Genomic DNA, 71,761 nt, shown 5'->3' with positions numbered 1-71,761 from the left:
GAGATACCTCTCCGACAATCGGAGTGACAAATCCTAATCTCGAAATACGCCAACCCAACAAGTACCTTTGGAGCCACCTGTAGAGCACCTTTATAATCACCCATTTACGTTGTGACGTTTGGTAGCACACAAAGTGCTCCTCCGGTAAACGGGAGTTGCATAATCTCATAGTCATAGGAACATTAATAAGTCATGAAGAAAGCAATAGCAACATACTAAACGATCGAGTGCTAAGCTAACGGAATGGGTCAAGTCAATCACGTCATTCTCCTAATGAGGTGATCTCGTTAATCAAATGACAACTTATGTCTATGGCTAGGAAACATAACCATCTTTGATTAACGAGCTAGTCAAGTAGAGGCATACTAGTGACACTCTGTTTGTCTATGTATTCACACATGTATTATGTTTCCTGGTTAATACAATTCTAGCATGAATAATAAACATTTATCATGATATAAGGAAATATATAATACTTTATTATTGCCTCTAGGGCATATTTCCTTCATCAGCTGACCCTAGCGACACTGAGACTGCAGCTGCTCGTGATGATGCTATATCTGATCTATCTGGAATGAAAGACAGACTGAAGGGCGTGCTTACACATTATGAAGGTACATTAAAATGTGCAATAGCCTGGGTTTGCCCACCCTTCTTGGAAGATGGTCTCTTCTTGGACAATGTGCCATTGAAGCCGGGCTATGTGAAGTGCTACGTGACTGTAGTAAAGCCTGGATTCAATGAATTTGCCCTGAAGAATGTCCTAGGAGACTTCAATGAGCAAAGGACCTTGGGAGAAACACTGTTACATCACATCCAGTGGCCACGAAAGGAAATAGAGTTCATCGATGAGACTCCTAAAGCCCCGCCAAGAGCAAACACTGTCGCCCCTCAACCGGTGACGCTCTCCTTGCCAGGGTAGCTCTCGCGGGCTGATGCATCAACCTGTGATCAGCCGGACCGACTTTGTGGCGTACAGGCCATGTCATCCTCCGCCCCAAAGCAGCCAGTGGCAAGGCCTACAACTGCTGATGACGCACCACCGGTTCAGTTGCCAGCCGCTGAAGCAGCGGGGGGAGACCCAGCTGCAGCACATGCTCAGCAGACCAACCTGGTGGAACAGACTGCTAAGCAGTCTGATGCTTCGGAACCGCCTGCTAAGCAGTCTGTAGGTCCAGAACCGACTGCTCATCAGTCCGTCGGTCCGCATGCGCGTGATCAGCATACCAATGCGTCAGCACTTCCTGCTCAGCAAACCAACGCGTTGGCACGGCCTCCTCAGCACACCGACAAGTTGGCACCACCTGCGCAGTAACCCGACATAGTTTCAACGCATGGTCAGCAGTCTGATGCCTCTGCTCCTACAGCCCAATAGTCCGTCACTGCAGCACCGCCAGCTCAGCGGTCCGGCATAGATAAATAGTCTACTAAGAAGTCCGTCCAAGCTTCATCGTCTGCTCGGCAGTCTAAAGTGCAGGCAACCAGACGTTCTGCCAGAAATGCTTCAAGTACCAAGAAGGAAGTGGCCAAAAAGGCTACACCCACGACCATGAGGAAGCGCAGCGGGAAAGTGAAGAGAAAAGAGAATGATTGCCTCTTACTTAAAGCACTCATCGCCCAGAACCAAATTAACAGCAGCTTGTTCGAATCGGGGAGTAATATTATTTCTGACGCCATGGATGATGAACAAGTAGAATTGTTGCTTGCTAAAAGAAAAGCAGATGTACTTGAAGCACGCAATTACGTCCATGGTCAGTCATTTCTTGTTGGCGAATACTTTGATGAGTGCAGCTCCAGTTGCCGCGAGTTACATGAATATTGCATGGATCAAATGTCAGAAGGTCATCACCATTTGCTAGTCCACTACAACAGAGATCATTTCCGACACGATGCTGGTTCCATCATTGTGAGTTTCAAGGACTTACATCTCTTCTTCAACTTCAATGTGCTCGATGCCACTCTTGTTAGATGCGTGATTTTGTAAGTACTTAACAAACTCTGATCAACTTCTCCATACAAGGCTATAAATGATAAACAGTTAACTGCATTTTATTTCTCTCAGGGGATTGAACGCGCAGAGAAGACAAAGTGAGATTGTGTATTTCATAGATCCTGCATTAGCAAATGGCACAACATTACATGAAAAGGACCGACGGGACTGGTCCGTTAACACGGTCGTCTGTATCTTCAAAAACGCGTCCCATGCAGAATCATTTCTCTGGCCATATCATGAAGGGTAAGTCAAGTAAACAACCACGCATACACTGATTGTCTTTCAGATTTCGACATCATTCGTAAGTTCATGGCTTCCTTAATATGTAGCAATTACTGGATATTGGTATTCATTGTTCCAAACAAGAACACAGTTTACTACATCGATTCTCTCAGAGAGTCAACAAACGCTCAGGATCTGACACATCTTCCGCAATTCTTGGATATGTATTGAATTCTATGATGTTGAAATTAATTTGCATTCATATCTGGTTCAATAATTGATGTTGTCAAAATTCATCATCATTTGCAGTGTGCTCGCATTGTGGGAAACTAAAACAGGGAACCTGTTCAAGAGGAAACTACCTCTGCAGCACGAGATCGTTTCTCCGGTAACACACCGAAATCCATTATTTTCGGAAAATTTATCCAACACTCTGCAAATACCTTTCCTTATGCACTCAAATGTTCAAGCTTCTAAATAAACCTCTTTCTATTTTGTCCAAAGAAAAAATAATACATCTAACACCGGTTAGGTTGTTCCTAACAGGACAAATACATGACTAATTTTGTACAAAAAAATTCAGTGTCCTCAGCAAGAAGCAGGGACCAACCTTTGTGGATACTATGTTTGCAGACACATGATCTCCATCTGCAAATCTGCTGATAGTTGTGACAATCCTCGCGAATTAGTACCAGTAAGTCTATCTTAATTAATATCTTCTACTCCACTCATATGGCACATTCTGATCTTAAAAATACTGCAGCTCATCTTAAAACCGAGGACCCCTGAACCGCTCCCGGCTGGTGAATTGCTGATGGTTCGGAGATTTATCAGCGACTTCTTCATGGATCACTACATCAATCCCACTGGTGATGATGAAGATTTCAGCATTGTTTCTCCAGAAACATTGAGTAAGAGTTAGCCGCTAAACATATAACGCATGGATCCATTATTTTCCATTTGATGAGGTCTTCGTATTTCATACACTATGATTAATTATGTAATGCATATATGTGTGGACAAATCATTGGAATTTAGCTACCATATGTTCAATTGCAATTGTTGCGAAATCTGATGAATGTTCTTCCTATGGACACTATTTGTTCAATTGAATATTGTGGCGAATTTGCTTTTTGCGTGCCGATTCAAAATGGGATATTTTTGTTTTAACCTGGCAATTGCTCCGCACACGGTTCAACTAAATGAGTGTGTGCGATCCACATCGGAAAGCATACATCAATCATATTGGAACCGTCGGTGATACACAGCAGATCGCAAACGATTCGCAACGCTACTACATGTGCGTAGGTTCTCCGGAACCGTTTGTGATGTTGCGTTATCGCACACGAGAACTGGGAGTAAACCGTGCCCAATGCAGAATACAATCGCAGTCGTATTTTTTTCAGGAAACGTGTGGGATCCCAAACGAAAAGCACACGTCACTCTTGCGGAAACCGCCGGTGATACCTAACAAATCACAAACGGTCTGTGGCACTTGTATGTGTGCGAAGGGGCTCCTGAACCGTTTGTGATAGAACATTATCACAGATGGTAATTGTTGGAAAACGTGTGCAATGGAGTCTAGCATGGAAGACGGGTTACACAGAAATCTCGTGTGCGATAGGGCACAAATCACACACAGTTCATATGTTGGCCCGTGTGCCTTACATACTGTTTCCCAAACGGTTCGTTACGACAGACCGTATAGTTTCACTGCGTCATTAGAAACGCTTAATCACCGATACCACACGTGTGAAAGAATTTAGTGTGTGCTGCATCGCACACGATTACATTTTGGAAGGCCTCTGGATCACTGTTCCATATCCCCGATGGTTTCTTGGTCGTGTGGGAAGGACCCCCTATCGCACGCACTCACTTGGCGACGATTCTGAAGGCCGTCGTGGAAAGGGGTTAAAAACCGTTTGTTTAGGACCGACGCACACCAGTGCACTATGAGCTGTTCATTATGAAGGTACATGGTTTGCTACTATCTTGCTACTCTTTTTGTACTGTCATTAGATAGTAATACTAGTGGTTTGCATGTGAATTTATTGGCAGGGTGGACCTACATTGGAGGTGCGGGACAGGATTCAATGGTTGGATGCTCAATTTCGGTTGTATCGATTTCACCTCTTCAATCACTGCGAACATGGATATCCTTGGTCTGATGAAGAATAGGCGGTAGAGCAAATCAATTCAGTATGAAATTGTCCAAAGCAAAACATGACTGTATCAAATTGTCCAGTGCAAAACATGACAGATGCTAAGCGGAAGAGACGTGTTTAAACCGAAAATACAAGGTGGGGTATATGTTTAATAGCTACTTGATATTTGTGCAGACAGAGATGTCTGCCCTTTGCTATTTGGCAAACAAACAAAGTGACCGCAATATTGGTTGAACTGCACAAGAGAATAGTATAGTCACTGCATGCAGTGCCATTTGAAAATAGACACAGAAAGATTGGATAGTCACTTCATGGACTGCAGAAAAGTAGTACTGTACTATTTATTGGCCAACACTAGGTGCTTCATTGCTTTGGTCTGATTATACAATGGGCATCATTTTGCCTAAGTTAAAGTTTGTACTCCGAAAATAGTCTCGCTCTATGATCGAGAGAAGACCAAATCATATTGCAGTGGATGTTCCTCCATCATGTGTGGTTCATTCTCATGGTTCCAGCTATTGGAGAAACCACTTACGTTTGCAAGAGGAATTGTAGACTTCACAAACAAATTTGTCTTTCACTCTATACTGAATGTTGTCCAAGAGAAGCATCCATGTTAGTAGGAAGAACAGATGTCTTTTCTAGATCTTTGCTTGTGGAGCTACATATTTGTATATGATCTGCGAATCATTGAGATGCATTCACATGTTGATCTTATGTATGGGAATCGTACTAGTTGGTTTTGAATTTGGGCTACTAATGTGAACATATTACAATGCCAGGCATGTGAGTCTCGTGTGAACATTTTGAACGGATCGGCTCTTACTGCTGTGCACAACATGATCCTTATTTCTGTGTTCTCAGTGTTTACAAGTTACTAACAGTTCCTTATTTCTGTTCGCTCAGTGTTTACAAGTTACTGATCGATCACTAGCTAGCCTACTAATGCGCTCCTGCAGTTTTAGTTGCGATGCAAGATCCGAAATGGCAGTTTTTTGAATAAAAATGCCTACCTCTGAAGAAACTGACAAGCTGCTCTGAAGAAAATGCCATGCGAATCTGAAGAAACTGCCAGCAAAAACGTTCGCAAATGCCTTATCTCCCAGCGAACGTTCATCAGCTAATGCGATCATACACGTACACCATCCGAGCTACTCGATCCTACACGTACACTATCCAACCTACTCGATCCTACACGGATGAATAGCGGATCACGCATGTACTACCTCCTTTCCGGTTTGCAGGGCTCAATTCAAAAAATGACCTACTCGATCCTACATGAATAAATAGCAGATCACGCACGTACTACCTCCTTTCCGGTTTGCAGGGCTTAATTAAAAAATCTAACCAACCAAGGTAGATGATGAGTGGTGGAATCATTTTTGACAAGGAGGGAGTACCTCATCTGGATGATTCGAGTGCACTCGTTTGCCCGTCATGCCGGCGAGCGACCCAGCACGGACGGGACGCACCACTGATGGGACGGGACGGCACAGTCATAATTTCAGTTTTTCTAGTTTTCCACGGCAAGCTGGCGCGCTAAGACATGCCTACTTATGCATTGAATTCCGATGACCGCGATGACCGTCGCGTTTCCCGCGACACGCTAGTTCGCCTACCTTCCGCCTATAATTACTGTTTCCCGGGCTTCTCTGGTGGCACCATCACCCAACTTGCCCTATCCTCATAAGCCCCCACCGGCCCGACGTCGCTCTCCCCTTATCCTCGCTCTCGCCACGTCCGCCATGCCCCCTCCCTTCCGCGATAGGCGATGCCGGAGGCGGTCACTGCCGGAACTAGTGTTCGGTTTTTCACCGGAAGGAAGACGGAGGGAGGAGGCATTCTATCGGTCTTTAGATGGCAATGCGGAGTATGAGGAGTTGTTGGAGCGCGACCGCCTGGCGGAGGAGCAGCGTATTGCCGATTTGCGCCACCAGCGGGACATGGAGCAGCAGCGCACCGACGCTCTGAGTTGCGAGCAGAGCGCCCGCAACTGGGCTGACTACGTGGAGGCTAGCGCCCGGCAAATAGCCCTCGAGGCTGTCGGGCACGCACGCGTTTGTGATGCCGAATTTTACTACAAGCTCGTCAAGTGGGTTTCCCGCTTAGAAGCCGAAGCTTCGGTGGACCACGCCGGCATGGAAAGGGCCAACGCGCGCGAGCAACGCGCCCTATCGCACCTCTGGCAAGTCCGAGGCGAGGCGGAGGACGTCGGTGCCGGCGTTTAGCGTGTACCACAGATGGCGGCCGGCATCGTCTAGTTAGCTAAGAGTGAGTTAGTACTTGTACACTACTAGAGTATTAGTGGGAGTAGAGAGTTAACTTGGCTATGATGGTTGTCAACGTGGAAGTTCAGTACTCTATATCTGGATCAGACCTGTTACTTTGCTCTGAATGTTGAACTTTCCGTTTGAACGTGTGGAATGGGCTGTTAGTTTTTAAAATGGGTTGTATTTGTCCGCCACAGGTTTAGAGGCTGACTTGTGGGCCTACCAGGTTGACGCGTACACAATCAGGAGATGATTGTACGTGGAGAGGATGACAGCAGGGACCCACCAAGGTCATGGCAGTACGCAAGCAAGTGCCTTATTATTTCAAGCCAATAAAAAATGGCTCCTCCTAATGGATTTCGGACATCTGGGTCCCATGCCATTGTCAACATAGTCAATAAACGAGAGAATAGCACAACGAGCGGCTGACACCAGGGACCCAGCAGCTCGCCCAGTTAGTTTTGTTTTGGGTTAATTTGATAAATGCCACTCCAAATCTGGTGATTCTGAGAAATGCCACTGCAATTTCCAAACTTTGAAAAATGCCATTTCAAGTGGCATTTTTTGAAGTCTGGAGTGGTGTTTTTCAAAGTTTGCAAATTGCAGTGGCGTTTTTCAAAGTTTGCAAAAATTGCAGTGGCATTTTTCAAAGTTTGAAAATTGCATTGGCATTTTTATGAATCGCCATAATTGTAGTGGCATTTATCTAATATGTTTTTGAGACAGAAGCAGGGTGTCAACTGGGTTGTGTGGGGCACTCTGGCCTGTCTAGACAGCCTTTTCTTTTATGTTTACCACAGACCAGCCCAATAGTTTTTTTGTTCTTTCTGAAAATGGCTAGCCCAGTTTTTTTGTGATTTGTCAAGTAAGTCGCTTTGTCAGGCCTGTTGGGCTGCAAACTTTCAAGACGAGGAGATCTTCATTCGGCTGGCCGAGAAAATGGCCTATCAGTAATGAGAAATTGGTTGTACATTTTTAAAACACATCAAACCGGCAATTAGTTTCAAATTTCTTTTTTTTCATTTCGAGATTTTAAATTGCATTGATTTTTATGCGTGGACAATTTGTTGGATTTTATATTGATATACATTTATTTTTAAAATCAGTTTGAATGTGACTCGAAATTTTGGGATTAAAAACAGTTCGGACCGCACCGAAATATGCAAAAATTCATATATATTTTTAACCGTGGCCCCAATATGGGCTGTAATGCTAACAAAAAGAATATGGGCTCCAAAAAAACCTTAAGAATTAGCAAATGGGCTACAAATTATTAGAAATAATGGCAGATGGGCTGTATGCTATTTCCCACAGATTTGAGGCTTTCCTAAAAAAAGGTTGACGCACAAGCAGTGACTGTTGGATGTCCATCCAACGGCCGTCGTGCTTCTTCAATCTCTGCTCTTCCTGCTCCAGCCGCTCAAACAAGCGCCGGCGGGACAGCATGCTCCCTCCTCCCGCGGTCGGCTGTGCTGCCGCGCAGGCCTCACCGCCCCACCGTACTCCCATCGCTGGCCTAGCCATCCCTCTACTCACCCACACCTGCTGTTATTTTCCGGCGACGGCAGCCGAACCAGTTAACCCTCGTGCTCCCCACCGCGTGGGCAGCCACTGCCGTGTCTTCCCCGGCTCCGTGTCGTTCCCTTCGTAGGCCTCGCCGTCGTCCACCACCCTGGTGCTCTCGGTGCGGCGTGGTCAACGTGGTCAACGAATGACATCCATCGGAAGTGGACTGTACGTGGAGAGGCTGACAGCTGGGTCCATGGCCGCACACAAGGAAATGCCTCCTTATTACGCGCAAAATAATGATTCCTCCACTGACATCTGGGACCCACCGGAAGGGCCTCTGTATTTCGCAAAAAATACGTTCCCCTCGCTGACAGCTCGGACCCACCAGCTATATCTTCGCACGCAAGGAAGTGCCTCCTTATTGCGCACAAAAAAATGAATACTCCCCCTGCTAGCTGGGACCCAGCATAGTGGGAGGCTGACTTGTGAGCCTACTAAGTTGACGGGGACGGAGAGCTTTGTCAACTTAGTCAATATGAACGATTATAGCTCCAGTGACCGTACGATGTCCATCCAACGGCCGTAGTGCTTCTTCAACCTCTGGTCTTCTTGCTCCATCTGCCTAGAGCAGCGCCAGTCGTGCCGCCTGCTCCTGCCTCCCGTGGCCGGCTGTGCTACCACGGAGGCCTCACCGCCCCCTACTACTCCCACCGCTGGCCAGGCCCTGCAGCGACAGCAGCCTCACACCGCAGCCGAACCAGTGAACCCTCGTACTCCTCTCCGCGTGGGCTTCCACTGTCGCGTCTTCCCCGGCTCCGCGTCGTCCCCTTCCTAGGCCTCGCTGTCATCCACCACCCTGGTGCTCTCGGCGCAGCGTGGTCAACATGGTCAAGGAATGACTTCCATCGGAAGAGTACTGTACGTGGAGAGGCTGACAGCTGGGTCCACGGCCGCAGCAAGGAAGTGCCTCCTTATTACGCGCAAAATAATGATTCCTCCACCGGACGGGCCACCGTATTTCACGAAAAAAACGTTTCCCCCTGACTGCTGGGACCCACCAGCTACATCTTCGCACGCAAGGAAGTGCCTGACAGTCGGGACCCACCTGGTCGAAGCGTACATAGCGTTCTCATTCTGGTCGCGAACATGTACGTACATACGATCGGTCTGTCTGCAGGTTGCAGCGGTGAACCGTGGCCGTGCAAGGAAGGGCACGTGTCATAGTAGAGGCGCGCACATGTCGTAGTAGAGGCGCGCACGTAGCATGTACACATACGTACAACGGCCAGGGTGCAAGAAAGAAAATACGGCCACGTACGTACATACGGGTGGGGCCTCGAACGCCTACTCTTGCATACGTACGGCCAGGGCTCGTGTACATGGCTGGGTCAGAACGGAGAAACTGCGTTGTCGTCGTGTTCATGGGGAGCCAACCGGCTGGGTCGGAACGGAATGCATCATCGTGTTCATCGGGAGCCAACCGGCTTGGACGGAATAGCCGATGGAAACGAGGCCTAGCGTACCACAGAACGGAGGAAACGGCCTTGTGTTCGACCGGCCACGGTGGAAACGGGATCCTGTTCATGGGGAGGGGTCTGGCGTACCGCAAAACGGAGGAAACGGACCTCCTACGGTCGAAACGGGGTCATGTTGACCGGGAGGGGTGTGGCGTACCGCAAAACGAAGGAAACAGACTTGTGTTGGAGCGCTACGGTCGAAATGGGGGTCCTGTTAATTGGGAGGTGTGTGGCGTACCGCAAAACGGGACTCCACGGGATACTGTTCATCTCCACCGTCGACCTCCTCCAGCCTTCACGGGCTACTGTTCATCCACCATCGACCTCCTCCAGCCTCCACCTGCGACTGTTCATCCACGGGCTCCTGTTCATCCAGCCTCCACCACGCGCTCCTCCACCGGCTACTGTTCAACCAGCCCTCTACACGGGGTCCTGTTCAACCACCCCTCCATGGGCTACTGTTCATCCAGCCCTCCACCGGCTACTGTTCAACCAGCCCTCCACGGGGTCGTCCTGTTCATCCAGCCCTCCACCGGCTCGATCGATCGGGGTCCTGTTCATCCAACGGCAACGGCCTCTACTACCACGGTGTCCTGTTCATCCAACCCCCCACCGGGAACTGTTCATCCAAACCCCCCAACAACACTCACTGTTCATCAAGGGAAGGAGGCAGCAGGTTCGATCGGCTTCAGTTAGCAGCAGTAGCGAACGAAGCAATCGCTCGATCGGGTTCAGTTAACAGCCATTGATCGATCGCTCGGGTTCAGTAACGCATAGCCTGCAGTGCAATCGCTCGGGTTCAGTTAGAGCCCAACGCCTCGCTCTGGTTCAGTTAGAGCGCAAAGCCTCGCACACACACGCGTACGTACGAGAGAAACGCGCATCGCTCGGCCCCCGACCATCCACCGTAACTGGGAACACCCCGATATTTTCCTTGCCCTCGCTTCTACCACGGTTTTTTTCCTCATGGACGGCCCAAAGAATGTCATGCAGCTGCGTCTCCGGCCCACCCAGGACGAAAAGCCCATTTTCTGTCATGATTTTTTGTCATAGAAGTAGGAGCCCACCACATCTATGATGATACTGGGTTTTGTCACAATTATCGTCATAGAAGTGTCATAAGTATGACAGAAAAAAATCGTTCGGCCCTAAATGTCACGGATGTGTCTTTTTTTGTAGTGATGTTACTTTCCTGAGATTCGATCGTCGGTATCATCATACCTAGTTCAATCTCGTTACCGGCAAGCCTCTTTACTCGTTCTGTAATGCATCATCCCGTGACTAACTCATTAGTCACACTGCTTGCAAGGCTTATAGTGATGTGCATTACCGAGAGGGCCCAGAGATACCTCTCCGATACACGGAGTGACAAATCCTGATCTCGATCTATGCCAACCCAACAAACACCTTCGGAGACATCTGTAGAGCATCTTTATAATCACCCAGTTACATTGTGACGTTTGATAGCACACAAGGTGTTCCTCCGGTATTCGGGAGTTGCATAATCTCATAGTCAGAGGAACATGTATAATTCATGATGAAAGCAATAGCAATAAAACTAAACGGTCATTATGCTAAGCTAACGGATGGGTCTTGTCCATCACATCATTCTCTAATGATGTGATCCCGTTCATCAAATGACAACACATGTCTATGGTCAGGAAACATAACCATCTTTGATTAACGAGCTAGTCAAGTAGAGGCATACTAGGGACACTCTGTTTTGTCTATGTATTCACACATGTACTAAGTTTCCGGTTAATACAATTCTAGCATGAATAATAAACATTTATCATGATATAAGGAAATATAAATAACAACTTTATTATTGCCTCTAGGGCATATTTCCTTCAGTCTCCCACTTGCACTAGAGTCAATAATCTAGTTCACATCGCCATGTGATTTAACACCAATAGTTCACATCACCATGTGATTAGTTCACATCACCATGTGACAAATACCCAAAGGGTTTTACTAGAGTCAATAATCTAGTTCACATCGCTATGTGATTAACACCCAAAGAGTACTAAGGTGTGATCATGTTTTGCTTGTGAGAGAAGCTTAGTCAATGGGAAGAGTCGTGTGTATTTTGCAAATTTTCTATGTTTACAATGCTCTACATGGAGATACTCTAGCTAATTGCTCCCACTTTCAATATGTATCCAGATTGAGACTCGAAGTCATCCGGATCGGTGTAAAAGCTTGCATCAGCGTAACTCTTTACGACGAACTCTTTATCACCTCCATAACCGAGAAATATCTCCTTAGTCTTCTAAGGATAATTTTGACCGATGTTAAGTGATCCACTCCTAGATCAATATCATAACCCCTTGCCAAACTCATGGCAAGGTACACAATAGGTTTGGTACACAGCATAGCATACTTTATAGAACCTATGGCTGAGGCATAGGGAATGACTTTCATTCTCTTCCTATTTTCTGTCGTGGTCGTGTTTTGAGTCTTACTCAACTTTACACCTTGCAATACAAGCAAGAACTCCTTCTTTGACTGTTCCATTTCGAACTACTTCAAAAATCTTGTCAAGGTATGTACTCATTGAAAAATCTTATCAAGCATCTTGATCTATCTCTATAGATCTTTATGCCCAATATGTAAGCAGCTTCACCAAGGTCTTTCTTTGGAAAACTCCTTTCAAACACTCCTTTATGCTTTCCAGAAAATTCTACATCATTTCTGATCAACAATATGTCATTCACATATACTTATCAGAAAGGCTGTAGTGCTCCCACTCACTTTCTTGTAAATACAGGCTTCACCACAAGTCTGTATAAAACTATATGCTTTGATCAACTTATCAAATCGTATATTCCAACTCTGAGATGCTTGCACCAATCCATAGATGTATCGCTGGAGCTTGCACATTTTGTTAGCACCTTTAGGATTGACAAAACCTTCTGGTTGTATCACATACAACTCTTTTTCAATAAATCCATTAAGGAATGCAGTTTTGACATCCATTTGCCAGATTTCATAAAATGCGGCAACTGCTAACATGATTCGGATAGACTTTTAAGCATCGATACGAGTGAGAAAATCTCATCATAGTCAACACCTTGAACTTGTCAAAAACCTTTTGCGACAATTCGAGTTTTGTGGATAGTAACACTACTATCAGCGTCCGTCTTCCTCTTGAAGATCCATTTATTCTCAATGGCTCAGCAATCATCGGGCAAGTCAATCAAAGTCCATACTTTGTTCTCATACATGGATCCCATCTCAGATTTCATGGCCTCAAGCTATTTCACGGAATCTGGGCTCATCATCGCTTCCTCATAGTTCGTAGGTTCGTCATGGTCTAGTAACATGACTTCCAGAACAGGATTACCGTACCACTCTGGTGCGGACCGTACTCTGGTTGACCTACGAGGTTAGGTAGTAACTTGATCTGAAGTTTCATGATCATCATCATGAGCTTCCTCACTAATTGGTGTAGGAATGACTGGAACTGATTTTTGTGATGAACTACTTTCCAATTCGGGAGAAGGTACCATTACCTCATCAAGTTCTACTTTCCTCCCAGTCACTTCTTTCGAGAGAAACTCCTTCTCTAGAAAGGATCCATTCTTAGCAACAAAATATCTTGCCTTCGGATCTGTGATAGAAGGTGTACCCAATAGTTTCTTTTGGCTATCCTATGAAGACGCACTTCTCCGATTTGGGTTCGAGGTTATTAGTTTGAAACTTTTTCACATAAGCATCGCAATCCCAAACTTTAAGAAACGACGGCTTTGGTTTCTTGCCAAACCATAGTTCATACGGTGTCGTCTCAACGGATTTAGATGGTGCCCTATTTAACGTGAATGCAGCTGTCTCTAATGCATAACTCCAAAACGATAGTGGTAAATCGGTAAGAGACATCACAGATCGCACCATATCCAATAAAGTACGATTACGACATTGGGACACACCATTATGCTGTGGTGTTCCAGGTGGCGTGAGTTGCGAAACTATTCCACATTGTTTCAAATGAAGACCAAACTCGTAACTCAAATATTCGCCTCCGCGATCAGATCGTAGAAACTTTATTTTCTTGTTACGATGATTTTCCACTTCACTTTGAAATTCTTTGAACTTTTCAAATGTTTCAGACTTATGTTTCATTAAGTAGATATACCCATATCTGCTCAAATCATCTGTGAAGGTCAGAAAATGATGATATCCACCGCGAGCCTCAACACTTATCGGACCGCATACATCGATATGTATTATTTCCAATTAGTCAATGGCTTACTCCATTGTTCCGGAGAACGGAGTTTTAGTCATCTTGCCCATGAGGCATGGTTCGCAAGCATCAAGTGATTCCAAAAGCCCATCAGCATGGAGTTTCTTCATGTGCTTTACACCAATATGACCTAAACGGCAGTGCCACAAATAAGTTGCACTATCATTATTAACTTTGCATTTTTTGGCTTCAATATTATAAATATGTGTATCACTACGACCGAGATTCAATAAACCATTTATATTGGGTGTATGACCATAGAAGGTATTATTCATGTAAACAGAACAACTCTGACTTTAAATGAATAACCGTATTGCAATAAACATGATCCAATCATATTCATGCTCAATGCAAACACCAAATAACATTTATTTTAGGTTCAACACTAATCCCGAAGGTAAAGGGAGTGTGAGATGGTGATCTTATCAACCTTTGGAATCATTTCCAACACACATCGTCACCTCGCCCTCAACTAGTCTTTGTTCATTTTGTAACTCCTGTTTCGAGTTACTAATCATAGCAACTGAACCAGTATCAAATACCCAGGGCTACTATGAACACTAGTAAAGTACACATCAATAACATGTATATAATATATACTTTTGTTCACTTTGCCATCCTTCTTATCCGCCAAGTATTTGGGGTAGTTCCGCTTCCAGTGACCATTTCCTTTGCAGTAGAAGCACTCAGTTTCAGGCTTGGGTCTAGCTTTGGGCTTCTTCATGGGAGTGGCAACTTGCTTGCCATTCTTCTTGAAGATCCCTTTCTTTCCCTTGCCCTTTTACTTGAAACTAGTGGTCTTGTCAACCATCAACATTTGATGCTTTTCTTGATTTCTACCTTCGTCGATTTCAGCATCATGAAGAGCTCGGGAATCGTTTTCATCATCCCTTGCATATTATAGTTCATCACAAAGTTCCAGTAACTTGGTGATAGTGACTGGAGAACTCTGTCAATCACTATCTTATCTGGAAGATTAACTCCCACTTGATTCAAGCGATTGTAGTACTCAGACATTCTAAGCACATGCTCACTGGTTGAGGTATTCTCCTCCATCTTGTAGGCAAATTACTTGTCAGAGGTCTCATACCTCTCGACTCGGGCATGAGTCTGAAATACCAATTTCAGCCCTTGGAACATCTTATATGCTCTATGGCATTCAAAACGTTTTTGAAGTCCCAGTTCTAAGTCATAAAGCATGGCGCACTAAACTATCAAGTAGTCATCATACCGAGCTTGCCAAACGTTCATAACGTCTGCATCTGCTCCTGCAATAGGTCTGTCACCTAGCGGTGCATCAAGGACATAATTCTTCTGTGCAGCAATGAGGATAATCCTCTGATCACGGACCCAGTTCGCATCTTTGCTACTATCATCTTTCAACTTATTTTTCTCTAGGAACATATCAAAAAATAAACGGGAGCTACATCGCAAGCTATTGATCTACAACATAGATATGCAAATACTATCAGGACTAAGTTCATGATAAATTAAAGTTTAATTAATCATATTACTTAAGAACTCCCACTTAGATAGATATCCCTCTTGTTATCTAAATGATCACGTGATCCATATCAACTAAACCATGTCCGATCATCACGTGAGATGGAGTAGTTTTCAATGGTGAACATCTCTATGTTGATCATATCAACTATATGATTCATGCTCGACCTTTTGGTCTCAGTGTTCCGAGGCCATATCTGCATATGCTAGGCTTGTCAAGTTTAACCCGAGTATTCTGCATGTGCAAAACTGGCTTGCACCCGTTGTATGTGAAAGTAGAGCTTATCACACCCGATCATCACGTGGTGTCTCAGCACGAAGAACTATCGCAACGGTGCATACTCAGGGAGAACACTTATACCTTGAAATTTTAGTAAGGGATCATCTCATAATGCTACCGTCGTTCTAAGCAAAATAAGATGCATAAAAGATAAACATCATATGCAATCAAAATATGTGACATGATATGGCCATTATCATCTTGTGCCTTTGATCTCCATCTCCAAAATACCGTCATGATCTCCATCGTCACCGGCATGACACCATGATCTCCATCATCTTGATCTCTATCAACGTGTCGTCACATGGTCGTCTCGCCAACTATTGCTTTTGCAACTATTGCTATCGCATAGCGATAAAGTAAAGCAATTATATGGCGCTTGCATCTTATGCAATAAAGAGACAACCATAAGGCTCCTGCCAGTTGCTGATAACTTTAACAAAACATGATCATCTCATACAACAATTTATATCTCATCAAGTCTTGACCATATCACATCACAACATGCCCTGCAAAAACAAGTTAGACGTCCTCTACTTTGTTGTTGCAAGTTTTACGTGGCTGCTACGGGCTTCTAGCAAGAACCGTTCTTACCTACGCATAAAACCACAACGATTTTTCATCAAGTGTGATGTTTTAACCTTCAACAAGGACCGGTCGTAGTCAAACTTGATTCAACTAAAGTTGGAGAATCTGACACCCGCTAGCCACCTGTGTGCGAAGCACGTCGGTAGAACCAGTCTCATGAACGTGGTCATGTAATGTCGGTCCGGGCCGCTTCATCCAACAATACCGCCGAATCAAAGTAAGACGTTGTTGGTAAGCAGTATGACTATTATCGCCCACAACTCTTTGTGTTCTACTCGTGCATATAACATCTACGCATAGACCTGGCTCGAATGCCACTGTTGGGGAACGTAGTATTTAGGAGAAGCATAGAAACGAGCGGGGAGAGTGTGTCCACGTACCCTCATAGACCGAAAGCGGAAGTGTTTAGTAACGCGGTTGATGTAGTCGAACGTCTTCGCGATCCAACCGATCCAAGTACCGAACGTACGGCACCTCCGTGTTCAGCACACGTTCAACACGATGACGTCCCTCGAGCTCTTGATCCAGTTGAGGACGAGGGAGAGTTCCGTCAGCACGACGGCGTGGTGACGGTGATGATGATGTTACCGGCGCAGGGCTTCGCCTAAGCACTACAGCGATATGACCGAGGTGTTAACTATGGAGGGGGGCGCCGGACACAGCTAGGAACAATTGATGTGTGTTCTAGGGGTGCCTTCCCCACGTATATAAAGGAGGGAGAGGGAGGGAGGAAGCCTAGGGCGCGCCCAAGTAGGAGGAATCCTACTTGGGCCCCTAGTCCAATTCTCCCCCCCCCCCCTCCCCTTACCATATTTGGACAAGGGGGAAAGGAAGGAGGGGGAGGGGAAGGAAGTATGAGTCCTACTTCATACTTTCCTTTTCCTCCTCTCCTTACCATTTCTCCCCACGTGGCTGGCCCTATAGGGGGCACACCAGCCCCTTGTGGGCTGGTGTGTTCCCTTACTTGGCCCATTAAGCCCATATCTTTGCCGGGGGTTGCTCGGAACCCCTTCCGGTGACCCAGTATCACCCGGAACACTTTCGGTGTCCAAATACCATCCTCCTATATATGAATCTTTACCTCTCGACCATTCGAGACTCTTCGTCATGTCCGTGATCTCATCTGGAACTCCGAACAAACTGCGGTCATCAAATCACATAACTCATAATACAAATCATCATTGAACGTTAAGCGTGTGGACCCTACGGGTTGGAGAACTATGTAGACATGACCGAGAAACATCTCCGGTCAATAACCAATAGCGGAACCTGGATGCTCATATTGGCTCCTACATATTCTACGAAGATCTTTATCAGTCAAACCGCATAACAACATACGTTGTTCCCTTTGTCATCGGTATGTTACTTGCCCGAGATTCGATCGTCGGTATCATCATACCTAGTTCAATCTCGTTACCGGCAAGTCTCTTTACTCGTTCTGTAATGCATCATCTCGTGACTAACTCATGTCACATTGCTTGCAAGGCTTATAGTGATGTGCATTACCGAGAGGGCCCAGAGATACCTCTCCGATACACGGAGTGACAAATCCTAATCTCGATCTATGCCAACCCAACAAACACCTTCGGAGACCATCTGTAAAGCATCTTTATAATCACCCAGTTACGTTGTGACGTTTGATAGCACACAAGGTGTTCCTCCGGTATTCGGGAGTTGCATAATCTCATAGTGAGAGGAACATGTATAAGTCATGATGAAAGCAATAGCAATAAAACTAAACGATCATTATGCTAAGCTAACGGATGGGTCTTGTCCATCACATAATTCTCTAATGATGTGATCCCGTTCATCAAATGACAACACATGTCTATGGTCAGGAAACATAACCATCTTTGATAAACGAGCTAGTCAAGTAGAGGCATACTAGGGACACTCTGTTTTCTCTGTGTATTCACACATGTACTAAGTTTCTGGTTAATACAATTCTAGCATGAATAATAAACATTTATCATGATATAAGGAAATATAAATAACAACTTTATTCTTATTTATTTTATTCCCAAAATTGAAAAATACCTTGCTTCATTTTATTCTTATTTATTTTATTTGGCGTTCGATCTATCAATCTACTACAATTTTATTCACGTCCGTTTGCCCATCTTGGGGCACCGCTACCCGAAAGGGATTGACAACCACTTTTAGACGTCGGGTTGCGAGTATTTGTTATTTGTGTGCAGGTGTTGTTTACGTTGTGTTGCTTGGTTCTCCTACTGGTTTGATAACCTTGGTTTCATCACTGAGGGAGATACCTACTGCTGCTGTGTTGCATCATCCCTTCCTCTTTGGGGAAATACCGACGTAGCTTCAAGCCGCCATCAGACCTTGTTCTGTTGAGGCGAGCTTCGGGCTCTTGGTCTCATCTTGGTTCACCTTTGCTCAATGACGATGCAATGACGCCTCCCCGACTTGCTAATCGTCTTGAACTTCCATGGTGGAGCTCTCAGTCAAGGTTCGTGTTAAGCTCTGGCACTCGTTGATTGTGGATGCTCCTCTGTTGTGCTGTGGGGTTTGATACGCACGCCGGTGCGGTGCGTTAGGTTGTTTGTAGAATCTTGGTATTGTGATCCCTCGACGCACCCCTCATCTACCTGGTCCTGTTAATCTGCTAGCTAGGTCTTGCCTTATGTTGGGCATCCTGTTCCTCTCCTTTTCTTGTAACACTTGTTACTTGTCTGGTTTTCGGCTCAGTTTTCCTCATAAACGGGGTCAATTTGTTAAGGTTTTTGATCCGGTTTTTCTTATAAACTGGATCACTCTCCTGGCATATATTCAGGTGGAGGGACTCCTCCCCCGGTGATTCTCAAAAAAAAATCTGTTGTGGGTTTATTTCTGCTATATGTTAATGTGCTCATGCTGTCTTTCAAGATTTCTGACGCTAAAATTAGATTTATTATGTTTGCCAATTGAAAGTTTACATGTACTTTAATTATTGATGTATCATCTAGGTTGCCTATCTTTTGCCTAAACTAAGCCTATTGTCATACAGTCACGTTAACAAATATAGCAGCTTGATTAGCGCACACAATCCCGCCTCAAGAGGCGCCACAACCACTAGTATTAAAGGTGAGTTGGTAGGTTTGCCTCGCCTCCTCCGAGTTTTTTCTCCCCACAACCCTTTCTACCCTTTGGTTTTTTGATTTTTTTACAATCTCAACCAATGTCGTGCAAAGTAAAAAACCAATGTAAATAGAGTAACTTGGAATAATCTAAACAAATCGATATTTTCCCAAAGCCACGTGCATTAACTCAATTACATCAAATCCTAACAAAATCTCAATTAAATCTAAAATTTCCTTGCCTTCCCCTATTTATGCCCAAAATCAAATTAAACCTCGACAAAACTTTATTAAACCAAAATTTTCCTTGCCTTCCCCATACTCATGCTCAAATCAAATATAAAATCATACCAAAAATGTAGAATATGGTGGTTGTATGTCAGACAAAATTGATGTTGAACCAGTAGAATAGGTATGCCCCATTACAAGACACGTGCAATTAGCTAGTACTTGCGTGCATGGGTTCAGGACATCCGCGACGCCCTCGGGCCTATGCCACTTGTCCAGTATGTTGATTCTTGGTGACATGTCGGATTCACCCACTCTCTCGGACCGCCATGATAGGTTGTGCTAGCATTGGACCAGCTCAAGCATATATACCGCCAAATCCTGCTACGATCAACTCTTCATTGATTCTATCCCAGACTCACATTGGCGTCTCACCTAGACTTGTCCCCGCTTCAGATCAAGGTATTCCTCTGGCTTGCCCTTCATGAACGTTGCTGGAATGCCGGCAGGCTCGCGCGTCGTGGCCTTCCCCAGGAGCCTTCTTGCCTCCTTTGCGACCAGGCTCCGAAGTGCATGTCTCACCTGCTTGGCGGATGTTCGTTCTCACGCCAAGTATGGCACGAGATTCTCTCCTGTTGCAGGATTCCTGTCGCGTCGCAAACCCCCGACGACCCATTCTTGTACTGGTGGTCAAACTGCCAAAGCATCATCCCTCCTTCCATGCACAAGGGCCTGGATATTCCCTCATCTCATTGACTGCTTGGGAGCTTTGGAAGCACCGCAACGGTTGTACTTTCGACGGCCTCCGACCTTCTATCGACCGCACCACCGAACCATCCGCGAGGAAGCGAGGCTATGGGCGAGAGCGGACGCCGCTGGTCTCCATCGAAGCATGGAGGCTAGCCGGCGTGTGAGTTGTGTGGGCTGAGCATCCCACTTCCCTGTTTTGCTCTGGGTGTTCACTTCCGCCACTTTCATGTACGTGATCTTGTGTAACGCATAAAACCCTTGCCATTTTATTCTCTCTATGTATCAAAGAAAATTACACAAGCTTTCTGTGTTCGCGAAAAAGCTAGTAGTCTCAATATCTCTGTAGGTCCAGCTCAACGACGAAAAACAAACATACATTGCCACCTTCTAGGAAGTTTCCACAGCTCTGCACATGTCTAACTTGAGCAGACGATGCCACGCTAATCTAAAAAAATAAAAAACAGAGGGATTATGCCGATGCTTCATGTACAAGCAAACAACCCGTCAAGCCATTGTAAATTTGTGGGGGACAGATTGAGTGATAGCGGCAACCGGCAGCCGGAAGGGTCAGTCAACTCTTGAGCAGCACAGATGCCTTCAAAGGAAAGCACCTGCTGATATCGATTCAAGTTCAGGCTAAAGCGCCATCGTCAAGACTACCTCCCGTCCGTTCCACCTCCTCCACCTCCCTCTGAAGCCAATCGGCACCACCACCGCCGCCGCCACGCAACCGCGTTGACCGCTCCCCCGAGGCGCGCCCCTGCGCCGCGGCAGCCCACCGGAGCATTGAGCAAGCACACCCCAGACGCCCTGCGCTGCCGCTCGCCAGAGTCTCCCACCGACCCGCGATGTCGCGCGGCGGCGGGTGGTGCCCGCCGATGGATCTACTGCGGTCGGAGGCGATGCAGCTGGTGCAGGTCATCATCCCCGCCGAGTCGGCGCGCCTCGCCGTCTCCAACCTCGGCGACCTCGGCCTCCTCCAGTTCAAGGACGTACGTATACGCGCGCACGCTCACACCTTTGCTTGCTTATTATTGCTTGGATTTCAATCTGTTTCCCCACTCCCGTCCGTTCGATCGCGTAATGCTGCTCGTCGTGTTCCTTCAAGCTCAGGTGCGGTGCGGACCGGCGGTGTGCACCTAGCGTTTTGGGTTTCGGCGGTTTAAACAATAGAGCATTGCGTGCTATGATACGCGATGTGGACTGCATATGTCTCAACCGATAGCCAACGTGCGGCATTGACCGCTTGAGATAAACAATTATAGGATTGACCCAGCGATACAGATTACTACTAGTCCTCCCTTGTATTTAGGCCATGTTCGGAGGTACTCCGCTCCACAGCTCCACTCTCGGATCTGGTGGAGTTATAGTTGAAATTTGCGGAGTGCCAGTTTACTGGCTCCACAGCTCCAGAGAGCTGGTGGGATTCCGAACGGCCCTTTAGGATCATATTTTGATTAATAAATCAGGACGGAGGTAGTAGAAGAGATAGCACGTGCCTCAACCAGATAAAAACTTAGCTAAAATGATGCTGTTGCAACAGGTGTAGGTGTCAGGAAAAGTTGCCGCATCTCAAAATTTGGCACGAACAAAAGCCCCTTCCCTATTATTGCAATTTGAAAATGGCAAATTGAGGCATGGATTTGCGCGACAGTGATCATATACCATGCGGGACACTGTCATCTTGAACTCTACACATGGCGGCTAACGCACTCACTGCTGAGGCCGATCACTGGTTATACACGATCCTAGTGGTATGCGCTTCAGGCCCTTGTTTTCTCTGGTATATCCCTCCACAAGTGGTGTGTTCTTCGAATGGAGGAGGCACAATGTTCTTCATGAAGCACATGAGGAGGCAACCTTTTGTCCTTTTCATGGATGAGCATAAAATGCCTTAGGATGATGCCTTTTCACGGAACATCACTAGGATCATACTCCCTCCGTCCCGAATTATTTGTCGCATAAATGAATGTATCTAGACGTATTTTTGGTTCTAGAATCTAGATACATCCATTTCTATCAATTTCTCTGACGAGTAATTCAGGACGGAGGGAGTAGTTAATAATAGCCTAATTTTATGTCCTTGTGATAAATTTGGAACTATAAACATTTCAAATTTTGTTAATTATTTTAAGTATTTTTCTACAACTACTGACAACCGTACATGTAGCGCTATCTTATGAGATTATGTAACCTCAGGTGAACTTATTTTAGCTAGGAATTTCGTAAGGTAAAACGTGAAACCTGTTGACATAGGTGATTTTTATCTGTGTTAAGTCATGCATTTTTCCTTTTTGTTTAGTCCAGGAGAATCTAATATCTGCCCTTTGTTTCAGCTTAATGCGGACAAGAGCCCATTCCAACGGGCATATGCTGCCCAGGTACGAGGCCTTATCTAATGCTTTCTTCTTGCTGTGCTCTGTTATGCTATATGGCCTTATATCTGTTCAGCTTATTACGATTGACAGTTTCTTGAATACCTGTAAAGGGACTAAATCCCGTGTCTGTCACTGATTAAATTTCGTATAGAACTGTATGTCTTTTCAGCATCTTTTTTAGTTTATGCTGTGAAAACAATATCCTATTCTGATGAGGCGAAACTGACAAGGTTCTGAAACACTTTCTAACCTCAATTTTTAAAACAAAAACTTCTAAACTCAAAATTAAACAAAATAATGACCAGATTATCACCATTTTCCTATGATACATAGTGGGTTAATACATGTCCCCATTATATGAGGATGGAGTCAGAATATCCAGTTAATGCAATGATTTGGGTTTCAGAATCCTACGTTATCCTGATTACATGTAACCTAATGTGAAAAGGACTAAACCCAAAATATTTCGCATTCGTCTTGTGCTCTGAATCATAACCATATTTACTACTAGTTCATACTGATCTGTGAATTTAATAATCTTTTTTCTGCACATACACCTTGTGCAGATCAAGACGTGTGGTGAAATGGCTCGCAAGTTGCGTTTTTTCAAGGAACAAATGTCGAAAGCTGCCATATTGACTTCTCCCACGCAATTTTCAGGAGCTCCTTTGGAAATTGGTGATCTGGAGGTATTTAATTAAGGAAACTTATGCCCTCATCATTTGCACGTTGTAAGTGTAGAATTTTGTTTTAACATTGTCAACTAACAGATAAAACTTGGGGAATTTGAAGCTGAGCTAACTGAAGTAAATACAAATAATAGAAAATTGCAGAGGACATACAATGAGCTGGTGGAGTACAATGTTCTTCTAGAAAAGGTATGACCACATTAAAGCATAATTAAATAATTTATTTGATGCAATTCACTTTTCTCTTTTCGTGCATTGACGAGAGCACCATAAACTGAAAGGAATTAAATCCTGAAATTCCCTGAGGTGCAAGGTGAAAAAGAAACAATACAAACAACTTGCTTGTAGAACATTTGTGACATCAAGGAAAGATAATCGACTCTCTAATATCTATAAACACCCTGATATAGTTAAAAACTTAAAATGTAGCAACATTTACCACCATTGATTTCGAATTGCATTCATTGTACATTACTTTGGGTTTTATTGAACATGACATGAAATTCCTGATATTCCAATCTCAAGCCGGGATCAGAAATTTATAAAAAGTATAATTGTCATCGGCGCAGTCTTCGCCAAACAAATGTGAAACCACAAACTATATATTTTGATGATTGAGATTACAGAGTAGTATTGATCGACTGAATGAAAAGAAACATCTCTTTACAACTTTTAATGAAAATTTAGAAGAGAGTAGTTTCTTTTGTTTTGAAAGAAGAGAGTAGTTTCTGCCGGCTCGTGTTTGGATCAACAACATGACAGGAGGCATGTAGCAAGCATTCCAAGAAGTAGCGCATAGCAACAGCAGGAGGATGAGGAGTCAGATAAATATCTGTTTATTGCTGGAGGAAACAATTCATTGTTAAATTTGTATGCAATTAGGAACCCTTGTCTTATTGGAATCTGGTCATGTTAGTTTTCTTTAGCCTGAGTACATCGTAATCTTTAGGCAAGCAAGAAATAAGTTCCTTATACCTGAACTTCCTTTGTGCCGAGGGGTAAGCTGCTGACTGCATTTGCACCTTGCTGCCAAAGCGTGCTCCTCGCAATGGGTACCATGACTTGTGCAGTGCAATTATTTTTCTTTTCTCGTTGTGTGTTGCCAGTTAGTTGAAGATTTGTGCTTGCTGTGCCTACACAGGGCACCTAATTATCCAGTTGTGCACTTTTTTCTGCAATGAGTATTATTTTTCTCGCACGCCAAATTTTAAGTGTGCACTATGTGTTGAGGCTTCTGATTTTTTGAGCTATGGGGCATTATTTTTAAAACTATTTTAAACTATGCCCTTTTTTTGTGTGTTTTAGGATGTATTTTGCATGTGAAGATATTTTATTTCTACATAATCGAGAGTCCTATAATGGCATGTCCCTATAGTAGCTCCACCCATGGTTATGTGTTGTTCATTACTGACTCTATTTACTTAATTACTTTCAGACCGGTGAGTTTTTCTACTCAGCTCAAAGAAGTGCGGCAGAGCAACAGAGGGAAATGGTGGCTGATCAGTCTGGTGATTCTTCTCTGGAGAGTCCTTTATTGCATCAGGTGAGGACCATTTTTCTAGTAAAGCAATATATTAGCTCTCCTTGTTTTCATACTTCTTCTTTCGTTGCAGGAAATGGTGATAGATCCATCGAAACATGTGAAGCTTGGTTCCCTGATTGGTCTTGTGCCAAAGCAAAAGGCTATGGCCTTTGAGCGTATACTTTATCGTGCCACCAGGGGCAATATGTTACTCCGACAAGAATCTGTTGATGAACCTATAACTGATCCACAATCTGGAGAGAAGGTTACTACTTTCCTTTGTCGTCAACTCCCTTCCATAAATTTTAGGAATTACTTATGAATATTCAATGTGATGCTTCTTTGTTTGTTTGTTTTTTGCGTTGAAGACGAAGTTTCTTATGTCAGATGATTGAAAATGAACCTGATCAGTACTATTGTATGGGATATTGAGATATCAAAAGAATCATAAATAGCCTATCCTGTGACAGGTGTGGCATGCCCAGTCAGCACTAAGGTGTGGACCCAAGCAGTTAGAATGGGGGAAAATTAGAAGGGGTAAATAGTGGCACACGCTTGCTTAAATTGGGTAAAAATGTGAAAATTCTGCTAAATGGGGTATTTCCTGTCACAAACATGAAACTAGGGCATAAAAAAATGGAATTCACTCTACAAATTATTATCTTCTCGGCAATGATGTTTAGCATTCAGCTGTTTGCTTAAAGCCACTTCGTATTGTTTTTATTTTTTCCCCACTAGTTATGTACTTAATTCTGAAATATAATTTTCCTCATATGGTTTTGTCACTATAATGTATTGACAGGCCGTGAAAAATTCTTTCGTTATATTCTACTCTGGGGAGAGAGCGAAATCCAAGATTCTAAAAATCTGTGATGCTTTTGGTGCCAACCGTTATCCGTTTCCAGAAGACCTTGCCACACAATTACATACTATTCAGGAGGTTGGTGTCTACCCCTGTGTGTTGTTCTTTAAACCATGTTGGTGCTCATTTTGCTTTGTGGATTAGTTCTCTTGAAGAGAATGCTGGGACCTCCTCTCGTGATTGCTTCTGTATGTATATCTATGTGATGTTCTTGAGCATACACTGTATATTTGACATTAGTACCATACAATAGATAGCACATCATCATATTAAACCCGCTATTATTTAGTACTTTAGGACACATTTTTATAAACTGGAGGGTGTATTTTCTTTTCTTCTTTTTGGTGTTTCATGTTTGATGAGATAGGTAATCTTGTTGAATTTTTTTCCTTTCTGTCTCAAGCTTGTGCAGAAGTTCTGAATTGTAGTCGAAAATTCTTTCACAAAAGCTGTTGTACTATATTTACTAAGTTACTATTATTTGTTCTGAAACATTTACAACTGTGTAGGTATCTGGAAAAGTGTCAGAGTTGAAGGCAACTGTTGAAATAGGTTTAGCTCATCGTGATGGCATACTTAAAAGTATAGCTTGTGAGTATGAACAATGGAACAACCTGGTAAGCTTGTATTATAAACAATCTTTTGGTATGTTTCTTATCATGCAAAATAGAAGTCCGTGCTATTTGAACAATGCTTGCTGAATATCTTATTAATTTACTTGCATTCAAGTTTAATTCTGATTGACATACAAATGCTTCAGTTAAAGAAGGAAAAGGCTATTTACCACACGCTAAACATGTTCAGTCTTGATGTAACAAAGAAATGTTTAGTTGCTGAGGGGTGGAGTCCAGTTTTTGCTACAAGTCAGGTATGCAGCTACACCTTCATCCCTTCCGGCATTGATGTTTTCTGGCTGCTATTTTGGTTTCGGTTACTCTTTTTTTGTCCATAAGGTTTAAGAGTTTATTTACCTATTGTAGGTACAAGATGCACTTCATCGTGCTACTACTGGTAGCAACTCCGAAGTTGGTTGTATTTTCCAAATTCTAAACACACGAGAATCTCCGCCAACGTATTTCCAGACAAATAAATTTACATCCTCCTTCCAGGACATTGTAGATGCCTATGGGTAAGTTTCAAAAATATAAAGATTGTTAGGGAAACATTAGTGAGCCATAAGCCAGTATATATGTACACGTACATGTGTGTAGGAAACCTCTTATACAATGAGGTATTACACAACCAATATGGCTCTTTGCCAAGCTTACAAGAAGTAGAATCTGAAGGACCACAAAGACAACAATGTTGTACGAAAGAATAAAGACATATGTGAACGACAAATATGTTCCAAACAGTGACGTTACTGAGCAAACAACCCAGTGGAGGAAGCGGCGGAGGCGGCGGCGGTGGAGAGCACGGAGGGACTGACAGGTGCAGCAGAGCCGGAACGTAGGAGAAGCCACTCAAACTCGTAGAGACTGAGAATCAGGGCAATGAGGACCAGTGCCAACCATGATACATCTCTCTGTATTTATCTATTTCATAATCAGTATATCTAGATCAGTATATTGTTTTGTCCATTTATTTGTTGATTTACTTTGTGTTTCCCTTTCCTAAACCTTTAGTATTGTGCTAATTTAGTGAAATTCTATCATAGTTATACTCTTTCTTGTGTTCCTTTCATTGTTTGTGTTGCTGATAGATAATTATGCCCCGTACTGGTCATGTTAAGTTTTAATTTCTATTATTTCTTTGTGCTATATGCATAGAATATGGAGCATAATTATCTATGTGGGTTAGGAGTTAGGACTTTTATCTTCAAACTAGTGATACTAATTCAGCATATCTGATATTTATTGTAATTTACAGAAATGGTTACCATCAACCAGGAATAACCTAGTCACTTCTTACTGCATAAAGGAATTGTTGGGGTTCATGCTATGTGCTAACTTTATAATTAACATAATTTGCAGTATTGCGAGCTATCAAGAAGTAAATCCTGGTTTATTTACTATCGTAACATTCCCCTTCTTATTTGCCGTCATGTTTGGTGATTGGGGTCATGGAATTTGTATATTTCTTACTGCAATGTACCTCATAATCCGAGAGAAGAAGCTAGCTTCACAGGTTTTGTCTCGAGCCTTCTCTTCTTCATTCAGTAGATATATGTGTTCCAAGGAAATTATTATTAACTTTCTTCATTTCTTTGTCGCAGAAACTAGATGACATAGTGGAAATAATGTTTGCTGGGCGCTATGTAATTTTGATGATGTCCCTTTTTTCAATTTACACTGGATTGATATATAATGAGTTCTTCTCGGTTCCATTTGAGCTCTTCGGTAAATCTGCCTATGCCTGCCATGATCCTTCGTGTGGGTAAGCTGCTGAATTTGTGCTCCTACTTTGGTGTTTTATGAAAACCGTATGACTTTCCCTTTTCCTCTTGTTTTATTTATAGGGATGCTACAACTGAAGGATTAGTTAGGGTGGGGCAAACGTACCCATTTGGTGTCGATCCAGTGTGGCATGGAAGCCGCAGTGAGCTGCCATTTCTCAATTCCCTAAAGATGAAAATGTCAATTCTTCTTGGAATTGCACAAATGAACCTTGGAATCGTGTTGAGTTTCTTTAATGCGAAGTATTTCAAAAATACTGTTAATGTTTGGTAGGTCGATCTCTTCCCACGAATAATCTGTCCTGTGATTTCAAAAATACTCATTCAGTTGTTGTGTCAACAGGTATCAGTTTGTTCCTCAGCTGATCTTCTTAAACAGCTTATTTGGTTACCTGTCACTCCTCATCATTATTAAGTGGTGCACTGGCTCAAAAGCTGACCTATACCACATAATGATATATATGTTCCTGAGTCCAACGGATGATATTGGGGAGAACCAGCTATTTCCTGGGCAGAGAATTGTGCAGGTTTGGTGATATTCATTGCTGCTGCCATGTGTTGATTCTGTCAGTTGCACATAACATTTCTTGTTTCCTCGCAGCTTGTTCTACTTCTACTTGCTCTGGTGTCTGTGCCTTGGATGCTGTTTCCGAAGCCATTGTTTCTCAAGAAGCAACATGAGCAGGTTGTAGACCTTTCTTAATTCCCTAACTGACTTCTCACTGGAATATATATCATATACCCACTTGTTGATATTTTCATTTGTCTCCATCAGAGACACCAAGGCCAGCATTACACCATGCTCCAGGAGACAGATGAATCAGTGGCTCAATTGGGAGGACAACATGAAAACCCACACAGCCATGAGGAGTTTGAATTCAGTGAAGTTTTGGTCCACCAGCTGATCCACACAATTGAGTTTGTGCTCGGTGCGGTCTCCAATACTGCCTCATATCTTCGTCTTTGGGCTCTCAGGTATCATTGAACATGATATAATTAACACGTCAACCCCAAATAAGTACTCCCTCCGTTCCTAAATATAAGACCTTTTAGGGATTCCACTATAGACTACATACGGAGCAAAATGAGTGAATCTACAAGTTCATGTCTATATACATCCGTATGTAGTTTATAGTGGAATCTCTAAAAGGTCTTATATTTAGGAACGGAGGGAGTAAGTTTCTCCTCACGATACAGACATTGACAAGTAATCAATGTCTTTATTTTTGCAGTCTCGCGCACTCGGAACTGTCCAGTGTCTTTTATGATAAGGTTCTTCTTCTTGACAAGTAATCAATGTCTTTATTTTTGCAGTCTCGCGCACTCGGAACTGTCCAGTGTCTTTTATGATAAGGTTCTTCTTCTAGCATGGGGGTAAGATACACTCTTTTACTACTCTCTACGCCTATTGTGGTTGTTCTAATCATGTGTTGTGCTCTCTTTGCAGATACAACAATGTTATCATCCTTGTCATGGGAGTAACCGTCTTCCTCTTTGCCACTATTTTTGTTCTGCTTTCAATGGAGACCCTAAGTGCGTTTCTGCATGCCCTGAGGCTTCACTGGGTCGAGTTCCAGGGCAAGTTTTACGATGGTGGTGGGTACAAGTTTGCGCCATTCGCGTTTGCATCAATCATCGAGGAGGAAGATTAGTCCCAACCGGTGTATGCAATGTAAGTACATAATATAAGACCTCAAGAGGTTGTTGGAGGAAGATACAGAAAACTCATGTTGCTTGAGCTGGAGCCATACTTGGTCATTCTGTAAATTATGATGTGCTATAACGGTGATGGAAGCGGCTCGTACAGCTGCAATTAAGGCCTAGTGCATTGCATCTCCACATTTTTGGGGTTGTCGTGTCTGCAGTGCCACATAAGCCGATGATAAGGTTCTTCTTCTAGCATGGGGGTTTATGCTCATGTCTGCAGTGCCACATAATCAATGTGTATTTTGTACTATGATTTTGTAACTAAATAAGACCGATCGTTTTAAGCTTGTTTTACTTGTCATTTGTTGATAAGTGCACCAATATGTGTGTCATTTGTATTGAAAAAATTGGTAGAATGGGGCCAGTCTTACAAGATGACCTGGTTGTAGTATCCATAAATCCATGCCAAGAGCATTGAAAATGATATGCTAGTTGTAGATGTGAGATCGATATGTTTTACTAAGCATCATGCCATACTTACCCAGTTAAGGGTTTGTCCCCAGAGATTGCAAAAGTGATTAGTAAGTAATCACCAAAGCAATTTTTTGAGAATCATTGTTAGCGTTGATCCACACACTATGAGATCATCTGCAAACATAAGCGAGTGGACAGGGGCAAGAAGCTCCTAAGTTTATGCCATTTTAAGTTACTGGAACCGAGATGAGCGATGAAATAAGCTAATCAACAAGCCAGCAAGCATACAAAGCAAATAAAGTTGTGAGAAAGGATAAACCACAAGTGAGCCGAAGACACATATGTATTGTGAAGTTCACACTCTTTTGGGAAGTGCTAATCTACATTGGAGAGGTGTCGAAGCCAAAGCTCCAAAGCGCCACCAAGTGGATCGCCCTAATATTCTCTTTGAGTCCCTCCAACAGATGAGCCTCAAATCACTCGAGGTTGGTCTTGAAGGCGACCCTTGACTCCTACCGCCTAGGAGCCCAAAATCTCCAAGAGTAACAAGTGTTGTTGATGAACAAGAGTGGGGATCACGAATTGGTTTGGTGGAAATGTAGAATGAGCTTTTGGGGGGCGGCAATGGAGGAGCAACTCAAAACTTAGGTTTAGGTCTTGAGGTGGAAGAAGGGGGTATAAATACCCCTCAATCAAAAGTGATCGTGGCCCACCTGTTGGCCCCATGTGCACGGGCTAAAGGACTCTGTGCGCATGGGGTCACTCGAGAGCCAAACCAGGGACCCATTGGGCATGCGATCATAGACCCCGTGCGCAAGGGGGTATCTAGAAAGTTTGGCGCTCGACCCCGTAGGCACTGGCGTCAGGAGGCCCATGGGCACGGGGTGTCCAGAGAAATCCCTAGACGCCATGTGCACTAGGTTGATAGCTTGGACGTTGTCGGTACTAAAACTGGCGGATCCCGGGTAGGGGGCCCCGAGCTGTGGATCTCGGATCAATGGGTAACAAGAGAAAGAAAACAAGGTTTACCCAGGTCGGGCCCTCTCGAAGAGGTAAAACCCTACGTCTTGATTTGATTGTATTGATGATGATGTATCGAGTATAGGCTTGATCTACCTCAAGATCGTATGTTGTGTTCTAACCCTGAGGCGAGTAATTGTGATCGTGTCCCTAAGGACAAAACCCTCGGCTTATATAAGTACCGGGGTATCTAGAGTTACACATGGTCGGTTGCCAACTGGGAATACACATGCCGACAGTTGGAGCAGTCCTTGAAGTACACGTCAAGTCTTCGGTAGAGTCCATCTTGATCACGCCAGGGTTCGAGGCTTCCAGAGTCCTCCTTGCGAGATCGGTGGGCCTCAAGCTTGGCCCATGGACTGCGGGTCAACTAGGTTGGTACCTCTTAGTCCATGGCACCGTCAGTAGCCCCTCAACTTGTCTTCGGAGCTGGAGACGACAATCATCTTCGTACCAAATGTCTTCGGCTTGACAGGCGAGTTCCTTCCATCAGTCTCAACTCGGCTTCCAGGCTCGTAGCAAATCTTCGGTTCCCACTTATGGGAAGGACGGGGTCCTTGCAGCCCGAACACCTTTACCATGATCTAGCCGTGCCCCCCCATGGGTGGTCCTTTCATTAAAAGGATTCACTTTCAATACTCGAGCCATTTGGGGAACTGGTCGCTTTATGGCGGCTAGACGTCGAAGCGTCGTCCTTCGCTTTATTTAACAGGTACACGACCCAAAGCCGCGGCGAACACACGCTGTCCAGTTCTCCCCCTGCTTGCCCGTTCATGAAATCCCCCCCCCCCTTAAGTTTAGCTTCGAGAGCTTCCGCCATGGCAAACAACGCGGATTAATCAAAGCGCCCCCACGGCCCCCTCAAAGGAGATTGGGGAGGCTGCTCCATCACCCATCGTCAACTGGACCGGCTCGCCACTCAAGGTTATTTGCTGGACCCAGATCTAACTTCCACCCACCCTAGCTTAACATCCATAAATGGGCAAGCGCGCATGCGGATAGCCATCCAATCTTGCACGGGGAGGAGATAGTTTGTTTCATCCCCTTTTTGTTGCGGGGTCTTGGATTTCCCATCCATCCCTTCCTACGGGTCTGAGTTCTACGGGATCCAATTCCACCACCTCGCGCCCAACTCCATCTTACATATCATGGGGTTCGTCGCCCTCTACGAGATGTACCTCGGATGCGAGGCACGCTTCGGGCTATGGAGGAAGTACTTCTGTCTCATGTCATGTTCCCGAGGTGGAAAACTTCACGAGGTAGGAGCAGCCGAGGTGTGCCGTATCACTGGGACTGGCTACCCAGCGGGTACCCCTAGAGAGGATCTCTACTCCTAATGGAGCAGTTGGTAGTCTCCGCCGGTCAATTTTCGTCCCACCAAAGACGGGTTTTTTTCGTCCTCGACCCCACCTCCCACGTACCAGCGCCGAACCAATAAAAAAACGATGCCCACGCGAGGTTCCTACACGCTCGATTCCCGCCTCCCACACGGTCGGTCTAGAAAAAAAATCGGGGGAAAAATCTACGAAGATAAACCTTCGAAAAAAACCAACACTAGGGAGTTGGTTGCACGTACTCGCACCCCACTCCACCCCACGCCACGCACAATCCCCTCACCGCCGCCCCTCTCCGGATCGCCGCCACCGCCACCGCCGCTCCGGATCGCCGCCACCGCCGCTCCGGATCGCCGCCGCCGCCGCCGTCTCTCCGGATCGCTGCTCCCACCGCCGCCGTCTCTCCGGATCACCGGCCCCGCCGCCGCCGCCGTCTGGATCGCTGCTGCCGTATCTCCGGATCGCAGCCACTGCCGCCGTCTGGATCGCCGCCGCCGTCACACAGAAGACAGTGCAGGAGCTGCCGCCGCCGCCCGCCCCCATCTCCTCCCCTGATCCAACTAAACATCCCGTAAACTAAAAAAGAGGGTGATTGGTTAGGATGCTGCAGCAGCTAATAAGATGGGAAGACAACTCACTTTGCCCCTCCTCCAAGCACATCAGCGACTCTTCGATCTGCTTCTCTCCTTCGCAAGATATGGGATTCTTATATACCATTGTTGCATCATGTTGCACACATGCAATTCTATTGTTTTGTGTAAGAGCCATTGACTTTTGTGGAGAAGTTCGCGTCACGATGGAATTCTGCTGTCAAGGTCGCCATGTCGGCGAGCTCGTTGGCGTCGTACTGCCCCAACAGGAGCGCCATCGGGTCGGCGGCGTTGCTGGCGGCTGCAACCATGGATGATGGAAATTGTGAGTCCTGCAAAATCTGTACGTGGGTTAGGATAACAGGTTGAGCCATCTGTTCCTCTATAGTCAAACGCTTGATTGGGATGTTCTATCCATGATGGGGTAGGTTTGCACTATTCAATTTCGCAATGTGTCATTTCTGCCATATAGCTTATATTGTTTTGTACAATAATTAGTCATATTAACTCATTTTCTATAGATCAGATTCATGAAACTCGACCTGTTGAAGAAGTTTCAGTCCAGCTTCACTCACCGCCTTTCATTGTCATCGGTAAGTCCCGTGCTCCTTTTGTCCTGAATATACCATGCAATAAATTTCTATCAGGCAAAAAATGCCGTGTCTTGACACCTGCCCAATATCCCTTTCTCATGTGTGAACCATACACACTTTTAGTTTATCACCTGATGTGTGTAACGAAAAAGTATATCAAAACTGGATGGTCTTCTGTAACAGTCCGACTGTGGATGAAGTTCAAAAGGATTCAATAGCTATGGCCAGAAAAGATATAAAAAGGAAGTTGTTCAAAGCAGTGTATCACTTCCGATGGAAAAGAACAAATTGACATTACAAGCCTGATTGAGACTTACAATACACTAACACTTTAACAAGCTGCGACCACTAATATTATAGTTTAGTACAATCATATTCCTTAAGTACTATAGCCCAGAAAGCCAGATTATAGTCGTCGCCACATTAATCAAATTCTTGTCTTGAACAATATAGATAGATAAATAACAATAGCAACTATGTTGTTTTTTGCAATTACAATATGCTTAATCTGCAGAGACAACCGACATTGCTCAAAACGCCGCATCCCCGGCCTACTCTCTCTTCACCCATCAATGCTCATGTGCTCCGACCCTCCCCGACCCCTCCCAACAAGCAGCAGAGTCTCTTGTTCGAGCTCCACCGGGCCGGCGGCGACGACGTCCATGTTCGTTGGGCGGAGCACAACGCTAGGGTTGAAATCCACCATGCTGCTACTGATGAGGCTCTCCTCCTTTGTCCACCGGTTATCAGACAACTGCGTATGAGACGTCCACCGTCGTACACTCATTTGATCGTGCTGATGCGCCTGGCTGTGGGATGGCTTCTGCTGGGATGCTCCGAGGTGAGGCCAACTCATGAACTTGCTAAGACATCTTTACCTTAAATTACAATTTCTTATTATGATCTTGAACGAATACTAAGGCTTGCATCTTTTATAAAGCTTGCCAGTTACTGTGTAGTTTTAGTTAACATGAAAGTCACCTGTGGTGAATCTCTTTTCTTGTCCACAGATTTCACAAATCCATTATGACGAAATAGGGTGGCCGCCCGCTTTATTTCATGAATCCATTATCGCCTACAGAATAACGTCCTGGCCCTCCCAGTTTGAGTGATTCTCTTTATTTTGCTATATCTCAACTGTACATGCATTGTTTATGTTCGCCGGCCCGCGCCCCCGTGTCTCCTCACGTTAATGTGGCTGCTGGCCGCGGGACTGACGAGGAAGTCATGGTAGAGCGGTGGTGCTGGCTGTGGCCTACCAGGATACCATAAGTTCTCCCTTGTTCTTTTGTGTTTGAATCAGATTTAGTGGTTCTTGATTTTACAGGCATGCATCGATCTTGCTCCTGTTTTGTATGTAGGATATGTTGGGGATCGTAGCAGAATTTTAAAATTTCCTACGCATCACCAAGATCCATCTATGGAGTATACTAGCAACGAGGGGAAAGGAGTGCATCTACATACCCTTGTAGATCGCGAGCGGAAGCGTTCCAATGAACGAGGTTGATGGAGGCGTACTCGTCGTGATCCAAATCACCGATGACCGAGTGCCGAACGGACGGCAACTCCGCGTTCAACACACGTACGGAGCAGCAACATCTCCTCCTTATTGATCCAGCAAGGGGAAAGGAGAGGTTGATGGAGATCCAGCAGCACGACGGCGTGGTGGTGGATGTAGCGGGATCTCGGCAGGGCTTCGCCAAGCTTCTGCGAGAGAGAGAGGTGTTGCAGGGGAGGAGGGAGGCGCCAAAGGCTGTAGTATTGCTGCCCTCCCTCCCCCCCTTTATATAGGCCCCCTGGGAGGGGGGCCGGCAAAGAACCCATCTATGGGGGGGCGGCGGCCAGGGGGGGAAACTTCCCCCCCCAAGTCAAGTGGGGCGCCCCCCCCACCCTAGGGTTTCCAACCCTAGGCGCAGGGGGAGGCCCATGGGGGGCGCCCCAGCCCACTAAGGGCTGGTTCCCTTCCCACTTCAGCCCATGGGGCCCTCCGGGATAGGTGGCCCCACCCGGTGGACCCCCGGGACCCTTCCGGTGGTCCCGGTACAATACCGATAACCCCCGAAACTTTCCCGGTGGCCGAAACTGGACTTCCTATATATAATTCTTCACCTCCGGACCATTCCGGAACTCCTCGTGACGTCCGGGATCTCATCCGGGACTCCGAACAACTTTCGGGTTTCCGCATACTCATATCTCTACAACCCTAGCGTCACCGAACCTTAAGTGTGTAGACCCTACGGGTTCGGGAGACATGCAGACATGACCGAGACGCCTCTCCGGTCAATAACCAACAGCGGGATCTGGATACCCATGTTGGCTCCCACATGTTCCACGATGATCTCATCGGATGAACCACGATGTCGAGGATTCAATCAATCCCGTATACAATTCCCTTTGTCAATCGGTATGTTACTTGCCCGAGATTCGATCGTCGGTATCCCAATACCTTGTTCAATCTCGTTACCGGCAAGTCTCTTTACTCGTACCGCAATGCATGATCCCGTGACTAACTCCTTAGTCACATTGAGCTCATTATGATGATGCATTACCGAGTGGGCCCAGAGATACCTCTCCGTCATATGGAGTGACAAATCCCAGTCTCGATCCGTGCCAACCCAACAGACACTTTCGGAGATACCCGTAGTGTACCTTTATAGTCACCCAGTTACGTTGTGACGTTTGGCACACCCAAAGTACTCCTACGGTATCAGGGAGTTGCACGATCTCATGGTCTAAGGAGAAGATACTTGACATTGGAAAAGCTCTAGCAAACGAACTACACGATCTTTGAGCTATGCTTAGGATTGGGTCTTGTCCATCACATCATTCTCCTAATGATGTGATCCCGTTATCAATGACATCCAATGTCCATAGTCAGGAAACCATGACTATCTGTTGATCAACGAGCTAGTCAACTAGAGGCTTACTAGGGACACGTTGTGGTCTATGTATTCACACATGCATTACGATTTCCGGATAACACAATTATAGCATGAACAATAGACAATTACCATGAACAAAGAAATATAATAATAACCATTTATTATTGCCTCTAGGGCATATTTCCAACAGTCTCCCACTTGCACTAGAGTCAATAATCTAGTTACATTGTGATGAATCGAACACCCATTGCGTCCTGGTGTTGATCATGTTTTGCTCTAGGGAGAGGTTTAGTCAACGGATTTGCTACATTCAGGTCCGTATGTACTTTACAAATATCTATGTCTCCATTTTGAACACTTTCACGAATGGAGTTGAAGCGACGCTTGATATGCCTGGTCTTCCTGTGAAACCTGGGCTCCTTCGCAAGGGCAATAGCTCAAGTGTTGTCACAGAAGAGAGTCATCGGGCCCGACGCATTGGGAATCACCCCTAGGTCGGTAATGAACTCCTTCATCCAGATTGCTTCCTGTGCTGCCTCCGAGGCTGCCATGTACTCCGATTCACATGTAGATCCCGCCACGACGCTTTGCTTGCAACTGCACCAGCTTACTGCTCCTCCATTCAAAATATACACATATCCGGTTTGTGACTTCGAGTCATCCAGATCTGTGTCGAAGCTAGCGTCGACGTAACCCTTTACGACGAGCTCTTCGTCACCTCCATAAACGAGAAACATATCCTTAATCCTCTTCAGGTACTTCAGGATATTCTTGACCGCTGTCCATGAAGGAAATATGCCCTAGAGGAAATAATAAAGTATTATATATTTCCTTATATCATGATAAATGTTTATTATTCATGCTAGAATTGTATTAACCGGAAACATAATACATGTGTGAATACATAGACAAACAGAGTGTCACTAGTATGCCTCTACTTGACTAGCTCGTTAATCAAAGATGGTTATGTTTCCTAGCCATAGACATGAGTTGTCATTTGATTAACGGGATCACTTCATTAGGAGAATGACGTGATTGACTTGACCCATTCCGTTAGCTTAGCACTCGATCGTTTAGTATGTTGCTATTGCTTTCTTCATGACTTATACATGTTCCTATGACTATGAGATTATGCAACTCCCGTTTACCGGAGGAACACTTTGTGTGCTACCAAACGTCACAACGTAACTGGGTGATTATAAAGGTGCTCTACAGGTGTCTCCAAAGGTACTTGTTGGGTTGGCGTATTTCGAGATTAGGATTTCTCACTCCGATTGTCGGAGAGGTATCTCTGGGCCCACTCGGTAATGCACATCACTATAAGCCTTGCAAGCATTGTAACTAATGAGTTAGTTGCGGGATGATGTATTACGGAATGAGTAAAGAGACTTGCCGGTAACGAGATTGAACTAGGTATCGAGATACCGACGATCGAATCTCGGGCAAGTAACATACCGATGACAAAGGGAACAACGTATGTTGTTATGCGGTCTGACCGATAAAGATCTTCGTAGAATATGTGGGAGCCAATATGGGCATCCAGGTCCCGCTATTGGTTATTGACCGGAGACGTGTCTCGGTCATGTCTACATAGTTCTCAAACCCGTAGGGTCCGCACGCTTAAAGTTACGATGACAGTTTTATTATGAGTTCATGTATGTTGATGTACCGAAGGAGTTCGGAGTCCCGGATGAGATCGGGGACATGACGAGGAGTCTCGAAATGGTCGAGACGTAAAGATCGATATATTGGACGACTATATTCGGACTTCGGAAAAGTTCCGAGTGATTCGGGTATTTTTCGGAGTACCGGAGAGTTACGGGAATACGTATTGGGCCTTATTGGGCCATACGGGAAAGAAGAAAAAGGGCCTCAAGGATGGCCGCACCCCTCCCCTTGGTCTGGTCCGAATTGGACTAGGGAAGGGGGGCGCCCCCTTCCTTCCTTCTCTTTTTCCCTTCCTCTTTTCCTATTCCATATGGGAGGTGGAATCCTACTAGGACTAGGGAGTCCTAGTAGGGCTCCACACTTGGTGCGCCCCCTCCTAGGGCCGGCCTCCTCCTCCCTTGCTCCTTTATATACGGGGGCAGGGGGCACCCCAGACACACAACAATTGATCCTTGAGATCTTTTAGCCGTGTGCGGTGCCCCCCTCCACCAAATTACACCTCGATAATATCATTGCGGAGCTTAGGCGAAGCCCTGCGTCGGTAGAACATCATCATCGTCACAACGCCGTCGTGCTGACGAAACTCTCCCTCAACACTCGGCTGGATCGGAGTTCGAGGGACGTCATCGAGCTGAACGTGTGTGGAACTCGGAGGTGCCGTGCGTTCGGTACTTGATCGGTCGGATCGTGAAGACGTACGACTACATCAACCGCGTTGTGATAACGCTTCCGCTGTCGGTCTACGAGGGTACGTGGACAACACTCTCCCCTCTCGTTGCTATGCATCACCATGATCTTGCGTGTGCGTAGGAAATTTTTTGAAATTACTACGTTCCCCAACAGTCCGGTGTTTCATGCCGGGATTACTTTGGTACCTTCCTACCAAACTTATGGCAAGGTTTACATCAGGTCTGGTACACAGCATGGCATACATGATAGACCCTATGGCCGAGGCATAGGGGATGACACTCATCTTTTCTCTATCTTCTGCCGTGGTCGGGCATTGAGCCGTGCTCAATTGCACACCTTGCAATACAGGCAAGAACCCCTTCTTGGACTGATCCATATTGAACTTCTTCAATATCTTGTCAAGGTACGTACTCTGTGAAAGACCAATGAGGCGTCTTGATCTATCTCTATATATCTTGATGCCTAATATATAAGCAGCTTCTCCAAGGTCCTTCATTGAAAAACACTTATTCAAATAGGCCTTTATACTTTCCAAGAATTCTATATCATTTCCCATCAATAGTATGTCATCCACATACAATAAGAGTAATGCTACAGAGCTCCCACTCACTTTCTTGTAAACACAGGCTTCTCCATAAGTCTGTGTAAACCCAAACGCTTTGATCATCTCATCAAAGCGAATGTTCCAACTCCGAGATGCTTGCACCAGCCCATAGATTGAGCGCTAGAGCTTGCATACTTTGTTAGCATTCTTAGGATCGACAAAACCTTCCGGCTGCATCATATACAATTCTTCCTTAAGGAAGCCGTTAAGGAATGCCGTTTTGACGTCCATCTGCCATATCTCATAATCATAGTATGCGGCAATTGCTAACATGATTCAGACGGACTTCAGCTTCGCTACGGGTGAGAAAGTCTCATCGTAGTCAACCCCTTGAACTTGTCGATAACCCTTAGCGACAAGTCGAGCCTTATAGATGGTCACATTACCATCCGCGTCTGTCTTCTTCTTAAAGATCCATTTATTTTCTATGGCTCGCCGATCATCGGGCAAGTCAGTCAAAGTCCATACTTCGTTTTCATACATGGATCCTATCTCGGATTTCATGGCTTCTAGCCATTTGTCGGAATCCGGGCCCGCCATCGCTTCTTCATAGTTCGAAGGTTCACCGTTGTCTAACAACATGATTTCCAGGACAGGGTTGCCGTACCACTCTGGTGCGGAACGTGTCCTCGTGGACCTACGAAGTTCAGTAGTAACTTGATCAGTAGCTTCATGATCATCATCATTAACTTCCTCCCCAGTCGGTGTAGGCACCACAGGAACATCTTCCCGCGCTGCGCCACTTTCCGGTTCGGAAGGGGTGACTATCACCTCATCAAGTTCCACTTTCCTCCCACTTAATTCTTTCGAGAGAAACTCTTTCTCCAGAAAGGACCCGTTCTTGGCAACGAAGATCTTGCCTTCGGATCTGAGGTAGAAGGTATACCCAATAGTTTCCTTAGGGTATCCTATGAAGATGCATTTCTCCGATTTGGGTTCGAGCTTTTCAGGTTGAAGTTTCTTGACATAAGCATCGCATCCCCAAACTTTTAGAAACGACAGCTTAGGTTTCTTCCCAAACCATAATTCATACGGTGTCATCTCAACGGATTTCGACGGAGCCCTATTTAAAGTGAATGCGGCAGTCTCTAAAGCATAGCCCCAAAATGAGAGCGGTAAATCGGTAAGAGACATCATAGATCGCACCATATCCAATAGAGTGCGATTACGACGTTCGGACACACCGTTTCGCTGAGGTGTTCCAGGCGGCGTGAGTTGTGAAACGATTCCACATTTCCTTAAGTGCGCACCAAATTCGTGACTTAAATATTCTCCACCAAGATCTGATCGTAAGAATTTTATTTTCCTGTCACGTTGATTCTCAACCTCACTCTGAAATTCCTTGAACTTTTCAAAGGTTTCAGACTTGTGTTTCATTAGGTAGACATACCCATATCTACTTAAGTCATCAGTGAGAGTGAGAACATAACGATATCCTCCGCGAGCCTCAACACTCATTGGACCGCACACATCGGTATGTATAATTTCCAATAAGTTGGTTGCTCGCTCCATCGTTCCGGAGAATGGAGTCTTGGTCATCTTACCCATGAGGCATGGTTCGCACGTGTCAAATGATTCGTAATCAAGAGACTCCAAAAGTCCATCTGCATGGAGCTTCTTCATGCGCTTGACACCAATGTGACCAAGGCGGCAGTGCCACAAGTATGTGGGACTATCGTTATCAACTTTACATCTTTTGGTATTCACACTATGAATATGTGTAACATCACGTTCGAGATTCATCAAGAATAAACCATTGACCAGCGGGGCATGACCATAAAACATATCTCTCATATAAATAGAACAACCATTATTCTCGGATTTAAATGAGTAGCCATCTCGAATTAAACGAGATCCAGATACAATGTTCATGCTTAAAGCTGGCACTAAATAACAATTATTGAGGTTTAAAACTAATCCCGTAGGTAGATGCAGAGGTAGCGTGCCGACGGCGATCACATCGACCTTGGAACCATTCCCGACGCGCATCGTCACCTCGTCCTTTGCCAGTCTCTGTTTATTCTGCAGTTCCTGTTTTGAGTTACAAATATGAGCAACCGCACCGGTATCAAATACCCAGGAGCTACTACGAGTACTGGTAAGGTACACATCAATTACATGTATATCACATATACCTTTGGTGTTGCCGGCCTTCTTGTTCGCTAAGTATTTGGGGCAGTTCCGCTTCCAGTGACCACTTCCCTTGCAATAAAAGCACTCAGTCTCAGGCTTGGGTCCATTCCTTGGCTTCTTCCCAGTAACTGGCTTACCGGGCGTGGCAACTCCCTTGCCGTCCTTCTTGAAGTTCTTCTTACCCTTGCCCTTCTTGAACTTAGTGGTTTTATTCACCATCAACACTTGATGTTCTTTTCTGATCTCCACCTCCGCTGATTTCAGCATCGAATATACCTCAGGAATGGTCTTTTCCATCCCCTGCATATTGAAGTTCATCACAAAGCTCTTGTAGCTTGGTGGAAGCGACTGAAGGATTCTGTCAATGACCGCGTCATCCGGAAGATTAACTCCCAGCTGAGACAAGCGGTTGTGTAACCCAGACATTCTGAGTATGTGCTCACTAACAGAACTATTTTCCTCCATTTTACAGCTGAAGAACTTGTCGGAGACTTCATATCTCTCGACCTGGGCATGAGCTTGGAAAACCATTTTCAGCTCTTCGAACATCTCATATGCTCCATGTTTCTCAAAACGTTTTGGGAGACCCGGTTCTAAGCTGTAAAGCATGCCGCACTGAACGAGGGAGTAATCATCAGCACGTGATTGCCAAGCGTTCATAACGTCTTGGTTCTCTGGGATTGGTGCTTCACCTAGCGGTGCTTCTAGGACATAATCTTTCTTGGCAGCTATGAGGATGATCCTCAGGTTCCGGACCCAGTCCGTATAGTTGCTGCCATCATCTTTCAGCTTGGTTTTCTCTAGGAACGCGTTGAAGCTGAGGACAACGTGGGCCATTTGATCTACAAGACATATTGTAAAGATTTTAGACTAAGTTCATGATAATTAAGTTCATCTAATCAAATTACTCAATGAACTCCCACTCAGATAGACATCCCTCTAGTCATCTAAGTGAAACATGATCCGAGTTAACTAGGCCGTGTCCGATCATCACGTGAGACGGACTAGTCAAGATCGGTGAACATCTCCATGTTGATCGTATCTTCTATACGACTCATGCTCGACCTTTCGGTCCTCCGTGTTCCGAGGCCATGTTTGTACATGCTAGGCTCGTCAAGTCAACCTAAATGTATTGCGTGTGTCCCGAGGCCATGTCTGTACATGCTAGGCTCGTCAACACCCGTTGTATGCGAACGTTAGAATCTATCACACCCGATCATCACGTGGTGCTTCGAAACAACGAACCTTCGCAACGGTGCACAGTTAGGGGGAACACTTTCTTGAAATTATCATAAGGGATCATCTTACTTACTACCGTCGTTCTAAGCAAATAAGATGCAAAACATGATAAACATCACATGCAATCAAATAGTGACATGATATGGCCAATATCATTTTGCTCCTTTGATCTCCATCTTTGGGGCGCCATGATCATCTTTGTCACCGGCCTGACACCATGATCTCCATCATCGTGTCTTCATGAAGTTGTCACGCCAACGATTACTTCTACTTCTATGGCTAACGCGTTTAGCAATAAAGTAAAGTAATTTACATGGCGTTATTCAATGACACGCAGGTCATACGAAATAATAAAGACAACTCCTATGGCTCCTGCCGGTTGTCTTACTCATCGACATGCAAGTCGTGATTCCTATTACAAGAATATGATCAATCTCATACATCACATATATCATTCATCACATCTTCTGGCCATATCACATCACATAGCATATGCTGCAAAAACAAGTTAGACGTCCTCTAATTGTTGTTGCAAGTTTTTACGTGGCTTGTATAGGTTTCTAGCAAGAACGTTTCTTACCTACGTAAAACCACAACGTGATATGCCAATTTCTATTTACCCTTCATAAGGACCCTTTTCATTGAATCCGTTCCGACTAAAGTGGGAGAGACAGACACCCGCTAGCCACCTTATGCAACTAGTGCATGTCAGTCGGTGGAACCTGTCTCACGTAAGCGTACGTGTAAGGTCGGTTCGGGCCGCTTCATCCCACAATACCGCCGAAACAAGATAAGACTAGTAGCGGCAAGAAGAATTGGCAACATCTACGCCCACAACTGCTTTGTGTTCTACTCGTGCATAGTAACTACGCATAGGCCTGGCTCTGATACCACTGTTGGGGATCGTAGCAGAATTTTAAAATTTCCTACGCATCACCAAGATCCATCTATAGAGTATACTAGCAACGAGGGGAAAGGAGTGCATCTACATACCGTTGTAGATCGCGAGCAGAAGCGTTCCAATGAACGAGGCTGATGGAGTCGTACTCGCCGTGATCCAAATCACCGATGACCGAGTGCCGAACGGACGGCACCTTCGCGTTCAACACACGTATGGAGCAGTGACGTCTCCTCCTTCTTGATCCAGCAAGGGGAAAGGAGAGGTTGATGGAGATCCAGCAGCACGACGGCGTGGTGGTGGATGTAGCGGGATCTCGGCAGGGCTTCGCCAAGCTTCTGCGAGAGAGAGAGAGGTGTTGCAGGGGAGGAGGGAGGCGCCAAAGGCTGTAGTATTGCTGCCCTCCCTCCCCCCCTTTATATAGGCCCCCTGGGAGGGGGGGCGCCGGCCAAGAACCCATCTATGGGGGGCGGCGGCCAAGGGGGGGAAACTTCCCCCCAAAGTCAAGTGGGGCGCCCCTCCACCCTAGGGTTTCCAACCCTAGGCGCAGCGGGGAGGCCCATGGGGGGCGCCCCAGCCCACTAAGGGCTGGTTCCCTTCCCACTTCAGCCCATGGGGCCCTTCGGGATAGGTGGCCCCACCCGGTGGACCCCCGGGACCCTTCCGGTGGTCCCGGTACAATACCGATAACCCCCGAAACTTTCCCGGTGGCCGAAACTGAACTTCCTATATATAATTCTTCACCTCCGGACCATTCCGGAACTCCTCGTGACGTCCGGGATCTCATCCGGGACTCCGAACAACTTTCGGGTTTCCGCATACTCATATCTCTACAACCCTAGCGTCACCGAACCTTAAGTGTGTAGACCCTACGGGTTCGGGAGACATGCAGACATGACCGAGACGCCTCTCCGGTCAATAACCAACAGCGGGATCTGGATACCCATATTGGCTCCCACATGTTCCACGATGATCTCATCGGATGAACCACGATGTCGAGGATTCAATCAATCCCGTATACAATTCCCTTTGTCAATCGGTATGTTACTTGCCCGAGATTCGATCGTCGGTATCCCAATACCTTGTTCAATCTCGTTACCGGCAAGTCTCTTTACTCGTACCGCAATGCATGATCCCGTGACTAACTCCTTAGTCACATTGAGCTCATTATGATGATGCATTACCGAGTGGGCCCAGAGATACCTCTCCGTCATACGGAGTGACGAATCCCAGTCTCGATCCGTGCCAACCCAACAGACACTTTCGGAGATACCCGTAGTGTACCTTTATAGTCACCCAGTTACGTTGTGACGTTTGGCACACCCAAAGTACTCCTACAGTATCCGGGAGTTGCACGATCTCATGGTCTAAGGAGAAGATACTTGACATTGGAAAAGCTCTAGCAAACGAACTGCACGATCTTTGAGCTATGCTTAGGATTGGGTCTTGTCCATCACATCATTCTCCTAATGATGTGATCCCGTTATCAATGACATCCAATGTCCATAGTCAGGAAACCATGACTATCTGTTGATCAACGAGCTAGTCAACTAGAGGCTTACTAGGGACACGTTGTGGTTTATGTATTCACACATGCATTACGATTTCCGGATAACGCAATTATAGCATGAACAATAGACAATTACCATGAACAAAGAAATATAATAATAACCATTTATTATTGCCTCTAGGGCATATTTCCAACAGGATACACTTAATGTTTTATGGGATGTTCTGCAGATTTTTAGAACACTAAGGGCATATCTTGGCTTGAATGTTGCTGGGTCGATGATGGTCATGCAACATGGCAGGTGAGTGCTCCTCTCCCCTTTCCCTCTATGCTAAAAATTAGTTCCAATTTCCATGCAAGTTCGCCAATTTAGTTCTAGAGGTAAAGGTTCTGTACGAGGTTAGTTAGGAGGGTCTTGCTGGTGACTACTTGAACTCAAGTTGGACAACATATGCAATGTCCAATTCAGCGAGATATCATGACTCGATTTCACTTTCATTCCACAGCTGAGATCATAATTTGATTGATATTTTGCATCTTTTATAGATATAGATTGATAACATTTAATGATGTTATAGGATATATATATATAATAATTAGAAAAAGAGACACCACATGTCTTATGGATCAAAACTGATACTTGCTCATGCTGGCATCTCAAGGAATTTTAAATTCCAAATACAGGTGTGCATGTGTCCACTTGGAAGCTACTTGTTCGTGAGTTGTTCGAGACGAAAACCCAGTCTATATGATGGACTGCTCTCCTATTTTTTTTATGTGTGCGCCTGCTCCGTGCTCTTTTGTTCCCAGCAGGCTATTGTGTTGATCCGTGGGGATTTCTTTTTACCCCTGCCATTGGTTTTCTCTGTAAAACGCAGGTGTTCCCAATACTTTTCTTTTATAAAAAAGCTGGGCTGTCATAGCCTTTTCTCTGAAAGCGTTGATTGTTAAACTACTAAAATGTCTTCTGTAGGTTTTGCTTACCCGTGGCTATATGTTGGCTTCGTGCTGGTGGGCTATAGTTCTCCTGTCACAAATCATGGAGACATTCATCATCGCAGATTTCTGCTCCTGCTATGTGAAAAGGTAAATTCCCAATGAACGAACCCCCTGAATAAAGTGATGTCCATTTCAAACGAACAAGCTTACTTGTCTTAGGTGGAGTGTCAATCAGTTTGTTACTTATGAAGTACTGATGACATTTACCCAATTAATTTCATTGACATGATTTGATTGATGAAAATTATCGCTTCTTCTAGTTAACTATTAATTTTTATTCGGGGCAATCCACAACATTAATATACATGTAGCAATGGTGTGCCCTTGGAACGTCCTGCAGTAAGCCCTCTAAAAGAATCCTTATGAAGTGTTCCTAGAGTTTGGTGGATATGACCGGAGTGATATTTTCATAAGGAAGTCCAAGGCACAAGTATGTATCACCCTAAGACGAATTTCTAATCATCTTAGTACAGATTCTGAGCAAGAAACATCTTAAAGTAAATCATGTGCTGCTATGTACGTCATGATGCTTCCTCCTGTTCATCCAGGGGCTATAAATGTTAAGGATTGCCTGACTGCGACAACTATTGGGTTCCGTCTCACCATGCAGTGTCGCAATAAGGCCATTGATCCAGTGTAGTTGTTGGGCATGCCATTGTGGAATGGTTGTAGCAACTTGCTGGACTGCGGATCAGGCCATTCCCTTCCTCAGCAGAGCAGTCGGGCAATTTTTGGACTACAGAATTAGGTAAGTAATTGAATATATTTTTATGGTCCGAAAAGCTTTCCATTTAAATGTTTTGCGAAACTAGACCTTTTCTTTTGTAAACAAAGACTAGAACCGTGGAAGAAGTTACTGAGTTAGCCTAATCTAAGATAGAACATATGCACTTTTGGAAAGCTTTTTTGATTGCTAAATCCGGTTATCAGTGAAGGAAATATGCCCTAGAGGCAATAATAAAGTTATTATTTATTTCCTTATATCATGATAAATGTTTATTATTCATGCTATAATTGTATTAACCGGAAACATAATACATGTGTGAATACATAGACAAACAGAGTGTCACTAGTATGCCTCTACTTGACTAGCTCGTTAATCAAAGATGGTTATGTTTCCTAGCCATAGACATAAGTTGTCATTTGATTAACGAGATCACCTCATTAGGAGAATGACGTGATTGACTTGACCCATTCCGTTAGCTTAGCACCCGATCGTTTAATATGTTGCTATTGCTTTCTTCATGACTTATACATGCTCCTCTGACTATGAGATTATGCAACTCCCGTTTACCGGAGGAACACTTTGTGTGCTACCAAATGTCACAACGTAAATGGGTGATTATAAAGGTCCTCTACAGGTGTCTCCAAAGGTACTTGTTGGGTTGGCGTATTTCGAGATTAGGATTTGTCACTCCGATTGTCAGAGAGGTATCTCTGGGCCCACTCGGTAATGCACATCACTATAAGCCTTGCAAGCATTGTGACTAATAAGTTAGTTGCGGGATGATGTGTTACGGAATGAGTAAAGAGACTTGCCGGTAACGAGATTGAACTAGGTATCGAGATACCGACGATCGAATCTCGGGCAAGTAACATACTGATGACAAAGGGAACAACGTATGTTGTTATGCGGTCTGACCGATAAAGATCTTCGTAGAATATGTGGGAGCCAATATGGGCATCCAGGTCCCGCTATTGGTTATTGACCGGAGACGTGTCTCGGTCATGTCTACATAGTTCTCGAACCCGTAGGGTCCGCACGCTTAAAGTTACGATGACAGTTTTATTATGAGTTCATGTATGTTGATGTACCGAAGGAGTTCGGAGTCCCGGATGAGATCGGGGACATGACGAGGAGTCTCGAAATGGTCGAGACGTAAAGATCGATATATTGGACGACTATATTCGGACTTCGGAAAGGTTCCGAGTGATTCGGGTATTTTTCGGAGTACCGGAGAATTACGGGAATACGTATTGGGCCTTATTGGGCCATACGGGAAAGAAGAAAAAGGGCCTCAAGGGTGGCCGCACCCCTCCCCTTGGTCTGGTCCGAATTGGACTAGGGAAGGGGGGCGCCCCCTTCCTTCCTTCTCTTTTTCCCTTCCTCTTTTCCTATTCCATATGGGAGGTGGAATCCTACTAGGACTAGGGAGTCCTAGTAGGGCTCCACACTTGGTGCGCCCCCTCCTAGGGCCGGCCTCCTCCTCCCTTGCTCCTTTATATACGGGGGCAGGGGGCACCCCAGACACACAACAATTGATCCTTGAGATCTTTTAGCCGTGTGCGGTGCCCCCCTCCACCAAATTACACCTCGATAATATCATTGCGGAGCTTAGGCGAAGCCCTGCGTCGGTAGAACATCATCATCGTCACAACGCCGTCGTGCTGACGAAACTCTCCCTCAACACTCGGCTGGATCGGAGTTCGAGGGACGTCATCGAGCTGAACGTGTGTGGAACTCGGAGGTGCCGTGCGTTCGGTACTTGATCGGTCGGATCGTGAAGACGTACGACTACATCAACCGCGTTGTGATAACGCTTCCGCTGTCGGTCTACGAGGGTACGTGGACAACACTCTCCCCTCTCGTTGCTATGCATCACCATGATCTTGCGTGTGTGTAGGAAATTTTTTGAAATTACTACGTTCCCCAACAGTGGCATCCGAGCCTGGTTTTATGCGTTGATGCTATGCACGAGTAGAACACAAGTGAGTTGTGGGCGATATAAGTCATACTGCTTACCAGCATGTCATACTTTGGTTCAGCGGTATTGTGAGATGAAGCGGCCCGGACCGACATTACGCGTACGCTTACGCGAGACTGGTTTCACCGTTCGGAGCACTCGTTGCTTAAAGGTGACTGGCGGGTGTCTGCCTCTCTCACTTTAGTTGAACCGAGTGTGGCTACGCCCGGTCCTTGCGAAGGTTAAAACAGCACCAACTTGACAAACTATCATTGTGGTTTTGATGCGTAGGTAAGAACGGTTCTTGCTAAGCCCGTAGCAGCCACGTAAAACTTGCAACAACAAAGTAGAGGACGTCTAACTTGTTTTTGCAGGGCATGTTGTGATGTGATATGGTCAAGACATGATGTGATATAATGTGTTGTATGAGATGATCATGTTTTGTAACCGAGTTATCGGCAACTGGCAGGAGCCATATGGTTGTCGCTTTATTGTATGAGATGCAATCGCCATGTAATAGTTTTACTTTATCACTAAGCGGTAGCGATAGTCGTAAAAGCAATAAGTTGGCGAGACGACAACGATGCTACGATGGAGATCAAGGTGTCGAGCCGGTGACGATGGTGATCAAGACGGTGCTTCGGAGATGGAGATCACAAGCACGGTGCTTCGGAGATGGAGATCACAAGCACAAGATGATGATGGCCATGTCATATCACTTATATTGATTGCATGTGATGTTAATCCTTTATGCATCTTATCTTGCTTTGATTGACGGTAGCATTATAAGATGATCTCTCACTAAAATTTCAAGATAAAAGTGTTCTCCCTGAGTATGCACCGTTGCAAAAGTTCTTCGTGCTGAGACACCACGTGTTAATCGGGTGTGATAGGCTCTACGTTCAAATACAACGGGTGCAAAACAGTTGCACACGCGGAATACTCAGGTTAAACTTGACGAGCCTAGCATATACAGATATGGCCTCGGAACACAGAGACCGAAAGGTCGAGCGTGAATCATATAGTAGATATGATCAACATAGTGATGTTCACCATTGAAACTACTCCATCTCACGTGTTAACCGGACATGGTTTAGTTGCTTTGGATCACGTAATCACTTAGATGATTAGAGAGATGTCTATCTAAGTGGGAGTTCTTAAGTAATATGATTAATTGAACTTAAATTTATCATGAACTTAGTCCTGATAGTATTTTGCAAATTATGTTGTAGATCAATAGCTCGCGTTGTTGCTTCCCTGTGTTTATTTTTTGTTCCTAGAGAAAAATTATGTTGAAAGATGTTAGTAGCAAAGATGCGGATTGGATCCGTGATCTGAGGATTATCCTCATTGCTGCACTGAAAAATTATGTCCTTGATGCACCGCTAGGTGACAGACCTATTGCAGGAGCAGATGCAGACGTTATGAACGTTTGGCTAGCTCAATATGATGACTACTTGATAGTTTAGTGCACCATGCTTAACGGCTTAGAATCGGGACTTCAAAGACGTTTTGAACGTCATGGACCATATGAGATGTTCCAGGAGTTGAAGTTAATATTTCAAGCAAATACCCGAGTTGAGAGATATGAAGTCTCCAACAAGTTCTATAGCTAAAAGATGGAGGAGAATCGCTCAACTAGTGAGCATGTGCTCAGATTGTCTGGGTACTACAATCGCTTGAATCAAGTGGGAGTTAATCTTCCAGATAAAATAGTGATTGACAGAATTCTCTAGTCACCATCACCAAGTTAGTAGAACTTCGTGATGAACTATACTATGCAAGGGATGACGAAAGTAATTCCCGAGCTCTTCGTGATGCTGAAATCGACAAAGGTAGAAATCAAGAAAAACGTCAAGTGTTGATGGTTGACGAGACCACTAGTTTCAAGAAAAGGGCAAAGGGAAAAAGGGGAACTTCAAAAAGAACGGCAAGCAAGTTGCTGCTCAAGTGAAGAAGCCTAAGTCTGGTCCTAAGCCTGAGACTAAGTGCTTCTACTGCAAAGGGACTGGTCACTGGAAGCGGAACTACACCAACTATTTGGTGGATAAGAAAGATGGCAAAGTGAACAAAGGTATATTTGATATACAGATTATTGATGTGTACTTTACTAGTGTTTATAGCAATCCCTCGGTAATTGATACTGGTTCAGTTGCTAAGAGTAGTTACTCGAAACGGGAGTTGCGAATAAACAGAGGCTAGTAAAAGTGAACAAAGGTATATTTGATATACAGATTATTGATGTGTACTTTACTAGTGTTTATAGCAACCCCTCGGTAATTGATACTGGTTCAGTTGCTAAAGAGTAGTAACTCGAAAACGGGAGTTGCAGAATAAACAGAGACTGGTAAAAGACGAGGTGACGATGTGTGTTGGAAGTAGTTCCAAGATTGATATGATCATCATCGCACACTCCCTGTACTTTCGGGATTAGTGTTGAAACTAAATAAGTGTTATTTGGTGTTTGCGTTGAGCATGAATATGATCTGATCATGTTTATTGCAATACGGTTATTCATTTAAGTTAGAGAACAATTGTTGTTCTGTTTACATGAATAAAACCTTTATGGTCATACACACCAACGAAAATGGTTTGTTGGATCTCGATCGTAGTGATACACATATTCATAATATTGAAGCCAAAAGATGCAAAGTTAATAATGATAGTGCAACTTATTTGTGGTACTGCCGTTTAGGTCATATTGATGTAAAGCGCATGAAGAAACTCCATACTGATGGGATTTTGGAATCACTTGATTATGAATCACTTGATGCTTGCGAACCGTGCCTCATGGGCAAGATGACTAAAACGCCGTTCTCCGGAACTATGGCGAGAGCAACAGATTTGTTGGAAATCATACATACAGATGTATGTGGTCCGATGAATATTGAGGCTCGTAGCAGGTATCATTATTTTCTGACCTTCGCAGATGATTTGAGAAGATATGGGTATATCTACTTGATGAAACACAAAGTCTGAAACATTTGAAAAGTTCAAAGAATTTCAGAGTGAAGTGGAGAATCATCGTAACAAGAAAATAAAAGTTTCTACGATATGATCGCAGAGGTAAAATATTTGAGTTACGAGTTTGGCCTTCAGTTAAAACAATGTGAAATAGTTTCACTACTCACGCCACCTGGAACACCACAGTGTAATGGTGTGTCCGAACGTCATAACCGTACTTTATTGGATATAGTGCAATCTACGATGTCTCTTACCAATTTACCACTATCGTTTTGGGTTATGCATTAGAGACAGCTACATTCACGTTAAATAGGGCACCATCAAAATCCGTTGAGACGACGCCTTATGAACTGTGGTTTGGCAAGAAACCAAAGTTGTCGTTTCTTAAAATTTTGGGGTTGCGATGCTTATGTGAAAAAATTTCATCCTGATAAGCTCAAACCCAAATCGGAGAAATGTGTCTTCATAGGATACCCAAAGGAGACAGTTGGGTACACCTTCTATCACAGATCCGAAGGCAAGACATTCGTTGCTATGTATGGATCCTTTCTAGAGAAGGAGTTTCTCTCGAAAGATGTGAGTGGGAGGAAAGTAGAACTTCATGAGGTAACTGTACCTGCTCCCTTATTGGATCACAGAAATCTGTTCCTGTGACTTCTACACCAATTAGTGAGGAAGTTAATGATGATGATCATGTAACTTCAGATCAAGTTACTACCAAACCTCGTAGGTAAACCAGAGTAAGATCCGCACCAGAGTGGTACGGTAATCCTGTTCTGGAGGTTATGTTACTAGACCATGACGAACCTACGAACTATGAAGAAGCGATGGTGAGCCCAGATTCCGCAAAATGGCTTGAGGCCATGAAATCTGAGATGAGATCCATGTATGAGAACAAAGTGTGGACTTTGGTTGACTTGCCCGATGATCGGCAAGCAATTGAGAATAAATGGATTGTCAAGAGGAAGACGGACGCTGATAGTAGTATCACTATCTACAAAGCTAGAATTGTCGCAAAAAGGTTTTCGACAAGTTCAAGATGTTGACTACGATGAGAGTTTCTCACTCGTATCTATGCTTAAGTCTGTCCGAATCATGTTAGCAATTGCCGCATTTTATGAAATCTGGCAAAGGGATAAACAAAACTGCATTCCTTGATGGATTTATTAAAGAAGAGTTGTATATGATACAACCAGAAGGTTTTGTCAATCCTAAAGGTGCTAACAAAATATGCAAGCTCCAGCGATCCATCAATGGACTGGTGCAAGCATCTCGGAGTTGGAATATACGCTTTGATAAGTTGATCAAAGCATATAGTTGTATACAGACTTGCGGTGAAGCCTGTATTTACAAGAAAGTGAGTGGGAGCACTACAGCATTTCTGATAAGTATATGTGAATGACATATTGTTGATCGGAAATAATGTAGAATTATTCTGCAAAGCATAAAGGAGTGTTTGAAAGGAGTTTTTCAAAGATAGACCTCGGTGAAGCTGCTTACATATTGAGCATCAAGATCTACAGAGATAGATGAAGACGCTTGATAAGTTTTTCAATGAGTACATACCTTAACAAGATTTTGAAGTAGTTCAAAATAGAACAGTCAAAGAAAAGAGTTCTTGCCTGTGTTACAAGGTGTGAAATTGAGTAAAGACTCAAAGCCCGACCACGGCAAAAGATAGAAAGAGAATGAAAGTCATTCCCTATGCCTTGGCCATAGGTTCTATAAAGTATGTCATGCTGTGTACCAGATCTATTGTATACCCTACACTGATTTTGGCAAGGGAGTACAATAGTGATCTAGGAGTAGATCACTGGACAGCGGTCAAAATTATCCTTACTGGAATAAGGATATGTTTCTCGATTATGGAAGTGACAAAAGGCTCGTCGTAAAAGGTTACGTCGATGCAAGTTTTGACACTAATCTAGATGACTCTAAGTCTCGGTCTAGATACATATTGAAAGTGGGAGCAATTAGCTAGAGTAGCTCCATGCAGAGCATTGTAGACATAGAAATTTGCAAAATACTTACGGATCTGAATGTGACAGACCCGTTGACTAAAATTATCTCACAAGCAAAACATGATCACACCTTAGTGCTCTTTGGGTGTTAATCACATAGCGATGTGAACTAGATTACTGACTCTAGTAAACCCTTTGGGTGATGGTCACATGACGATGTGAACCATGGGTGTTAATCACATGGTGATGTGAACTATTCATGTTAAATCACATGGCGATGTGAACTAGATTATTGACTCTAGTGCAAGTGGGAGACTGAAGGAAATATGCCCTAGAGGCAATAATAAAGTTATTATTTATTTCCTTATATCATGATAAATGTTTATTATTCATGCTATAATTGTATTAACCGGAAACATAATACATGTGTGAATACATAGACAAACAGAGTGTCACTAGTATGCCTCTACTTGACTAGCTCGTTAATCAAAGATGGTTATGTTTCCTAGCCATAGACATAAGTTGTCATTTGATTAACGAGATCACCTCATTAGGAGAATGACGTGATTGACTTGACCCATTCCGTTAGCTTAGCACCCGATCGTTTAGTATGTTGCTATTGCTTTCTTCATGACTTATACATGCTCCTCTGACTATGAGATTATGCAACTCCCGTTTACCGGAGGAACACTTTGTGTGCTACCAAACGTCACAACGTAAATGGGTGATTATAAAGGTGCTCTACAGGTGTCTCCAAAGGTACTTGTTGGGTTGGCGTATTTCGAGATTAGGATTTGTCACTCCGATTGTCAGAGAGGTATCTCTGGGCCCACTCGGTAATGCACATCACTATAAGCCTTGCAAGCATTGTGACTAATAAGTTAGTTGCGGGATGATGTGTTACGGAACGAGTAAAGAGACTTGCCGGTAACGAGATTGAACTAGGTATCGAGATACCGACGATCGAATCTCGGGCAAGTAACATACTGATGACAAAGGGAACAACGTATGTTGTTATGCGGTCTGACCGATAAAGATCTTCGTAGAATATGTGGGAGCCAATATGGGCATCCAGGTCCCGCTATTGGTTATTGACCGGAGACGTGTCTCGGTCATGTCTACATAGTTCTCGAACCCGTAGGGTCCGCACGCTTAAAGTTACGATGACAGTTTTATTATGAGTTCATGTATGTTGATGTACCGAAGGAGTTCGGAGTCCCGGATGAGATCGGGGACATGACGAGGAGTCTCGAAATGGTCGAGACGTAAAGATCGATATATTGGACGACTATATTTGGACTTCGGAAAGGTTCCGAGTGATTCGGGTATTTTTCGGAGTACCGGAGAATTACGGGAATACGTATTGGGCCTTATTGGGTCATACGGGAAAGAAGAAAAAGGGCCTCAAGGGTGGCCGCACCCCTCCCCTTGGTCTGGTCCGAATTGGACTAGGGAAGGGGGGCGCCCCCTTCCTTCCTTCTCTTTTTCCCTTCCTCTTTTCCTATTCCATATGGGAGGTGGAATCCTACTAGGACTAGGGAGTCCTAGTAGGACTCCACACTTGGTGCGCCCCCTCCTAGGGCCGGCCTCCTCCTCCCTTGCTCCTTTATATACGGGGGCAGGGGGGCACCCCAGAGACACAACAATTGATCCTTGAGATCTCTTAGCCGTGTGCGGTGCCCCCCTCCACCATATTACACCTCGATAATACCGTTGCGGAGCTTAAGCGAAGCCCTGCGTCGGTGGAACATCATCATCGTCACCACGCCGTCGTGCTGACGAAACTCTCCCTCAACACTCGGCTGGATCGGAGTTCGAGGGACGTCATCGAGCTGAACGTGTGTAGAACTCGGTGGTGCCGTGCGATCGGTACTTGATCGGTCGGATCGTGAAGACGTACGACTACATCAACCGTGTTGTGATAACGCTTCCGCTGTCGGTCTACGAGGGTACGTGGACAACACTCTCCCCTCTCGTTGCTATGCATCACCATGATCTTGCGTGTGCGTAGGAAATTTTTTGAAATTACTACGTTCCCCAACAATCAGAGCTAAGAAGCAACTTTTCTAAACATATAGTTTGACAAGTTGTTACTCTTTGTGCACTGTGTGTGCTGCTTCTTTTGAACATTCAGAGCTGAAGGTCATTTCTGCTCTAATGTTATACATTTTCATTAGCATGACGCAAGGTTAATTTATTTCTTGTTATCTTGTGTTATTTATTTTTCAAATATTATAAACCGCTGATGCCCGAATCCTGCTTTATTCAATTGAATGTAAAGTTCTCTCCTTCAATATTCTAATGCTTTACTAATTTGTCATATGTGAGAAACCGAGAAGAAGGGCGCATGCACAATTTATACCAGCATCACATGCCAAATTGGTTTCTCTTTGTGTTAGTTTTCTTCTCAAATTGGCAAGTTGTAGAGATCAGATTCTTTTCCCTTCAAACGAATATAAAACGCTCTTCTTTACTTTCCGATTCATTTATTTATTTTTGACACTCTGTTCATTTAAAATTTTGAAGTTCAAATGAATAAGTATGTTTTTATTGTGTAGTCCCAAGAGATGAAGTAAGTGTTGGAAATATGCCCTAGAGGCAATAATAAATAGGTTATTATTATATTTCCTTGTTCATGATAATCGTTTATTATCCATGCTAGAATTGTATTGATAGGAAACTCAGATACATGTGTGGATACATAGACAACACCATGTCCCTAGTAAGCCTCTAGTTGACTAGCTCGTTGATCAATAGATGGTTACGGTTTCCTGACCATGGACATTGGATGTCGTTGATAACGGGATCACATCATTAGGAGAATGATGTGATGGACAAGACCCAATCCTAATCCTAGCACAAGATCGTGTAGTTCGTTTGCTCAGAGCTTTTCTAATGTCAAGTATCACTTCCTTAGACCATGAGATTGTGCAACTCCCGGATACCGTAGGAATGCTTTGGGTGTGCCAAACGTCACAACGTAACTGGGTGGCTATAAAGGTGCACTACGGGTATCTCCGAAAGTGTCTGTTGGGTTGGCACGAATCGAGACTGGGATTTGTCACTCCGTGTAAACGGAGAGGTATCTCTGGGCCCACTCGGTAGGACATCATCATTATGTGCACAATGTGACCAAGGAGTTGATCACGGGATGATGTGAGTTACGGAACGAGTAAAGAGACTTGCCGGTAACGAGATTGAACAAGGTATAGGGATACCGACGATCGAATCTCGGGCAAGTAACATACCGATAGACAAAGGGAATTGCATACGGGATTGATTGAATCCCCGACATCGTGGTTCATCCGATGAGATCATCGTGGAACATGTGGGAGCCAACATGGGTATCCAGATCCCGCTGTTGGTTATTGACCGGAGAACGTCTCGGTCATGTCTGCATGGTTCCCGAACCCGTAGGGTCTACACGCTTAAGGTTCGATGACGCTAGGGTTATAGGGAAAGTATATATGTGGTTACCGAATGTTGTTCGGAGTCCCGGATGAGATCCCGGACGTCACGAGGAGTTCCGGAATGGTCCGGAGGTAAAGATTTATATATGGAAAGTTGTTGTTCGGGTTCCGGGAAAAGTTCGGGTTTTTTCGGTATTGTACCGGGAAGCTTCCAGAAGATTCCGGAGGATTCCGGAGGGGTCCGGAGGTCCGGAAAATGTTCCACCACGTCCAATACAGTAGCATGGGCTGTAAGGGGGCGCCCTAGCCTTAATGGGCCAGGGGCACCAGCCCCCCCAAGGCCCAAGGCGCATGGGAGAGTGGGAGGGGGCAAACCCTAGGTCCAGATGGGCCTTAGGGCCCATCTAGTGGGGCGCCCCCCCTCTCCTCCCCTTGGCCGCCCCCCTTGATGGGATCTAGGGCTGGCCGCCTCCTCTTGGGGGTGGAAACCCTAAGGGGGGGCGCAGCCCCCTCCCCCCCTATATATAGTTGAGGTTTGGGCTGCCCAAGACACATGAGAACGTCTCCTTTTTGGCGCAGCCCTACCCCTCTTCCTCCTCCTCCTCTCCCGCGGTGCTTGGCGAAGCCCTGCGGGATTGCCACACTCCTCCACCACCACCATGCCGTCGTGTTGCTGCTGGATGGAGTCTTCCCCAACCTCTCCCTCTCTCCTTGCTGGATCAAGGCGTGGGAGACGTCACCGGGCTGCACGTGTGTTGAACGCGGAGGCACCGTTCTTTCGGTGCTTAGATCGGAATCAACCGCGATCTGAATCGCTACGAGTACGACTCCCTCATCCGCGTTCTTGCAACGCTTCCGCATCGCGATCTACAAGGGTATGTAGATTCACTCCCCTTCCCCTCGTTGCTAGATTACTCCATAGATTGATCTTGGTGATGCGTAGAAAATTTTGAATTTCTGCTACGTTACCCAACAGTAAGAGCCGCAGTTGAGCATGTTGTCCAAACAAGGCTTGATCCAACAAACAGAATGACTTGATTAATTGGGCTTATAAGTTGGTTGCATCAACTGATAGATGCACTAATGTATGTAAGTGAAATTATCTCCTTGAGTCATGATTGGCATATTTCCTTGCTTGATGAAGGTTCCATCTCTACATAATAGTTTTCTATGCATATGAAACTGCTCTATATAGACAAAAGGTGGACGACTACAAATCCAGTGGCCGTTACTCCGTTGTGGACATGGGAGTCGTCTGAATTTTGCCGTCCATATAGCAAGGTTCCTATGCATATCCTGTCAAGTAAAAATTTTCATGAAAATATGAGGTGGGTCGTGGGCATCAATCTTTCGCAGGTTCAGGGTTGAAAATGTCGACAACTTTGTATGGTTGAAGGATATTCCAAGATTTCCCACTCTCGCAAGAAAACAACTTGGCTCACTTATGATAAGATGTTCTGGTGTTAAGTTTCTCCTCTTTTATGGACCAAGAAGATGAATTATTTTGACAACATCAACTGCATTTGTACTGACAGAGCATTTGTTGTGATGGTGTTGGAAGCGTCGTGTATGGCAAAGGTAGATCCCGTTGTAGTGCAGAGCAGAGTTAGCACCATTCAAGTCCATTATTGAATGTGTGGATATTACCAAATGATGTATGTCTCATTTTCATATTAAAGTGTGGCTTCTATTGCAAAAAAAAGCTTGCGGCAAAGCCGAGGAGATGGATTTCAAGGGGGAGAGAAGATGTTTTCATAGATTAATTTTTGTAAGAAAAGTAGTGTGTATATACTCTCTCTGTGATTTAACTTTGACCACCAAACTTAATTGATGATATATGTGTTATGTGTCATAAAATTATACCATTGGAGTTTTTTGTAATACGAATTTGATGATAAATTTTGTGACATGTAAGCGACAATTTGTTGATCAAAGTGCTTGAGTACATTTAAATTTTAAAATGTGTGACGCCTGTGCGGTAGGTAAATTGTGACACAGAGAGTAGTATTTATTTGTCCGAGTTGGGTGGAGAAGAGACCTCATTAGTGTATCCTAGAGTGCATGGCGAAATTGAAGGCAATTCAATTGTCGGCTTTGTCATCATTGTAGAGTAGAAGGCATGAGTTCCCTTTATTTGGTCATGGTAAATATGTCCACCTCAAACTTGAATGCAATCATGGATTTTGTCTTAACAGTAGTCATGATTTTGTCTTAACAGTAGTACAAAGTGATATTTGTTGCAAAGAAATCATAAGCCGCAAGCGACATGTTGTGAATCAAAATGATTTTTTTATCAATGCATTAAATTTGTTGTTCCATGGCAACACACGGGCATTCAGATGTATCTAGATGGCAACGTTTATTTCTGTTTGGTATTCCAACGAGCATAGACTGGTAAATTTATATATTTCATTATCATAACATATAAAATACAGGTATTTATTTTTGTTATCACTATATTCAAGATAAAATTAATTTAGGAAATGGAAGGGATGTGTCTGGCTATTTTACTTTTTGTTTTATGCTCTGGTGGGTGTACGGCTTGTACGGCGTGTACTCTCCATTACATATTTTAAGATCTTTGATGAGAAGTATTTGTGCTAATTACATATATTGCTTGTGCAGAATTGGTATAAGTCAAGGAAGAGGTTTTTATTATACTTGCTCAGGTATTATGCGAACGAAGCTAAAAACAATATTTCTGATATTGCACAAAGATTTCTTGCGCACATCAAGTAGATCTTAATTTCTAAAGATTTTTAATGGGATAATCAGTCTACATGTATACATCTTCCAATTGTCTTTTTGTTAATAATTTACATTGCAAGTAAAATATACTTCAATTATTACCCGATTGTGTTTATGTTATCTTTTTTTTAATATATAAAATTTAGCATGCATTATGGTTATATAACTCTAGCAAAATATTTCAAAAGCCCGTGGCAAGGCACAGTCATTGTACTAGTACCAATACATGGGCCACTGAATGGTTCTACATGGCTGATGTCCCGCTGCATGATCCAGCTCGTCCTTGGCCCCCATCCTTCTCCCCCGATCCCCCGAAGAAGCGTTTAAACTGGAGACCAAGGAGTTCCTTACAAAAGGATGACTCCGGCATGGCTCTCCTAGCCGCTCAAGTGAGGTGCTTGAGACATAACGGTCTTACCGTCATTGATGTGATGGCGACGACAATTGGCCGAAGAGTCCAACCTCTTCGGCAACACATGCACCCATTGTGGATGTACAATGAAACCAACGATGCCACTTGTTCTATTCGAGAAGGTTTCAAGGACCAAGAGGCCTTTGGCGCCGCCCTGGCCGGTATATACAAGGGGGAGCCGTCGAATTTTGCTAAGCAGAAGTTTATGGATGGCTTCTCCTATACTACAGACCCGTTGAAGCGGTAAGTCTTCTTCAAACTACCTCGTCCATCCGAGCAGTACCTTTATGCTTCTAAACATATGTTCAACATATCCGAACAGAGGTGGAAAATGCTGGGTCGAGACACTAAGTTGCCCAGCGCTTGAGCCGGGGGGTGTATTCATGTGATGATGACCCTGGCTTCCACGAGGATGAGGAATTGTCCATTATTTTTGCGTAGGGGCTCTTCTACCAAGAGAGCCTCGGCGGCTCTAAAGTGGTCGTCATTCCTGATCTGCCCGGAGCCCTGCCGTCTACCACGGTAAGGTCTCCTCCATCCTCTCCTCGAAAGAGATCCTTTGCCCGCAAGGCCCTAGACACCCTGACTTATTCTCCTAAGGGTCACCGCTCAAAGCGCAAGCGGGCCGATCCCGGACCCTCAAGGGGGCCAGCCAACGGACGCCCGAGGTCAACGACATCCATGCATCCTGGACATGGGATACGATCACATTTTTGAAGATTGGTGTGAGCGGGGCTTCCATTTATGTGCAGGCGGTTGTTGAGATGCGAACGAAGTACTCGAGGGCGACGGGAAGCGGGCACGGCCGACAATTGATTCAACTTTATGGCGTGTTTCCTCCTTGACTCACTCGGAGTAACACCTAACCCTCTTCCAGACCTTTTTCTCAAAGCATACCTCTTCGGTCTCGCGGTGGAAAGGTCCATGGGGAGGGCACGGCCGCACGGACAAGGTCAATGGGGGTGATTGTGGTGGTGACGGGAAGGGTGAAGAGAGCAGGCGAGGTGGCAGTCGACTTAGGGGGTGAGTGTGGCAGCGATGGTAATGGGAGCTATGGGGTTATATGTACCCCCGAAGGAGCTCACACCAGCGGGAAACGAAGGTTGATTTGCCGCGTGCGGGCGCGAAACAACGCGACGATCATTAATTGGCACTCTACCAGGTGGAAATGCGAGTGCGTCATTGGCAGGGATGGAAATGACAACCGTACGGACGACAATGTCATTGATCAGGTTGCGCGGGGGAGAAATAGGCTAGGATGAAACTTCCCTCCTGAACAGTTGGCGGATGGCGCGCAGTCCAAACCAATGCCCCCAACCTTCAAACACAAATGATTGTGGGTTGGATATGGAGCGTCCTCCATAAATTATGACAACTCGGGCGCCAAAACGTAACAGTTGGCAGATGGCGCGCAGTCCAAACCAATGAACCCAACCTTCAAACACAAATGCTTGTGGGTTGGATATGGTGCGTCCTCCATAAATTATGACAACTCGGGCGCCAAAACGTATTCGACGTTTATAGCATTGAATACTTTGTCCCTTATGGCGCCGAATACTTCGTCACTTGTAGTTAGCCCCTACAGGTTCCCAAACATGTGTCTTTTATGGTCTAACCCACGCTATGACGATGCCTTTCGCTCAAAAAATAAACTTTGGGGATCACGCGACGTGCGGAGGCAATGTGGGGCGAATGGCCCGGCAGGGCGACAATTGGGCCATTTTGTTTTTGGGAAAAGATTCTAGGTGCTTCTAGTCTGGCTTTTCTTTTTCTATTTTTTCTGCTGAATCTTATACTTAGTTTTTGTTTCGGTTCATTTTTTAATTTTATCAAAATTCTTGAACCATTTTCATTTCCATGAACATTTTTATTATTTGTGGACTTTTTCCAAATTCATGAATTTTTTATTTTAAATTTCATGAACTATTTTCATATTCATTATTTTTTCTAATTCATGAAAATTTCAAACTCATGAACTTTTTTCAATTTACGATTTTTAAAAATTCATATATATTTTAAAATTCACGAAAATTCTCTCAAATTCAGGAACTTTTTCAAACTCATGAAATTTATTTAAATTTAGTTTTTTGTATTCACAAGCCTTTATAAATGCACGTTCAAATTCGTTATCATTTTTAAATCTCCAAAAACAATCAAAATTTCAAAAAAAAATTAAAAAAATTGAACCTTTTTTAAATCCCCGAACAATTCTTAGAAATCACCTGAACACTTTTTGATGTCATCAAAGTTTTCTAAATAAAAAAATGTTTTTTTTTCATCAGCCAATAAGAGAGGAATGAGCAGGAAAAAAAAAGCCGATCAAGCGAACTGGCGAGCTAGCGAGCCTTCCTAGCGAGAACCAGCGAGCGAGGCGCAATTTTGGGCCGCGGCCCCGCTAAATGGTAGTAGCTTCAAAGAAAAAAAGATGGAATGGTTTAACCCTATCTTCCTCCTCTCCGACTTTGCACACGCGCGCAGCCTCCTCCTCCTCCTCCTCCTCTCATCAATGGCGCGCCTCCACCACCTTCTCTCCCGCGCGCTCGCCTCCAACCACCTCCTCCGCCCTTCTCCGCCCCCTTTTTCAGCGCGCCCGACCCTCCCGCTTCACTCGCAGCCGCCGCCGCCGCCTCCGCCTCCTCATCCCCACGGTCGCAGCCCACCCCATTTCCTCGCCGCCGCCTCGCGGCACTACGCGTCATCCATGTCCAGACCACGGCGGCGCGGTTCGGCGCAGCCGATGTATCCGAGGCGGAGGAGAGCCAGGCGGAAGGGCCCCGCCGAGCTCAGCGTGCAGATTGGCATCGAAGAAGCCCTCCCCGACGACCCCCTCATCCTGGTGATAATAGCTTCCGCACGCGATTTTCAATCCCTGGACTTGTTGAATTCCTAGCCTGCATCTGTAATTGCGAATTGCTTCGCAGAGTATTGCAGAAACGCTTCGAACGGATGCTGGGAAGGCGATGAAGCTGGCATTCCACAATTTGGGGAACTCGGAGTACAAGACCAGAGACCCCTGTATAAGCAATGTGGATGAGTACGACAGCGTTGAGGTGTCTCTGCTGCTTTGTGATGACGATTTTATCAGGAAGCTGAACAAGGAATGGAGGGATGAAGACCACGCGACAGACGTTCTGTCAATGTCGCAGCATATCCCGGGGCTCCAAATTCCCGTTGTAAGACGTTTACAGATGTTTCTGTCGATGTTGAACTAGTTTGCTTGTTACAGATGTTTCTATCAGATCTTAGTATTTACTTGTTGTTTTTGGTTCAACAGCTGCAACTAGGTGACTTGGTAATTTCTGTTGACACAGCCCGACGGCAAGCGGAAGAAAGAGGCCATACACTTCTTGATGAGATAAGAATTCTCATGGTTGGTCTCTCTGACTTATTTCCAGCACCACATTTGTTCTGCTTATTGGGGTGCCCGCAGGCTTCTGTTTGTAGTTGTGTAGGTCTCGTCTGATCTATCATTGACCGTAGCAGTAGCGATGTCTGATAATGGTGGTTTTGAGCTCATATTATAGTTTGAACGGTCACAATAGCAAAATTAAGCATGAAGGAAATTGGATCGATATCTTTTTTGAAACTTAGAATTGGATCAATATTGACAACACACCAGTTAATAGCAAGATGGAGATGTGCTTGGTTTGCAGCCCCAGTGACAATGTTTGGGCAAGCCAATATTTGGCAATGTCGAAACTTGCCAGTAACAGCCTAATTGGTTGGCAGCCAATTGCAATGCCAAAATTTGGCAAATCAACTTTGGCTATGAGCTATTTGGCAAATGGTAGGCAACATCAGAGTGCACACCAATGGATTGGCCTCAATCCAGTCACTGGCCAAAGAGGCGGCTTACCCAAACGTTGGCTTGGGCAATTGGGGTTGCAAACGAAGCACGCCCTAGGTGTGTATTTACTTCATGAGATTTTTTTTTGAATTAGTCCTATGCTTGAAAGTTGAAATTTGTATACCAAGATAAAGCTTCAAATTTTGCCTATTGGCTTGATCGCTTGACTACCTTCTGTGAACAAATAATTACTTCAATGGTACTTCTGGTTCTTATGAAGAGAACCTCCATGCGATTTTTTCAGTGTTGGAATAGCTTTGCTGATTGTGAGCCTATTCTGTGTTAACCAACTTAATCTTCATCAGGTTCATGGATTGTTGCATTTATTGGGCTTTGATCATGAACTCAGCAAGGAGGCTGAAGAAGAGATGGAGCAGGAAGAAGAACAAATATTAAATACTCTTGAATGGATAGGAAAAGGACTCATTAGGAGTGCGTATCATTTCAGTACTGATATGGATCATTCAGAAAATTCTGATGGTAGGTCGCCCTTGCACATTATTGTTGTGTTTTTTTCTTTTATGTGAATGGTTGCCATCTGTTTCTTCTTACTGGAGAACCTCTGAACTTTTAATATGTAGAGGCCAATAGAGATATAGAGAAAAGGAGTTTACGGGAGGGTCATCAGCCGAAACTGACCCATATAGTATGTGATATAGATGGTGAGGTGATGAAACATCAAGAAGTATACTGTTTATGCAAGTAACTTCTTTGCGTTAAGGCTAGTTCTTACCAACTTCTAGCAAGTAACTTCTTTGCAAAAATTATTAAGGTACTGTTGTGGATTATGAAGGACACCTGCATTCAGAGTCAATAGAATCTTTGAGAGAGGCAGTATCACAGGGAGTAACTGTTATCATGCTTACTGGCAAGGTGGGTTTTACTCTTAAGCATTCGTCATGCATGGAAGGATATCCGGTCGTCCAATGTGAATGGCCCTGATCTGAGGTTAAGGCTAGTTCTCAGTCTTTCATTAACAATATTACCGATTATCAATGATATGGGTAACTTTCCCACAGCATAGAGTACGTGGAAGTAGTCTTGATGAAAGTTGGAAATTATTCAGTAGGATGTTAGTGCTTCTATGTAGCTTCTTATCTTAGTTCAGTTTAATTTGAGATGGAATTCAAATAATAAGCAATATGATTTCAACTTGTGACGAGTTACAGCTGACTATTTGTGATATTAATCTTAAGTACACTATGAAGTTTCCTAAGGAATGTAGAAGCAAAGCATATATATATTCTACATAAGATGGCTGCATTTTTAGTATAATTGCATGTTTCTAATATTTTCTTGATTTTCGTCCCTTTTAATTAGACCCGTGCTTCCACCATAGCAACCTTCAAGCTTCTTAATATGGAAGGAAGAGGTGATTTTATATCGGAGAATTCACCTGGTGTATTTCTACAGGTACATCTTCTCCATTCTTACTTGAATAGTTGTAGAAGTTGGAAGTAGGTTATCAAAGCTTTATGGCTTTGTGCAAGTGTTCTTTCGGCACCCATATCCTTTTTGGTTGAATTAGACACATCTGGACATTTTGAAGTAAAATTTTGTGTGTCCAATTGCTCTACTGAATCAGGCACCCTAATTTTAAATTGCAACAATAGTAAGAATATGTTTATTTTTCAATCGACGGGGGTAAGATAGAAGGAAGTAAGTGTCGGCCCTCATCATTTTGAGCAAAGTAAGAATATGTTCTTTTTTTCAATCGACATTTTACCCTTATAAAGTTATATTTTGCTCTGTCCGCTGCAGGGTTCACTTGTATATGGGGAGCATGGCCAACTTATTTATAGAGCAAACTTGGATGTGGATATATGCAAGGAGGTAGTGATTTACAGTATGTCAGCTGATTACTTTCTGCTTTACTTCTGTCAGAATTTTAGTGCTGCGCCTGCTCATCTTCCATCGAACTTTTGATACTCCCTCCGTTCCATAATGTAGTGCCTATAGATTTTTTGAGAAGTCAAACTTTGCAAACTTTGACCAAGTTTGTAGAGAAAAATATTTATATCTACAATAGCAAAAATATATAGGCCCTGTTTGGTTCATAAGTCCTAGGACTTTTTTTAGTCCCAACTTATAAGTCCCAAGTCCCTAAAAAGTCCCTACCTGTTTGGTTCCTGGGACTTATAAGTCCCTATAAGACCATATTACAACTATAAGTCCCTATAAGACTCTCCTTGAGAGTCTTATTTCATAAGTCCCAAATGCCCACTTTAAATCCCTATAAGTCCCTCATGTTTGGTTTAGATGGGACTTATAGGGACTTTTTTAAGTCCCTAAACCAATAAGTCCCTGGAAACAAACACCCTCATAATGTGAAACTACATCTTACAATGAATCTACTGATATATGTTTCACACTCTAGATGTAAAAAAAATTCTCCACAAACTTGGTCAAAGTTTGTGAGATTTGACTTTTCAAAAAATCTATAGGCACTACATTATGGAACGGAGGGAGTATTACCTACTGTTCTTTTTATTAGTAGGATTTGCGGGGCATTTTGTGTCTTGTCGGTTCTTTGTCGTGAATGTGGATGTTAGGCATGAAATGTGCTATCATGAGCCTGAATCATTTTCGTATCAGTTTTGACTTGTTAAGGTTGTGTGCCCATTTTAGCGATGTATAAGATCGTCAGATATTAATATTTAAATTTCTTTTGTTCCATTTGCAGGCATGTTTGTACTCCTTGAAGCATAAAATTCCTCTTGTTGCATACTGTGAGGAACAATGTTTGACCTTGTTTGAACATCCTTCTGTCGACTTGTTGCACACTGTGCACCATGAGACCAAGGTACAATGATAAACTTCTCTTTCCTTCCTTTCCAACTATATTAAGCAGTTCAGCCAACATTGAGGTTTTGTCATAGGTAAAAGTGATGCCTTCAGTTGAGGATCTCTTGGAATATTCATCGATTCAGGTTTGTTATTGCAACTATGGCAAATGCAAAGTGGATGTGCCATTTATAAGGATGATGAGTTTTCCAATCTTTGGATCAGTTTTGTTTAGAGTGAACTTACATTGTTTACTTGCGTTTGCAGAAGTTGCTTTTCCTTGGCAACACGGATGAAGATTTTTCTGTCCTCACACAGCATTGGTCGGAGCTAACAGAAGGGAAAGCATGTGTTATCAAAGAGCAGCCAAATGCAATTGAGATTGTTCCCCTTAATTCTTCAAAAGGCGGTGGTATAATGGTTCTACTTGATCATCTCGGATTAACTGAAGATGTATGAATTTGTTCCCGTCAATGAACTGCATTTTTACTGTTCCTTTGTACCGTATTTCATCTTCTTTGTTTTTGAAGGAATGTAGTAGGGGAATCCCCTGCTGCGATTTTGTATCTTATTTCATCTTTCTATTGTGCTCGCTTAGAAAGCATTACCACGACTAGAATGTATTTACAAGCATTATATGTCTGCTTATGCAGTCTGATCTTGAGGCGGTTGGAGACTATACCAGATGGCTAAGCAACAAGTGATCCAACTGACATGACAAAGCATTCTTTAGCAAGAGAGTGCTGATTGAGAGCTTCAGATATTCTAGGAAATGTCATATATGGAATGTACAAAAGACAAGGTATTCTTGTCTGGGAACTATGGAGAGTCGCAAGTTTGTGATACTATCCTTTAGGGCTGGCTACCAAAACGGTTTGTGCATTGTGCATGTTGGAAAAGGGATGTGGGTGTTGAAGTGGCAAATTTGATCTCCTTCAGGTAATTTGGTTTTGAAGTTTAAAACTATGCACTTGTAGTAGTTTCATTGGTTTTTATGAGAGCCTTTCTCTTGTTTTTAACAGATGGTCCTTCATGGAGGTGAACAGAAAAGAAAACTAGACGAGCTTGTTTAGACAAACACCAAGTGAAATCACATGTTTGGACTTGTGATAACCTAATAGAAATATTCTTGTGGCCCTTGACTGCTTTATTTGCGAATGTTGTGGCCCTTGACTCTGATGAACATGTTACTGTAATCATTCATGGCAATACTGATTTTCCACAGAATACTTGTACAGTTGCTTTCAGGAACATTTCCTATCGTTCCTTAATAAATGGTTTCCCTAACTTGTGGTGTTGTGTGTGTGTATAAGAAGTGAATAGATGGTGTACCATCATGGGCAAGTTTAACACAAGGAGCTGTGTCTATTGAGTTTTTCCGATTATGATTGGACCATCTGTCACTTTATTCATTTTTACAGTTAACTTTCATATGGACTAAAATAAAATCAGACATAAGAGAAATCAGGCTGATCTCAGAATGAGAAATTAGTTTGAATTTCCATGTGAAAGTGTACAGTAAGTACTGTATGTTCATGGGAAGTGGAGTCCTGGCATTCTAGTTGTAGCTAGTTAAGAGTTCATATGCATTTGTACATCTTCCTTGTTCTGGTGTGCAGGTAAATTGGCACTCCTGTACAAGAGGTTGGTGCTGCTTGCTCTGGACATTTGACAAGCAAATGAACTTTTTGAGGGCCTCTTGGCTATCATCTTGTTGCATGTCCTCGGTAAGTGATTTGACCGCTGGTTCATGACTGATCCTGCTGTATTGCTCTTGCATGTCTTCATCCTCTTGCTGTACGTAACTTCCTTTCCAAGGTCTTGAAGACATGTAGCGTAGGATATTGATGTGAATGATTGGGACTTCCCTTGGTAGTACTTGGACAACCCTCTCCTGTGGAGATTAAATTATTTGTTAGAGACCGTACCCTGTTTTGAATAATTTGCAATTTGAAGTGGATTCTATAGAAGTCTATATGGAAAGAACCGTGAGATTGTGTTCTCCAGTAATCCATTATGAAGTACTCCCACCGTCCCATAGAGTATATTTTAGTAAAATGTTCATAATCAATTAAATAAATATTTGTCCTTGACAAGCTATCGCTTAGGAGCATGTCATTTTGAATTCGGCCAACCGATTTGAAGACCTGTTACTAGCATGCATGTTGTTCGAAAGGGTCACAAAGTTTTGGTGTTTCATACAGGTAGGGAAACACAAACGGGGAAATTCCACGTTATCAAGGTGCAAAGCATGTACCTGGCGGGAAGCTGGGCTAGCAGCGAAGACAGCTCGTAGAGAGGTCCCTCGGCCTCAGAGTCCAGCTGCAAGGTGCTCGACGACGCTGAAGATGACTCCGAAGAATGATCTTCGGATGGGAGGTAACCCAACCCATCACCCAGATTCGGTGTCAATGAGCACGACGACAACCCGCTGGACGCTCCCGAGGCCGAGGGCGAGGTATAAGAAGCAGCGTCGGGGTGATCTTGTCCTTCTCCTTGGCAAACGCAGGCGGCGGCCTCGCGGCACAGAGCCTTGTTGCAAGCCTCATCCATTCCAGGACTGAAGAGGAGGCAGGGGCAATGGTTATCCCTTGGCTTGGGATGTTGGGAGCTTGGATGGCAAAGGAGAGGACCCCATATATGCACACGCGACTGCGGGAGGGGTGGGGGAGAAAGAAAAAGAAAAAAAGCACCGTTGCCGTGGGCAGACGGGCGTCTTGCTCGTTCAGATAGGCACTCCGTCGACTGACTGACCGGCGCCGAAAAGTAAAACCAAACCTATCCTTGCCGTACACAGAGCGTCGGCCTTATCACCAAATGAGCTACTTGCATTTCTGTTACGTTACTGTCTGGAGTGTTTGTGCATGTGGAAACACTCGTTTCCGAGGGAGCAAGAGACGGAAACATGTGTTGGTTGCCGGGAGCAAGCAATTATGTATCGGGGCATGTGAAAGGGACGTGGATAAACTACACTGGCTCATCAGGATAAGCATCTTGTCTTACGGGACTCTGTCGACCGATCGGCGGGGGTGAGGAAGAAAATGGGGGCTTATCTCCGCGGATTAGCCGGGATAAGATAGATTAGGGTGGCGACATGGTGCTTTCGGTTAGGAGTTCGATTGTGCTAAGGGCTAGTAACTGCTGCTGCGAGATTAGCTTTGTTTATGCGATGTGAGCACAGTTAGCAAAATTGCCAGAAATGTTTACTCGGTGTGGCTTCAAGCAAAGATAAACCTAGCATAGTCGAGCTTGCTTTTTTTAGGTAACGCCATCGTGGCTAGTTTTATTCCAACTCAAATAGAGATACATCATCCACAATCTAGCGAAGGATCGATTGAGGTGCGTGCGGAGGACAAACCCTAGCCATGCTCGCTAGCTTGTGGGGTCACACTATTTGCCTCACGCATACAATGCTTAATAATAATTTCCCCCAAACCTAGACATCTTCAATGATCGGAGCAACCAAGGTAGGGAAAGTAGTCCCGTATTCAACGATGCACAAGCTTCGTGCAATCCAACCGCACCATGAGGTACTAAACTTCGATGCTCGAAGCCAGCTCAGTCCTCACACCGAGGGCCATGGCCTGAAATTTGAGCATCGATGATTGGTCCTTAGTGATGATTTTGTGTTGCGATGAAGTTCCCTTTATCGTTCTAGGTAATGGTGCCACAAGTTGCAGAGTTGTTTTCACACGGAAAATTCAAAGGATTTTCATAGGATTTTGTAGGATTAGAATCCTTAGAAATCTTTCCTATGTTGGTTGTTTGATTCATGGGATTGAGTCCTATCGGAATTTTTCCTAAGGATTTTTTATGCTACTTCCCATATGATTTCTAGCAGCCGCACAAACCTCTTTGAAAGAATCATTTGTTTTTCCTATTATGCTATCAACCAACCAAAAATCCTATAGGATTGAGATGAGCATGGCATTCCAATCCTATGTTTTTCCTATTCACGTGTTTTAGAATCCTGCGAATCAAAGAGGCTCTTGGGAATTTTCCATAGGTCTCACATAATACAAAAAAGTCCTTAGGAAGTAGGCCAACATGGGCAGAATCCCAATGAATCTTTTATCTTCATTCCTTCGACGAAGATGTGGGCCATTAGATCAAGATGTGGGCCGTTGGATCAAAAGCCTGATGGATGAAGCGGCGTCAAGCTTGTAGCATCCTCTATGACAAGGGAGTGCCACATACAAAGGTAAATGACAGGTTCTATATGCCGGTGACTCGTCCTACGATGTTGTCTGGCACATAATGTTGGCCAACTAAAAGTTGGCATGTCCAACAATTAAGTGTATGAGAGACACACATGTTGAGATGGATATGTGGCCACACAAGAAATGATCGGGTTCGAAACGTGATAGAGTTGGAGTATCACCAATCAAAAAGAAGCTTGTACAACATTGTCTGAGGTCGTTTGGGCATACACAACACATGCCTCTAGAAGCTCCGGTACATAGCAGAAGGATAAACATG

The 71,761-nt window shown here is 44.4% G+C and overlaps 3 protein-coding genes and 1 long non-coding RNA gene across 6 annotated transcripts; 3 read left to right on the top strand and 1 right to left on the bottom strand.

The window, feature by feature from the left end:
• The first annotated feature begins 20,859 nt into the window (after positions 1-20,859).
• On the top strand, positions 20,860-30,219 carry LOC123050235 (V-type proton ATPase subunit a3). Of its 2 annotated transcripts, XM_044473058.1 has the most exons (18): positions 20,860-21,337; positions 22,682-22,726; positions 23,290-23,412; positions 23,494-23,601; positions 24,848-24,955; positions 25,026-25,199; positions 25,737-25,874; positions 26,306-26,413; positions 26,557-26,664; positions 26,777-26,925; positions 27,770-27,923; positions 28,012-28,172; positions 28,255-28,461; positions 28,535-28,718; positions 28,793-28,876; positions 28,967-29,166; positions 29,506-29,565; positions 29,639-30,219. In XM_044473058.1, exons 1-18 carry the CDS (start codon positions 21,194-21,196, stop codon positions 29,841-29,843), a joined length of 2,460 nt encoding a protein of 819 aa, XP_044328993.1. In that variant the 5' UTR covers positions 20,860-21,193; the 3' UTR covers positions 29,844-30,219. The 2 variants fall into 2 exon arrangements, with proteins under 2 accessions (XP_044328993.1, XP_044328994.1); XM_044473059.1 differs by lacking the exon at positions 29,639-30,219 and having other exon boundaries at positions 21,005-21,337; positions 29,424-29,510.
• A 3,341-nt stretch (positions 30,220-33,560) lies between these two features.
• Positions 33,561-34,381, top strand: LOC123050234 (uncharacterized). The gene is made up of 3 exons (XR_006423732.1): positions 33,561-33,680; positions 33,778-33,849; positions 34,364-34,381. It is a non-coding gene; the product is annotated as an uncharacterized lncRNA (long non-coding RNA).
• A 28,701-nt stretch (positions 34,382-63,082) lies between these two features.
• On the top strand, positions 63,083-68,569 carry LOC123054796 (endoribonuclease YBEY, chloroplastic). 2 transcript variants are annotated; one of them, XM_044478642.1, is made up of 13 exons: positions 63,084-63,487; positions 63,573-63,824; positions 63,926-64,021; positions 64,804-64,978; positions 65,080-65,160; positions 65,271-65,371; positions 65,819-65,911; positions 66,260-66,331; positions 67,182-67,301; positions 67,378-67,428; positions 67,550-67,735; positions 67,936-68,221; positions 68,305-68,569. In XM_044478642.1, exons 1-12 carry the CDS (start codon positions 63,158-63,160, stop codon positions 67,984-67,986), a joined length of 1,608 nt encoding a protein of 535 aa, XP_044334577.1. In that variant the 5' UTR covers positions 63,084-63,157; the 3' UTR covers positions 67,987-68,221; positions 68,305-68,569. The 2 variants fall into 2 exon arrangements, with proteins under 2 accessions (XP_044334578.1, XP_044334577.1); XM_044478643.1 differs by lacking the exon at positions 65,080-65,160 and having other exon boundaries at positions 63,083-63,487.
• A 183-nt stretch (positions 68,570-68,752) lies between these two features.
• Positions 68,753-69,926, bottom strand: LOC123054797 (uncharacterized). Its single transcript, XM_044478644.1, has 2 exons — positions 69,540-69,926; positions 68,753-69,176 (listed from the first exon to the last, which is right to left on the bottom strand). The coding sequence occupies exons 1-2, from the start codon at positions 69,833-69,835 to the stop codon at positions 68,855-68,857; spliced, it is 618 nt and encodes a 205-aa protein (XP_044334579.1). The 5' UTR covers positions 69,836-69,926; the 3' UTR covers positions 68,753-68,854.
• Between the last annotated feature and the right edge of the window lie 1,835 nt (positions 69,927-71,761).

This window comes from Triticum aestivum, chromosome 2D (genome assembly GCF_018294505.1).
Source record: "Triticum aestivum cultivar Chinese Spring chromosome 2D, IWGSC CS RefSeq v2.1, whole genome shotgun sequence".
In the NCBI taxonomy this organism is placed as follows: Eukaryota; Viridiplantae; Streptophyta; class Magnoliopsida; order Poales; family Poaceae; genus Triticum; species Triticum aestivum.
Note: the sequence above shows the minus strand (reverse complement) of the source record. Positions and strands in the feature narration are given on the sequence as shown.

Excerpts from the sequence above, each read along its gene's own strand:
- LOC123050235 (XM_044473058.1), top strand. The coding sequence starts at position 21,194 with ATGTCGCGCGGCGGCGGGTGGTGCCCGCCGATGGATCTACTGCGGTCG. Across the intron at positions 26,926-27,769 it reads GACATTGTAGATGCCTATGG|TATTGCGAGCTATCAAGAAG; the intron begins GTAAGTTTCAAA and ends CATAATTTGCAG. Across the intron at positions 29,566-29,638 it reads GTTCTTCTTCTAGCATGGGG|ATACAACAATGTTATCATCC; the intron begins GTAAGATACACT and ends CTCTCTTTGCAG.
- LOC123054797 (XM_044478644.1), bottom strand. The coding sequence starts at position 69,835 with ATGGATGAGGCTTGCAACAAGGCTCTGTGCCGCGAGGCCGCCGCCTGC. Across the intron at positions 69,177-69,539 it reads CTAGCCCAGCTTCCCGCCAG|GAGAGGGTTGTCCAAGTACT; the intron begins GTACATGCTTTG and ends TAATCTCCACAG.
- LOC123054796 (XM_044478642.1), top strand. The coding sequence starts at position 63,158 with ATGGCGCGCCTCCACCACCTTCTCTCCCGCGCGCTCGCCTCCAACCAC. Across the intron at positions 63,488-63,572 it reads CCGACGACCCCCTCATCCTG|AGTATTGCAGAAACGCTTCG; the intron begins GTGATAATAGCT and ends ATTGCTTCGCAG. Across the intron at positions 67,429-67,549 it reads TGGAATATTCATCGATTCAG|AAGTTGCTTTTCCTTGGCAA; the intron begins GTTTGTTATTGC and ends TTGCGTTTGCAG.